Below are 72089 nucleotides of genomic sequence, written 5' to 3' on the forward strand. Positions count from 1 at the left end.
AGGTTTTTATATACATACAATATAGATGTCACGTCTGTGACAACAAAAAAACATGCTTTTTCTGAAAACTGAGTTTTTCATGTGAAGGAAATCGTCGAAACCTCTTTATTGAGTGTTTGAAATTTTGACACAACGTTGCATTCGAATAGGCCCATCTTTTTATATATCTACTATATACATGCCTCACCTGAGACAGAAAAAACAGACTTTTTTGAAAAACAGCGCCATCTGTTGGACGTAAGAGCAACACATGCTGTAATCTCCAAAAGTTCTTCACCGATTGCTTTGAAATTTTGACACAACGTTGCATTCGAATAGGCGCGTCTTTTTATATACCTACTATATAGAAGCCACCCCTGTGACAGGGAAAAACATGCATTTTTGTCAAAACAGCACCATCTGTTGCACATAATAGCAACATGCACGCTATACTAAATATGTCACGAATTCCATTTCATTGTTTCTGATTGCATTGAAATTATATTTTCACAGATTTTTATTTATTTTATTTTTTATTGACTTATTTTGTGTGACATTGTGTTGAATTGAGCTGTGTTGTTTACCATACCGTTCATTTCGTAATTATAGATGACACACCTGTGACAGATAAAACTATGCTTTTCTTGAAAAACAGCACCATCTGTTGCATGTATGAGCAACACACATGCTATACTAAATGTTACAATTTCATTTCAGCGTTTCTGATTGCATTGATAAATTGTTTTCATAGATTTTTATTTATTTTATTTTATTTAATTATTTTGTGTGAATTCCGTTGGAATTGAGCTGTCTTGTTTACCATACCATTCATTTCGTGAGTATAGTTTATTTTTTATTTTGTTTCATATTTTCATTTCATTTTTTAACTGTTTTTCTTATATATCAGTGATGGGAACATCAGCTCACTTTATATTCCCAATTTTCTGACGGGAACATCAGACCTTTTGGAAAGGCATCAGACGAGGGAGTGGGGAATGGGGGGGATGACGAGGGGACGGAAGTGAGAGATAGTGTGGAGGACGAGGGTACAAGGAAGGGGTAATGGTGAGGAAGGACGATGAGACGGGGGAGTTTGGGATAGTGGGGAGGAGAAAGGGACAGGGAAAGTTGCTGTGGCTCAGCGGCTGCTAGTAAAGTTATAAATTTTATGCTGGGCCACGTACTAGCTATCGTAAGTGTCTCTGCTGGGCGAGGGCTAACGACAATCTGATTATGGAGTGTGGCCCTCGGCTGTCCCTCGGGCGAGCACACAAGGAGCCTAGTTCTGAGAGGTTCTGAGTAGACATAACAAGATGGCCCACCATACCCTGGGCATCCAACTCCGCTTAGCACGCTATCATCGTCGTCCTCAACAATCTGCTTGAAGAACTTTTTGGTTGTGAACCTAACTAACATTTATGTATAGGATTATTTACCTATGGTGGCTGTAAACAAGCTCTGAGACATCCACAACCCAGTCTCAGACATACATGAATATAGAGTACATTGCATAAATATAATTCTAAAATTAAGTTATCCATGGAGCATCATGACTAACTAGTTAAACGTCTGAGCATACTGGAGGCAGAAGGTCCATCTGCAGATAGAGGCAGTGGACCAGAAGTTGTGTGCAAGGATCAAGATGCACACCCACAGTGTTACCTGTTAAGCAGATTATAATCGGTAGACGCTGACAAAGGCACGTTATAGTATAGTATAGTATAATGACGTTCTACTAAAATATGGAGTGCAGGGACGCGGCAAAAACACCAGGACCTGAACAGTGAGTGTTGAGAAGTCATAAGATTGAAACTATGAATTAAGGTGAGCTATGTAGGTATCATATTATATACATTTGAGACAAAGGAAAAAGAACAGAAGTATAAAATCCACTGAGAAAGGCGTTAATCAGTTTAACTCTCTCAGAAATCTCAACGATATGCTGCGGGAATGGTACATAAAAGTGTCTAACATATACAATGGTTGGGTACTCACTCAAGACGAGCTTTCTCGTAAAAAAATTAACTAGAACTAGTGGAAAAGGGGTAGAAGTTAGTAGGCATGAACGGGTTACTTAGCTAGATATAAAAACTATGAATGTTAGGGGCTAGTTCTTCACGAATATAGTCATCTTCTGCTACATACTGGCAGTCAGGAAGTGATTAGCTGATGTAACGCATCCATTGTCCTTTACAGACAGGAACACCACAGTCACACAAGCATGTATCATCCGACTGTTGTTGGTGCACTGTCAAAATAACTGGTCTGGACCGAAAGTTGTAAGTATGAGTACCAGGTGATGTGGTACCATTGTTCGTGTCTTCGACCAGAGTGGGTGTCATGGTGGTAGGGTCAGTCATTACATTGTCATTGACAGGTACTGGGCTGTCTTGGTCAACAGTCAGTTGGGCTAGTTTCATGTGACTGAGATGTTCATTTACATGTTCACCTGTAGCAAGGTTTTCCAGCTTGTACTTGGTACCTGTAATATGCTCAAGAACTCAGTAAGATCCAAGAACTTCTCAGTCAGCGTATACATGGGACCATCTCTTCGCTGGTTGAGGATCATTACTAAAGATCCAGGTCCTATTTTTGTAGGTTTAGCATGAGCGTTTTGTAACCTAGTGAAATCGTCCAGTAGCTTTAGATAGGTATTCCTTGATTCTCAGGAATACCAATTGAGTGTCTCTTTGTTTGACTTTAACATAATCATCATAGTTGTAAAGTGACACAGGCGGTGAGGATATGAGAGCATTAGGGAATCTCATGTCTGTCCGATGTCCAGAGGTGAGGTGTATCTCCTATTGAGGAGTTGACAGAGGAGTTTATCGAGCTTTGGACGATTGGCATAAGTTCATCCCATTTGTGACTGTCCCGATTGACTGTTACTCTGAGTGCGTTATTGACTGTTAATTTTCTTATTTGTTCTTTCAGCAAGACCATTGCTAGCCGGTTGATAAGGCATTATATTGCACTTTTTATTTTTGTACAGTTTAGCCATTTGTTCCATAACAGAATTGTTGAATTCCGGGCCTTTGGCAGTATAGTATACTGACAACGGCCGAGAGTCCACCTAGATTTAAACCGAGAGTATAACCCTAGGTGGACCATACCGCAAAATTATGTTATTATGAAATGCATTATGCAGTTTTGTTTGGAATTGGAACCAGTTTACCGTATTTAGAGAAGTTATCCACCGCAACTAGAAGATGTTTATTACCTATGAAAATTTCAGCAAAGTTCGTTAGCAAGTCCATAGAAACACGGTCCCAAGGTGCATTAGTCGTAGGGTAAGTCTGAATTGGGTTCAGCCCAGCAACATGGGTTCTGTTAGCTAGGCAGGATAGACATTGATCCACGTGATGTTTAATCTGTTTCCCATTTCGGGCCAGTAATACTCGAGGCAAGCCTGCTTTATGGTGCAGTCCTTGCCAGGATGTGCACTGTGCGTCATGGGACAAGTTTCAACACGATAGGTACTATCGACGCAGGAATAACAGGTTGATGTATCATTCTGGCAGGAGAGTCAAACATAACCTTCATGTGTAGTACGTGGTTTACGAGTACTAGTTCCTTGAGTGGCATAGGAGACTTGACTGTAAGAGTCGTTTTCGGGTTCATTAGAAAAGCTTATAATCGGTGCCCACATTGGGTCTTGTTGTTGTGCTATTCTACATCTTGCAAGTCTGTCGAAGGGTATTCTACCTGAACAGGAGCGACGTAGTGGGAGAGGGCATCGGCAACTACATTATGGCTGCCAGGTAAGTTTCCAAACGTGGGTAAGACTCTTGTATTGTGAGCGACCAACGGCAAACTTACCTATTGGGTTCTATTTTTTTCGTCAGTACATGGACAGGGTAGTTGTAGATGATGTCTCTGAATGTTTGAGAGCCCACCACTACAGCTATAGCTTGTCGTTCTGTTGTCGAGTAATTCTTTTCTGCTTTGGAGAGAACTCAGCTTGCATATGCAATGGCATGTTTTTTTCTGTCGCTAGTCTATGTTAGTACGGCTCCTAATCCAATATTACTGGCGTCGGTGACTATGATAAACGATTTGGAGAAGTCTGGGAACTTGATAATGTGAGCTGATATCAAAGCCTCTTTAAGTGTTTTAAAACGCTTTCTCCTGATCAGCTGTCCTGGCGAATAGGACGTCTTTCTTAAGGAGGTGAGTGAGAGAAGACTCAATCACTGAATAGCCAGCGATGAAATGGCGATAGAATCCTGTTAGGCCTATGAAGTTTTGCACAGCATCAACATTATGAGGGACAGGATACTTCTTCACAGTGTCTATCTTTGAGTTAAGAGTGGTAATGCCGTGTGAGATGACTTTATGGCCTAGAAACTTTATCTCTTTTTTTCATGAAGTCACATTTGATAAGTTTGATCTTCAAATTAGCTTCAGATAGTTTCTGAAGAGCAAATTTTAAACTTTGATGGTGGGTCGGTACATCCTTGGATATGATTATGAGGTCATCGAGGTAAACCTTGAGGGTATTACCTATCATTCGTCGGAACAAGTTTGTCATAAGCCTAGAGAAAGTAATGGAGGGCTGCTGCATAAGCCAAAAGGTATGTAGGTGTACAAGTAATGGCCACTAGGGACGGAAAACTCTGTCAGTTCTCGGCTTTCTGGGTCAAGTGGTATTTGCCAAAAACCTTGCAATAGATCAAGAGAAGACGAAACCTCATTCTGGCCTATGTTCTGCAATAAGTCAGTGAGCACGGGAAGTGGAAACCTATCTGGTATCGTCACGTGGTAAAGTTTTCTGAAATCAACGATGGGATGCAAGAGCCATCCATCCTTCTGGGGTACTATGATCAATGGAGCATTCCATGGAGAGGTGCTTTCTTCAATAACACCTCCGTGTAACATCTCGTCAATATGACGGTCTGCAACAGCTCGTTGAGAATGAGGCAATCTATATGCGGGTACATAAATTCGTTGAGTACCTGGTTCAAGAGGAATTTGTGAGTGATGAGGTGTGTCATGCCAAGTTGTTCTCCTGTCAGTTCCACAACAGTGTTTGTTGAGGAAGGGGGGCTTGGGCGTTTGGGAAGTCAGTGGGACTAAGGTTCTCAGGCGAGATCGCTAACTGATTTCGATTTGTCATATGAGAGAGTGCAAGTACCATTAGTTCAGTAGAGTCTTCATCCACTACTCGCACCACTAACGAACAATAGGTGAAGTATACAATGTGTGTCTATGTGAGGTAAATGTTGGCATTGGTGACATTTGCAACATAAACAGCAGTAAAGATGTTCTGTATCTGTTGAAAGGACGGTTCTATGTAGGTACCTTTTATTTGACATGTGACACTGTCTGCTATTACGTGATCTAGGTCAGGTACACCAGGAATTTTGACAATAACCTTTGTTAGTGTGTGAGAATGTAGAAAGGTGTCTTGGTGTAAGATGCCTCTGACTTGATTGATGTTAGACTCTAGGCAAGGTAATGAACAATTGCTGGGGCCCCTTGCAAAGATTCATTGACTTCATCGACCTGTGATATTGTGTGGCTGTGGGATGGACTGGTGTCAGTAAGTGATTGAGTGACAGCTTTGTTTGGACGTGTCTGGTAACGTGTATCTTGGTCACTCCTGGCTTTTATGTAACTGATATAGTCCCTATGGTTGGTGAACTAGTGTCCCCATGGGGAACACACCACAAAGAGGTACTACTGTGTCACCAATTGTTGTTTCCCAATGGCAAGCATCAATAGTAATTAAAAAGAATGTCTCCTGGGAACCGAATATTATCTACAAGTAAACAGGTCATGGCCACTGATCTGTCATCAACTATCAACTCTTTGTCAGCTTCACCCAACACTGCAGTCATTCCTCCAGAAACTTCACAAAGGTTGGAGTCAGATGGCTGGCATACAACAAGTCTGTTGTGTATGTCATTCAAGGCGGCTTCTTTGATGATGATGACTCTAGCTCCTGTGTCTAGGAAAATTTTAACTTGTTGACCTTTCAGAGTGGTTGTAATCAGAGGTCCTTCTGTGTCTTTGTTAGGCATGTTAGTACGAGACTGGTGTGGTCGACGTGATGTCTGAAGCACATGATTGTGAGTACTGTCAGCATGAGGAGGTGTACGGTATCCTCCTCTGCTAATATATTAAACCTGTTATGGGTAAGTACTGATTATGCAGGGTGATCGTCTCGCTTCCCTATGTCATGCTGGTTTACAAAGGCTGCTATGTTTTCCCCCGATTGCGAGTATGGTCTGGTCTGGTCTAAGTACCCGTTGGTCTAGTCTGCATTATTCGTGAAGGCTGTAACACCGTTTGTCAGCCGCGAGTCAGTGTCCATCTGTGTTGGGACTGTCAGTCTTCGCGAACCTAACATGGGCAGTAGGTCGGGTTGCAGGAGCACGTGCAAGGCTCGGTCGGCGATGGTTAGGGGTTGCAGCATGTGGTTGGTTATTGGCAGGTTATTGGGGTAGCTTGATTAGAACCTCGGCAAGCTCGACAGTTAACAGTGTCATGACCATGGAGCTGGTGATAGGTGCAGAATGGTGAACGAGCTGCTCGGCAGTCTGACATTTCATGTACAGGTCTGCGGTGAAATATGCAATAAGGATGGTTGTGATATACAGTATTGCTTGCACTGTTATGTCTTCCATGCGGTTGGTAATGAGTGCTGTTTGATGTGCATTCTGCCTAACGGTGGCCAGGTTTGCCACAGTTAAAGCATTCTGGCGTTTGCGGGAGAGGAGGATAATGAGGAGAGTTAGTCCTGGAGTATGACCTGCGGCCATGTGAGGGTGGAGAAGACCTATCATGAGTCTGAATGTTACTAGGGAAAGAACGCGTGACAACGTTTGCAGGGTTATGGGGATTGATTGCATTGAAAACGGCAGTGCTGTGCAGAGTCCTGGTTCTTTAGCCTCTCAGTGGAATCTATCATCTCATCCATTAATTCCCAAATAGTGTTGTTTGGCCCAAAGGTCCTTAGCTTGTATTTCCTTTAGTATGACCTCGGGGGGCATGACGCTGTATGGCACCAAATCTCAGTAGTCTACAGACATTACCTATGGTGAGGCTTTCCTTTGCTTCCCATCTAGAACCCGTCAAAGCTGATTTCAGTGAGCTATGGAGCTTATCTAATCGTCTGCCGAATGCTTTGCGTGTCTCATCAGGACGCATTACCCAGCAAACACAAATCGTACAGAAAACGTTCGTCTATCTCTTCCCATAGGTGTAGGAATGATTTGCATTGAGAATGGTGCAGGAGAGCCTTTGAGAAACTTTTAATCCAAAATCCAAACACAAAGGTTTTATAATAAATTGTTTATCTACAACTATTTTGTTCCTAATGTATTACAAATAGTTTTTACATGTTTAAATATATAATTTATGGTGTTTTTTGTAAAATTCATTAACAAATTGTGAATGATATTTAATGGCTGAATGAAACCGTCAAAATACATTTAATTATTCTATGATCAGAAAAAAATAGTTTTCCAAATTTTTCTAAAAATCGCTCTTTTAACACAATTTGACTCCTTATGCATTCCACTAAACACTAATATCATGTTTAAATATATAATTTATGTATTATTCCCTAAAATAATTTATATAAATTATAAATGTTGTTGGAAAGTGGTGTGAAAGAATCAGAAAACGTTTTTTAACTATGTCTCCAGTGCACAGTTTATCAAACAAGAAGATTAACGTTCATCAACCCTTAAAATCTTATATGTTATCTTGCTGTTGTAAAATGGGTGAATCTTTAAGAACAGTATCTATATGACAAATGGTGTTTAACCTAACTCAAAACATTGTAGGGTTTATTATTCTACACATATTTCTAATGACTCTTAGATGTTTACATTCTCTGAAGTATAATTGTGAAGGCTGTGTCCTTCACTCTCACAACATTCTTAAACTTAAGATTCTTAAACTCCTCTGCATGTTCAATCATAATTGTTTCCATTCTGAATCTCCATGGACATTTGTATCCAAAATTAAACCAATGTGGTTTCCTTCAGTACCCAGTACATTTGCTCATTCATTTCCACAGATTCCAACATGGTAGGAGATTTACAGAAATTTGGCTACTCATATTGTTATCTATTACATGAATGCATTTCCATAGTATAAGAAAAATACATGAGTTTATGATAAATTCGTTTTTTGTTATATAATATTTGTATGCTGTTTTTTCTTTAAACCCCATACTGAACTAAATCACGAGAGTATATATTATTTATTAAGAAGCGCCACCACTGACCGCCAATTAAGTGCTCACATCAATTATAACTCTATAAGAAATAACACACAAGCCATGCCCAACTGTCGATCAACATTGATGCTGCACACACACTCAGGCGCCTCGACTCAAAATTGCCACTCATCAGTCATATGGAGGAGAAAACTTTGACAAATTTCACCTATCATAAATAACAGTCTCCGTCTTTCGTCAGTCTTTCTCATAAATTCAGTCTCCGTGGTGTAGTGGTAAGACACTCGCCTGGCGTTCCGCGAGCGCTATGTCATGGGTTCGTATCCTGGCCGGGGAGGATTTACTGGGTGCAAATCCTTAACTGTAGCCTCTGTTTAATGAAACAGTAAAATGTGTACTTGGATGAAAAATCGATTCTTCACGGCGGGGGATCATATTCCTGGGACCTGCCCGAAACGCTACGCGTACTAGTGGCTGTACAAGAATATAACAACAACTCTTGTATATATCTCAAAAAAAACAGAAAAACAAGGACCACCATTGACTGCCAAGTGCTCATATCAAGTCTAACTCTAAGAAACAACACGCAATCGTTGTAAATAACCATGTCAACATGAACTCTGGACACAATACGTCTCCCAACATCATCACTCACGCTGGCATCAAGATGGAAATGTTAGGACTAATAGTGCCCATAGTGTCGTGGTGTATAGTATCGTGGAGTATAATGTCGTGGAGTATAGAGTCGTTGAGTATAGTGTCGTGGAGTATAGTGTCAGGGAGTATAGTGTCGTGGAGTATAGTGTCGTGGAGTATAGTGTTGTGAAGTATAGTGTCATGGAGAATAATGTAGTGGAGTATAGTGTCGTGGAGTATAGTGTCGGGGAGTATAGTGCCGTTGAGTATAGTGTCGTGGAGTAGAGTGTCGTGAAGAATAGTGTTGTGAAGTATAGTGTCATGGAGAATAGTGTAGTGGAGTATAGTGTCGTGGAGTATAGTGTCGTTGAGTATAGTGTCGTGGAGTATAGTGTCGGGGAGTATAGTGTCGTGGAGTATAGTGTCGGGGAGTATAGTGTCGTGGAGTAGAGTGTCGTGGAGTATAGTGTCGTGGAGTATAGTGTCGTGGAGTATAGTGTCGTGGAGTATAGTGTTGTGAAGTATAGTGTCATGGAGAATAGTGTAGTGGAGTATAGTGTCGTGGAGTATAGTGTCGGGGAGTATAGTGCCGTGGAGTATAGTGTCGTGGAGTAGAGTGTCGTGGAGAATAGTGTTGTGAAGTATAGTGTCATGGAGAATAGTGTAGTGGAGTATAGTGTCGTGGAGTATAGTGTCGTTGAGTATAGTGTCGTGGAGTATAGTGTCGGGGAGTATAGTGTCGTGGAGTATAGTGTCGGGGAGTATAGTGTCGTGGAGTAGAGTGTCGTGGAGTATAGTGTCGTGGAGTATAGTGTAGTGGAGTCTAGTGTCATGGAGTATAGTGTCAGGGAGTATAGTGTCGGGGAGTATAGTGTGGAGTATAGTGTCGTGGAGTATAGTGTCGTGGAGTATATTGTCGTGGAGTATAGTGTCGTGGAGAATAGTGTAGTGGAGTATAGTGTCGTGGAGTATAGTGTCGTGGAGTATAGTGTCGTGGAGTATAGTGTCGGGGAGTATAGTGTCATGGAGTATAGTGTCGTGGAGTATAGTGTTGTGAAGTATAGTATCGTTGTGTATAGTGTCGTGGTGTATAATGTCGTGGAGTATAGTGTCGTGGAGTATAGTGTCACGGAGTATAATGTCGTGGAGTATAGAGTCGTTGAGTATAGTGTCGTGGAGTATAGTGTCAGGGAGTATAGTGTCGTGGAGTATAGTGTCGTGGAGTATAGTGTCGTGGAGTATAGTGTTGTGAAGTATAGTGTCATGGAGAATAATGTAGTGGAGTATAGTGTCGTGGAGTATAGTGTCGGGGAGTATAGTGCCGTGGAGTATAGTGTCGTGGAGTAGAGTGTCGTGAAGAATAGTGTTGTGAAGTATAGTGTCATGGAGAATAGTGTAGTGGAGTATAGTGTCGTGGAGTATAGTGTCGTTGAGTATAGTGTCGTGGAGTATAGTGTCGGGGAGTATAGTGTCGTGGAGTATAGTGTCGGGGAGTATAGTGTCGGGGAGTATAGTGTCGTGGAGTAGAGTGTCGTGGAGTATAGTGTCGTGGAGTATAGTGTCGTGGAGTATAGTGTCGTGGAGTATAGTGTTGTGAAGTATAGTGTCATGGAGAATAGTGTAGTGGAGTATAGTGTCGTGGAGTATAGTGTCGGGGAGTATAGTGCCGTGGAGTATAGTGTCGTGGAGTAGAGTGTCGTGGAGAATAGTGTTGTGAAGTATAGTGTCATGGAGAATAGTGTAGTGGAGTATAGTGTCGTGGAGTATAGTGTCGTTGAGTATAGTGTCGTGGAGTATAGTGTCGGGGAGTATAGTGTCGTGGAGTATAGTGTCGGGGAGTAGAGTGTCGTGGAGTAGAGTGTCGTGGAGTATAGTGTCGTGGAGTATAGTGTAGTGGAGTCTAGTGTCATGGAGTATAGTGTCAGGGAGTATAGTGTCGGGGAGTATAGTGTGGAGTATAGTGTCGTGGAGTATAGTGTCGTGGAGTATATTGTCGTGGAGTATAGTGTCGTGGAGAATAGTGTAGTGGAGTATAGTGTCGTGGAGTATAGTGTCGTGGAGTATAGTGTCGTGGAGTATAGTGTCGGGGAGTATAGTGTCATGGAGTATAGTGTCGTGGAGTATAGTGTTGTGAAGTATAGTATCGTTGTGTATAGTGTCATGGTGTATAATGTCGTGGAGTATAGTGTCGTGGAGTATAGTGTCACGGAGTATAGTGTCGGGGAGTATAGTGTCATGGTGTATAGTGTCACGGAGTATAGTGTCGGGGAGTATAGTGTCATGGTGTATAGTGTCGTGGCGTATAGTGTCGTGGAGTATAGTGTCGTGGAGTATAGTGTCGTGGAGAATAGTGTAGTGGAGTATAGTGTCGTGGAGTATAGTGTCACGGAGTATAGTGTCACGGAGTATAGTGTCGGGGAGTATAGTGTCATGGTGTATAGTGTCGTGGAGTATAGTGTCGTGGAGTATAGTGTCGTGGAGTATAGTGTCGTGGAGAATAGTGTAGTGGAGTATAGTGTCGTGGAGTATAGTGTCGTGGAGTATAGTGTCGTGGAGTATAGTGTCGTGGAGTATAGTGTAGTGGAGTATAGTGTCGGGGAGTATAGTGTAGTGGAGTATAGTGTCGGGGAGTATAGTGTCGTGGAAAATAGTGTAGTGGAGTATAGTGTCGTGGAGTATAGTGTCGTAGTGTATAGTGTCGTGGAGTATAGTGTCGTGGAGTATAGTGTAGTGGAGTATATTGTCACGGAGTATAGTGTCGGGGAGTATAGTGTCATGGTGTATTGTGTCGTGGAGTATAGTGTCGTGGACTATAATGTCATGGTGTATAGTGTCGTGGAGTATAGTGTCGTGGACTATAATGTCGTGGAGTACAGTGTCGTGGTGTATAGTGTTGTGGAGTATAGTGTCGTGGTGTATAGTGTCGTGGAGTATAGTGTCGTGGAGTATAGTGTCGTGGAGTATAGTGTCGTGGAGTATAGTGTCGGGGAGTATAGTGTCGTGGTGTATAGTGTTGTGGAATATAGTGTTGTGTTGTATAGTATCGTGATTTATAGTGTCGTGGAGTATAGTGAAGTGGTGTATAGTGTCGTGGTGTATAGTGAAGTGGTGTATAGTGTCGTGGAGTATAGTGAAGTGGTGTATAGTGTCGTGGAGTATAGTGCCGTGGAGTATAGTGTCGTGGAGTATAGTGTCGTGGTGTATAGTGTCGTGGTGTATAGTGTCGTGGAGTATAGTGTCGTGGTGTATAGTGTCGTGGAGTATAGTGTTGAGTAGTGTCGGGGAGTATAGTGTCGTGGTGTATAGTGTTGTGGAGTATAGTGTCGTGGAGTATAGTGTCGTGGAGTATAGTGTTGTGGTGTGTTGTTGTTGTGTTGTGGTGTAAAGTATCGTGGTTTATAGTGTCATGGTGTATAGTGTCGTGGACTATAGTGTCGTGGTGTATAGTGTCGTGGAGTATAGTGTTGAGTAGTGTCGGGGAGTATAGTGCCGTGGAGTATAGTGTCGTGGAGTATAGTGTTGTGGTGTAAAGTATCGTGGTTTATAGTGTCATGGTGTATAGTGTCGTGGAGTATAGTGAAGTGGTGTAAAGTATCGTGGTTTATAGTGTCATGGTGTATAGTGTCGTGGAGTATAGTGTCGTGATGTATAGTGTCGTGGAGTATAGTGTCGTGGTGTATAGTGTTGTGGAGTATAGTGTCGTGGAGTATAGTGTCGTGGAGTATAGTGTCGTGGAGTATAGTGTTGTGGTGTAAAGTATCGTGGTTTATAGTGTCATGGTGTATAGTGTCGTGGAGTATAGTGAAGTGGTGTATAGTGTCGTGGAGTATAGTGAAGTGGTGTATAGTGTTGCGGAGTATAGTGTCGTGGTGTATAGTGTCGTGGAGTATAGTGTCGTGGAGTATAGTGTCGTGGTGTATAGTGTAGTGGTGTATAGTGGCGGCCTGGGGGTAAGGTGGACATGGTGCGGCCTGGGGGTAAGGTGGACATGGGGCGGCCTGGGGGTAGGATGGACATGGGGCGGCCTGGGGGTAGGATGGACATGGGGCGGCCTGGGGGTAGGATGGACATGGAGTTGCGTGGGGTGGACATGTCGGGAGGGGTTGGTGTTGTGGGGGGTGGGGTTGGGAGCGTGGAGTCGCTTGTGTATCCATGGAAAACATCTATGTTTACTATATTCCCCCACACTGAGACTCGTCTCCTGACCCATGTGGCAAATCAATGCACCTCACAAACCCATAACAATCAACAAACAAAAAAACGTTCATGCACCATTTCTCTGTTTGTTCTTATATATTTCAAAACTAAGGAAAAAAAAAGTTTCTATCCAGCGAACCGCCATACATCAACGCGTTGCTTAGACAAGGCGCTGACAGGTGTCTTTGTCACCCCAGACCCCAGGCGAAATGAATGAAATTCTTTGCACTCGTTACAGGAGACCCACATTCGGCATTAAAGAGATGGAAGATAGAGTTTACTCTACTGAATACTAAGACAAAAAGGGATTACCATAAAAAATTAAAATAATATATTTTACGTTAAATAAATTTAGTTACGTTAATTGAATGGCTATATTCGAGAAACAACTGGCTATGCGCTTGGGCGAGATGGTGCTGGAATAATTTAAAAAAGTTAGCACTGAACTCTGTGTCGAGTCAACCCGCAAAAAAAATACAGACTCTCATGCCAAATTCACTTAAATGCTTTAAATTACAATTTTTAATTTACAGCTTTTAAACTAGGATAACGTTAATAGCCCGCAGTAAAGAAGAAAACTAACACATGGGACATGCATTTGTCACGCTAATCCAAATTTCTGCCAAAATCTGAGGTTTGCAACCAAACTGGACTCTTAAAAATTCTATCTCCCAAAACGGGGAAAACGCGTTAAAATCGAAAAAAAAGCAAATATTTCTCCTAACCGGCGAAGTGTACTGAACAACACTGAACGAACTTGCATTGATTACACACACGATTCGAATTTTCCGCAATTAACCCGAAATTGCAGCCCAGTGGACTTAGAAAAAATTCGCACACGGCTTCTGTACCGCACCACGACCACGTGTTAGCAAAACCGCAGCACCACACGACGAAAATCTTAATTCTAGCTATCTATCCTAGGAACACACAAATATACTTAGGGGGAAAACTTAAAAATATTAAGAGGAACTTCATATATAATTTAAGGAACTCGATTTAACCTATAGCTTTTCCCTACCCATTAACCAATTGTCCGAATCCTAGTGACCCTGACCACTGGATCAACCCCGTACAGAAAGCTGCATGCACGAGAATCGCTATGACTAGATCTGAATCGACAATGACTAGCGTGCGATCACTAGTCACCTATCCAGTTGCCAACCACGTTACTCACTCATCCCTAAATAGCCGGGAACCATCTTCATGAATTAACCGTAATACCTAGCTTTAGGGTCGTCCGCACTTGCCCGCCCTCAGACCCTTACAGTACCCTCGTGGCGTCCCACAGAAAACACTGCCCCTGACAGTTCAACCCAGAACTACTGTCGTATGTGGCATCCACATGAAACCCTTACATTAATTGGAAAAGGTCGAGTAATATACCTTGTCCACTCAATGTAGGTGGTCCTCAACTTAACTGCCTAACTTAACAGCCTAACTTAAAACTACCAACACTCCACGAGGCTATAGAATCGCCTACTCTATGCAAATCACACTACATATGCTTCCTGCGAACTTAACGCGTGGCCCCCGGCTGATCTCTGACCATGCAGCATGACGTAACGGAAAGACGCGTGAGGCTTCAATAATTTTTAAGAAATTATTGAAACACCGCTGCCTACTATTGTAACACGGGACTGTATTGGTTCTACTCTGTCCACCATCCTGCCCGTGAAGATGCTTACTGAAATTTAACCGAATTCCAAAGGACCCCAGAGTATACTCTAAAGCCGAGTCCCACACCACGTGGTCTTAGCCATTTGATCGGCTAAGCTTCTACAGACACGTGACGTCGCACCAGGTTTTCTAGCAAACTCAAGGGATCCCTTTACGCCTCCACTACCAGACCATTAACCTGAAGCGTCAATCAGTTGGGGTCTGGACCAATTAATCGATCATTACAACCTTGGGGCTTGATCCCCAAATTACGTGGAAAAGGGGGAAGAATCTACATTAAGTGTGAGAATTATAGCAACAAAAGGGATAAATAAACTCTTAACCTTTGTTAGGCTTGCGGCCCAACTAAAACTTCAGACTCCTGGAGACCACGTGACCAGGACTTGGACACATTCAAAAATGGAAATAATAAAATACAAATAACAAGCTAATTATTTGGTTGAACTCTTTTAAACTGAAGGTAATTGCACAGGCATCTTAAGAAAAAGTTATTTCCAATTACAATATGGCTATTTGACCTTTGAGAATTACTAACTGTGGAAGGCTTTGGTGACCCTTGACCAGGGTCGCCAAAATTAATCCATGTCAGAGGCTAGTCCTAACTAGTGATACCACTGAAGGTGACTTATTCAGTATTCTGACTATTGAGAATACTCTTGATACTGGAACAGGAATTCTATTGTATACAATATGAATGAAGACTTGAATTTCTCTAAATTTCTGAATTCTGTAAAATAATTCATTACACATTGCTTAAGACAGAGGCTTTTGTAAGCCTAACCGCTAATCCCAGGAGAGATACTCCATGGTTCCCGAGTCAGGTCAACTACCGCCTGACTCCAATTCTTGTACAAGGGCGTATACCACTGCATCCCCTACAATTACTTATTTTAAAACAACTTCAGTTGTTACACTCCTTCCTCCTCGCCCTTCTCCTCCTCCTTCTGCTTCACCCTTCTCCTCCTCCTTCCTTCCTTCTCGTCCTTTTCCTCCTCCTCCTTCCTTCCTTCGTCCTTTCCCTCCTCCTTCCTTCCTTCCTCCTTTCCCTCCTCCTTCTTCCTTCCTTCTCGCCCTCCTCCTCCTTCCTCGTTGCCCTTCTCCTCCACCTTGCAATGCTCCTCGTCCTTCCTTCTCGCTCATTTCCTCCTCCTTCCTACTTGTGAATAGTATATGAAGAGAATAGAATAGTATGAAGAGAATAGTATTCTCTTCATCCTCCTTGCTCCTGGCCCTGTTCCTTCTCCTTCCTCCTTGCCCTGTTCCTCCTCCTTCCTCCTTGCCCTGCTCCTCCTTCCTCTTCACCCTTCTCCTCCTCCTACCTCCTCGCCCTCCTCCTCCTTCTTCCTTGTTGTAAATTTCCAACAATTATTTTGCATCCTTACTACAATAGGATGTATTTCCTGTATTAGGCTTCTTAATCATTCAATACTCATTTAATAATCCTTAGTACAATGGGATGTATTTCCTGTACTAAGTGTAATAATTAACTAACACTATTAATCCGTAGTTTAGCATCACAGAATTCATTGCATTAGGATGTGGAGCGTCATATAATTTTCCTTAGAATCGTGGAAATGTTGCGTCAGTCAGCTAGCCACCAGAAACATTTCATATTAACATATCCAGTACAATCTAGCCTTATTTTGTCTTTTAATAAGGATAAGCATTTATTATTTGATTCACTTTTTGTTAATAAATTTATCATTGTTTACGGGAATTAATTTATGCGGCCACTATTTGCTGTGTCAGTGAATATAATGATAAATTGTATCTCCACTCCAGACCTTTTCTCGTTCATTTAATATCGTCTAAATTAATTGATTACATCACGAGAAAAGAGGAGTCGCCACATAATACCTTTATTGTGACGTAAATGTTTGTCACAACGCATTTCCTTCCATATAATTTATGCTCGGAACCCCTACTGGGAGCTATGCGCATGCGCGACTTTCGAGCAGGAAGGGAGAGAATTCGCCATACTGGCAAGAGAGACACACGAGACAACCGCCGTTGTATAGGTGTTCTGAAGTTTGCTTATCAAGATTAGTCATAATTTAGGATCATCTGGCTATCTACAGACTCCAGACTGATCCGGCAACTTCAATCTGACGGACACTACGTTCGGCAGAGAAGATAAGTATCCTTAATTGTTTTTAGAGGCCTTTAAAATAGAATTAGGTTACCTCCTTGTTCGTTACGATGTTTGGCGACACCAAAACCTACGTAAGTGTACGGCTAGTCCCCGGATCCATTTAGAATTTACTAATATAGAATGATTCTGGGTTTGGAGTGGAATTTACATAATATATGCATTTCAGCTGGAGTACCAGTGTAGGCGAGACCGCAGCGTCCACTACAGTCACGTGTTTCAAGGATCATTATCTCAGGATTGATTCCAGACTGTTGTAGAGATTGGACGTCAACTACGTTCCTCTGTCACAGCTGAGATTTAATTAGTTCTTATTGTAGATAGTTCTCTCTCAGTGTAAGAATCATACATACTATATTGCACTGATTATTTATTATTAATCTTTATCGTGCAGTAGTATTTTTTGCATTACATTTTATTTAATCTATGTGTATGCATATTATCATTATTATAATCATATAATATATGTTTCACGTAGACTAACCTCATAGAAAACCCGACAAAATGTGTCATGAGAAGCTGGTTCTAGCATGTATAGAATTTACAGTCACTGCAGAATAGAATAATAACTAATTACACATGATCACAGAGATCCATAAGTCACTGGTTCTCTCATTTAACACCACATTCTGGTCATTCCAGCTATCTCAGATTTAATCTTTATTTTGCATTTATAGAATTATACATTTATTTGAATTAAACTAGAGCCATATTTCCCCACACTCCATGCGCTCCTCCTTCCTCCTCACCCTCCTCCTCCTACTTCTTCCTCGCCTTCCTCCTCCTCCTTCCTCCTCGCCTTCCTCCTCCTCCTCCTCCCCCTTCCTCCTCACCCTCCTCCTCCTCCTCCTCCTCACCCTCCTCCTCCTCCACCTCCTACTTCCTCCTCGCCTTCCTCCTCCTCCTCCTCCTTCCTCCTCACCGTCCTCCTCCTCCTCCTCCTCCTCGCTCTCCTCCTTCTCCTCCTTTCTCCTCGCCCTCCTTTTCCTCCTCCTTCCTCCTCGTCCTCCTCTTCCTTCTTCTCCTCCTTCCTCCTCTTTCCTCCTCGCCCTCCTCCTCCTCCTTCCTCCTCGCCCTCCTCATCCTCCTTCCTCCTCCTCCTCCTACTCAATCCTTCCTCCTCGCCCTCCTTCCTCGATGCCCTCCTCCTCCTACTTGCCTTACTCCGCCTCATAGCCTCCCTTGCCCTGCTCCTCCTCCTTCCTAATTGCCCTCCTCCTCCTTCCTTCTCGCCCTGCTCCTCCTCCTTCCTCTTCGCTCTCCTCCTTCTCATTCCTCCTCCCCCTCCTTTCCTCCACGCCCTCCTCCTCCTCCTCCTTTCCTCCTCCTCCTCCTCCTCCTCCTTCCTTCCTTCCTCCTCGTCCTCCTTCTCCTCCGCCTTCCTCCTCGCCCTCCTCCCCTTTGCCCTCCTCCTCCTCCTTGACCTACTCCTCCTCCTTCCTTCTTGCCCTGCTCCACCTCCTTCCTGATCGCCCTCCTCCTCATTCCTCCTCGCTCTGCTTCTCCTCCTTCCTCCTCCCCGTGCTCTTCATCTTTCCTCCTTGACCGGCTCATCCTCCTTCCTCCTTGCCGTCCTCCTCCTCCTTCCTCCTCGTCCTCCTTCATTCTCCTCGCCCTCTTCCTCCTCCTTCTTCCTGGCCCTTCTCCTCATTCTCCTCCTTCCTCCTCATCCGCCTCCTTACTTCCTCCTCGCTCTTTTCCTCTTCCTCCTCGCTCTTTTCCTCTTCCTCCTTCCTCTTCGCCCTTCTCCTCCTCCTCCTCCTCCTCCTCCTTCCTCCTCGCCCTCCTCCTCCTTGCCCTCCTCCTCCTTTCCCTGCTCCTCCTTGCCCTACTCCTCCTCCTGGCTATGTTCCTCCTCCTTCCTCCTTGCCCTGCTCTTTTTCCTTGTTCGTTTCCCTGCTCCTCCTAATTCCTCCTTGCCCCGCTCTTCCTTCTTCCTGCTCGCCCTCCTCCTCCTCTCGTCGGTCTGCCCCTCTTCCTTCCTCCTTGCCGTCCTCCTCCTCCTCCTTCCTCCTCATCCTCCTTATTTCTCCTCGCCCTCTTCCTCCTCCTTCTTCCTAGCCCTTCTCATTTTCCTCATCCTCCTCCTCCTTCCTTCCTTCTCGCTCTTTTCCTCTTCCTCCTTCCTTCCTTCTCGCTCTTTTCCTCTTCCTCCTTCTTTCTTCCTCCTCGCCCCCTCCTCCTCCTCCTCCTTCCTCTTCGCCCTTCTCCTTCCTCTTCGCCCTCCTCCTCTTTGCCCTCCTCCTCCTTTCCCTGTTCCTCCTCTTTCCTCCTGGCTATGTTCCTCCTCCTTACTCCTGGCCATGCTCTTTTTCCTTTTTCGTTCCCCTGCTCCTCCTCCTTCCTCCTCGCCCTCTTCCTCCTCCTTCCTCTTCGCCCTCCTCCTCCTCCTTCCTCCTCGCCCTCCTCCTCCTCCTTCTCCTCGCCCTTCTCCTAATTACCCTCCTCCTCGTCGTCCTTCCTCCTCGCCCTCCTCCTCCTCTTCCTCCTCCTTCTTTCCTCGTCGCCCTCCTTTTCCTCCTCTTCTTTCCTTCCTCCTCGCCCTCCTTCTCCTCCTCCTCCTCCTTCTGTCCCACTCTCCCAGCTCCTCCTCCTTCCTTCCTCCTCGCACTGCTTCTCCTCCTCCTCCTTCCTCCTTGCCCACATCCTTCTTCCTCCTTGCCCTGTTCCTCCTCCTTTCTCCTTGCCCTGTTCCTCCTCCTTCATCCTTGCCCTGTTCCTCCTCCTTCCTCTTTGCCCAGCTGCTTCTTCCTCCTCCTTGCCCTGCTCCTCCTCCTTGTTCGTTTTCCTGCTCCTCCTACTTTCTCCTTGCCCTTCTCCTCATCCTTCCTCCTTGCCCTCCTCCTCCTTTCTCCTCGCCCTCTTCCTTCCTCCTCTACCTGCTTCTCCTCTTTAATCCTCGTCCTCTTCCTTCCTTCTCGCTCCCCTCTACCTTCCTCCTCCTCCTTCCTCCTCGCCATCATCCTTCTCCTTCCTCCTCACCCTAATCCTCCTCCTTCCTCCTCCTCCTCATTCCTCCTCTTCCTCCTTCCTCCTCGCCCTCCTCCCCCTTTCCCTCCTCCTCCTCTTTGCCTTGCTCCTCCTTCCTCCTCAGTCTGCTCCTCCTCCTTCCTCCTGGTCCTCCTTCTTTCTCCTCGCCCTCCTCCTTTTCCTCATCCTCCTCCTTCCTTCCTCCTCCTTCCTCCTTTCCCTGCTCCTCCTTCCTCCTTGCCCTGCTCCTCCTCCTTCTTCCTCGTCGCCCTCCTCCTCCTCTTCCTCCTTCGTTCTCGCCCTCCTCCTCCTTCTTCCTCGCACTCCAAAACCTTCCTCCTTCTTCTCCTTCTTTCCTCTTCGCCCTCCTCCTCCTCCTTCCTCCTAGCCCTGCTCCACCTCCTTGCCCTGATCCACCTTCTTCTTCCTCGCCCACCTCTTCCTTCCTCCTTGCCCTTCTCCTCATTCCTCCTCACCCTCCTGTTCCTTCCTCCTCACCCTCCTGTTCCTTCCTCCTCACCCTCCTGTTCCTTCCTCCTCGCCCTCCTCCTCCTTCCTCCTCGCCCTCCTCCTCCTCCTTACTTCCTCCTTGCCCTCCTCCTCCTTTTCCTTCCACCTCGTCCTTCCTCCTTGCCCTGCTCCTTTTCCTTTCTCCTTCCTCCTTGCCCTGCTCCTCCTCCTTCCTTCTCCTCCTCCCTCCTTGCCCTGCTCCTCCTCCTTCCTCCTCGTCCTCTTCCTTCCTCCTCGCCCTCTGCCTCCTTCCTCCTAGCCCTCCTCCCCTTCCTTCCTTCTCGCCCTCCTCCTCCTCCTCCTCCTTCCTCCTCGCCTTCCTCCTCCTCCTCCTTCTTCCTCGCCCTTCTTCTTCTCCTTTCCCTCCTCCTCCTTCCTCGCCCGTCTTCTCCTTTCCCTCCTCCTCCTTCCTCTTCGCTCTCCTCCTCTTCCTTCCTCATCACCCTAATCCTCATCCTTCCTCTTCTCCCTCCTCCTCCTCCTTCCTCCTCGCCCTGCTCCTCCTCCTTCCTCCTCCTTCCACCTAGCCCTCCTCCTTCATCTTTGCTCTTCTCCTTCCTTCCTCCTCGCTCTCCTCTTTCCACCTCGTCCTTCTGATTCCTCCCTCCTTGCCCTCCTCCTCCTTCTACTTCCTCCTCGCCCTTATCCTCCTCCTTCTTTCCTCCTCTTCCTCCTTCCTCCTTGCCCTCCTCCTCCTTCCTCCTCGCCCGTAAAATGTGTTTACACAGTAAACACATATACACAACACATATGCATGACACAGAAATAAGTCAGCAGTTTCTAGTACCTGCACATAAATCTGAATTTCAATATACCATAATAATCCCAAGTTAATATATATTTGTGAGATAAAAATGTTGGACAGGAGTCAATCCATTTGACGACCGTCAGTGGGAAAGACAGGATATAAAACCTCAAGTTCAATACTGAAGGTGCAACTTACTAGAGATATTATGGGTGCCTGTTATGTTTCTCTGCAGAAGCTGGCGAGCGAGCCGGGTGTATCCTCCTTGTGTCACGTTCCTCCATACTGACTCAGGAGTGGGCCACCCTGTTACCAGAGAAAACAGTATTACTTGTGATAATACAGGAAAACAATTTTATGATAAAACACATGAAGACAATGTTATTAGACATAATGTCAACATATCCTAATTAAACCTCGTGTCACCATTTCTTAATTTTCGTCATTTGAAACATCATAATGTTGTTCCTCACCTCTTAAATATTTCCCACTTGCTTTTCCTCTCACTACTTCTCCTTCACATATGTCTTATTCATATTATTCCTTGAATATTTGTGTTCTACACCATGTTCCTTGTAGAGATGTCTACTACCTCTAGTTCCCCATAGGTTTGTGTTCTACATGTTCCTTGTAGAGATGTCTACTACCTCTAGGTCCCCGTAGGTTTGTGTTCTACAACATCTTCCTTTTGGAGATGCTTCCTACGTCTGGTTTCTTACGTCTGGAGGAGGCATGGTCGACGACTGGGCCGCTAAGCCCCGAAACTACCTCAAGGTAAACCAACCACTTCAAGGTAAGTCAACCACCTCAAGGTAACCCCCATAGGCTTGCTACAACATCTACCAATAATAAGAGATGTTTCCTACGTCTGATTCCCCATTGGCTAGTGTTCTACAAAATCTACCATGTACAGATGTTTCCTACATCTGGTTCCCCCGTAGGCTTGTGTTCTACAGCATGTTCCATGTAGAGATGTCTCCTACTTCTCAGTCCTAATACCTCTGTTCCTGAATTACTGTTTTTCAGTTTCGTATTGTAACATCTTTCTCAACACTTTCTCACAATGCTAGTTCACCTGGCAAAAAGACTTAATGAACTCCTAACTCCATACACTCCAAGTAATTATAGTCTACAATCATCAGCAGATTTCCTAGAATTAATCAAATCTACTCAGCCTGATGGAATCATTGCTTCCCTGGACGTCGAATCCCTATTTACCAATGTCCCAGTCGACACAACCATAGGAATGATACTGGACAGAGTATACAGAGACGAGAGCACCCCCAAATTAGACATACCTGAGCCACACTTGAAGAGTCTTCTCGAAGCATGTACAAAGGTAGCCCCTTTCATCAGTCCACAAGGAGACATGTATTTACAAATAGACGGAGTAGCAATGGGCTCCCCCCTTAGGAGTCTTATTTTGCTAATTTTTATATGAGAACCATCGAAGACAGAGTCTTCAGCAGCAGACAAAAAACAAATGTATATTGCCGTTATGTAGATGACATATTCGTAATAGTAAAAGACTCAGATGAACTAATTGATCTAAAAGGCCGTCTAGAGAGAGAGTCAGTACTCCAATTTACACATGAAAATAGTGAAAATAACAGTCTGCCATTCTTGGATGTACTAATAACAAAAACAGGAACCTCTTTAAACACCAACGTATATACTAAGCCCACCAACATAGGATTATGCCTGAACGGTAGAAGTGAGTGCCCCCAAAGATACAAAGCCAGTGTTCTCAATGCATATATTCGTCGAGCGCTTACCCACTGCTCTGAATGGAGCAACGTGAGTAGAGAGTTTGAAAGAGTAACTCAAGTATTGGTGAACAACGGATATAGCAACGCGGAAATAAACGTCGGTATAAGAAGACACTTGGACCGTTGGTATAATCCTGAATCTAGAACAGAAACCACAATACCTCCAATAAAATTATATTACAAATCAACCATGCACAGTGAACATATAAAAGAGGAAAGAATAATGAAAGAAATAGTCCGTAAAGGAGTAAAAAGCATTACTCCTAACCAAAACATAAACCTCATAATATTCTACAAAACCAAGAAGACTTCCGAACTCCTTATCAAAAACAGCCCGAAGCCGACGGAGAACCCTCTACAGCAGTCAAGCGTTGTATACATGTACACTTGCCCCCACGAAGGATGTAACCTTCAATCTAAGTACATAAGTATGACGTCGACCAAGCTGACGAGGCGTTTGACATGCCATCTTCAATCCGGTCCCCCAGGAATCACATGAGACAAGCCCATGACATCACCCTAACAAGAGAAATGTTGAACAAAAATACCTGTATAATAGACAAAACCCAAGATGCATGAAGATTACAAATCCTTGAAGCAATTCACATAAGAATAGAACAACCTACCATGAACACCCAAATCACGGAACTATTTACTTTACCCACTATGAGAGTACGGACAAGACCAGAACATAACGATGCCAACACAGAAGACAATGTTCAACATAACAGGCCAATTACACTTGATTAATCTTTGTATGTAGATAGCAGCTGCCTCGTATGGGCAAATAGGCCTTCCGCAGGTACCTCTATTCTTATGTTCTTATGTATCCCCCCATGTTTTCACCTTTATTGTCTTATCACCTGACTCAATGCGGGTATAAAATCAACCAAACCTGAAAATTCCTTTCACTTGAGAACGAACCATGGAGGTTCGAAACGTCTTGCAAATTGTATAAATAAGTGTAATACATTCTATTATACATTCACTTTTATTCACTTCTTTTCTTCACCTTAAAATTACGAAAATGAGTTTTGGAGAACTCCTATTTAAGCTAAGCCTTGATGCTAAGAAAATAGTTAGAGGGATAGAAGCCCTAAACCAGAAAATAGAAAATACAGAATATGCGGTCATATTCAATGAGATATGTCTGAATGAAAACCTGCTGCCAATATACACCAATATATATAAATATATATATATATATATATATATATATATATATATATATATATATATATATATATATATATATATATATATATATATATATATTGGTGTATACTGGCAGCAGGTTTTCATTATATATATATATATATATATATATATATATATATATATATATATATATATATATATATATATATATATATATATATATATATATATATATATACATATATATATATATATATATATATATATATATATATATATATATATATATATATATATATATATATATATATATATATATATATATATATATATGTCGTACCTAGTAGCCAGAACGCACTTCTCAGCCTACTATGCAAGGCCCGATTTGTCTAATAAGCCAAGTTTTCATGAATTAATTGTTTTTCGACTACCTAACCTACCTAACCTAACCTAACCTAACTTTTTTGGCTACCTAACCTAACCTAGCCTATAAAGATAGGTTAGGTTAGGTTAGGTAGGGTTGGTTAGGTTCGGTCCTATATCTACATTAATTTTAACTCCAATAAAAAAAAATTGACCTCATACGTAATGAAATGGGTAGCTTTATCCTTTGATAAGAAAACAATTATAGAAAATATATTAATTAAGGAAAATCTGGCTTATTAGGCAAATCGGGCCTTGCATAGTAGGCTGAGAAGTGCATTCTGGCTACTAGGTACGACATACAGTATATATATATATATATATATATATATATATATATATATATATATATATATATATATATATATATATATATATATATATATATATATATATATATATATATATATATATATATATATATATATATATTAGTATATTTTGGTAGCAGTTTTTCTGTAGACATATATTATTAAATATGACCGAAAAAGTAAGATTAATAATTCTAACACGAATTTTCTCTATCTTTCGTACATTTCTTTTCACTGTTGGAGGTAATTCAAAAATCAATTCTCCAAAATTCATTTTTATTTCTAGGCTGACACGACTCTTGAGCGCGTTTCGTAAAACTTATAACATTTTCAAAGACTTTACACATACACAACTGAATAGAACTTACATATCTCCGATTTGTTTATATCTACATTTGAGTGAGGTGGATGGGGTGAGGTGGTATTTAATAGGGTATTAATTTCATCAACACAAGACAGAACACGAAACAATGGGTATTGAAATGGAAGTGATTGTAGAAAGCCTATTGGTCCATATTTCTTGATGCTTCTATATTGGAGCGGAGTCTTGAGGTGGGTAGAATATAGTTGTGCATTAATTGGCTGTTGATTGCTGGTGTTGACTTCTTAATGTGCAGTGCCTCGCAAACGTCAAGCCGTCTGCTATCGCTGTATCTATCGATGATTTCTGTGTTGTTTACTAGGATTTCTCTAGCGATAGTTTGGTTGTGGGAAGAGATTATATGTTCCTTAATGGAGCCCTGTTGCTTATGCATCGTTAAACGCCTAGAAAGAGATGTTGTTGTCTTGCCTATATACTGGGTTTTTTGGAGCTTACAGTCCCCAAGTGGGCATTTGAAGGCATAGACGACGTTGGTCTCTTTTAAAGCGTTCTGCTTTGTGTCTGGAGAGTTTCTCATGAGTAGGCTGGCCGTTTTTCTGGTTTTATAGTAAATCGTCAGTTGTATCCTCTGATTTTTGTCTGTAGGGATAACGTTTCTATTAACAATATTTTTCAGGACCCTTTCCTCCGTTTTATGAGCTGTGGAAAAGAAGTTCCTGTAAAATACTCTAATAGGGGGTATAGGTGTTGTGTTAGTTGTCTCTTCTGACATATATATATTAGTATATTTCGGTAGCAGTCTTTCCTGTAGACATATATTATTAAATATGACCGAAAAAGTAAGATTAATAATTCTAACACGAATTTTCTCAATCTTTCGTACATTTCTTTTCACTGTTGGAGGTAATTCAAAAATCAATTCTCCAAAATTCATTTTTATTTCTAGTCTGACGTGACACTTGAGCGCGTTTCGTAAAACTTATTACATTTTCAAAGACTTTACACATACACAACTGAATAAACTTACATATCTCCGATTTGTTTATATCTACATTTGAGTGAGGTGGATGGGGTGAGGTGGAATTTAATAGGGTATTAATTTCATCAACACAAGACAGAACACGAAACAATGGGTATTGAAATGGAAGTGATTGTAGAAAGCCTATTGGTTCATATTTCTTGATGCTTCTATATTGGAGCAGAGTCTTGAGGTGGGTGAATATGGTTGTGCATTAATTGGCTGTTGATTGCTGGTGTTGACTTCTTAATGTGCAGTGCCTTGCAAACGTCAAGCCGTCTGCTATCGCTGTATCTATCGATGATTTCTGTGTTGTTTACTAGGATTTCTCTGGCGATGGTTTGGTTGTGGGAAGAGATTATATGTTCCTTAATGGAGCCCTGTTGCTTATGCATCGTTAAACGCCTAGAAAGAGATGTTGTTGTCTTGCCTATATACTGGTTTTTTTGGAGCTTACAGTCCCCAAGTGGGCATTTGAAGGCATAGACGACGTTGGTCTCTTTTAAAGCGTTCTGCTTTGTGTCTGGAGAGTTTCTCATGAGTAGGCTGGCCGTTTTTCTGGTTTTATAGTAAATCGTCAGTTGTATCCTCTGATTTTTGTCTGTAGGGATAACGTTTCTATTAACAATATCTTTCAGGACCCTTTCCTCCGTTTTATGAGCTGTGGAAAAGAAGTTTCTGTAAAATAGTCTAATAGAGGGTATAGGTGTTGTGTTAGTTGTCTCTTCAGACATATATATATTAGTATATTTCGGTAGCAGTCTTTCCTGTAGACATATATTATTAAATATGACCGAAAAAGTAAGATTAATAATTCTAACACGAATTTTCTCAATCTTTCGTACATTTCTTTTCACTGTTGGAGGTAATTCAAAAATCAATTCTCCAAAATTCATTTTTATTTCTAGTCTGACACGACACTTGAGCGCGTTTCGTAAAACTTATTACATTTTCAAAGACTTTACACATACACAACTGAATAGAACTTACATATCTCCGATTTGTTTATATCTACATTTGAGTGAGGTGGATGGGGTGAGGTGGTATTTAATAGGGTATTAATTTCATCAACACAAGACAGAACACGAAACAATGGGTATTGAAATGGAAGTGATTGTAGAAAGCCTATTGGTCCATATTTCTTGATGCTTCTATATTGGAGCGGAGTCTTGAGGTGGGTAGAATATAGTTGTGCATTAATTGGCTGTTGATTGCTGGTGTTGACTTCTTAATGTGCAGTGCCTCGCAAACGTCAAGCCGTCTGCTATCGCTGTATCTATTGATGATTTCTGTGTTGTTTACTAGGATTTCTCTGGCGATGGTTTGGTTGTGGGAAGAGATTATATGTTCCTTAATGGAGCCCTGTTGCTTATGCATCGTTAAACGCCTAGAAAGAGATGTTGTTGTCTTGCCTATATACTGGGTTTTTTGGAGCTTACAGTCCCCAAGTGGGCATTTGAAGGCATAGACGACGTTGGTCTCTTTTAAAGCGTTCTGCTAATTTGTCTGGAGAGTTTCTCATGAGTAGGCTGGCCGTTTTTCTGGTTTTATAGTAAATCGTCAGTTGTATCCTCTGATTTTTCTCTGTAGGGATAACGTTTCTATTAACAATATCTTTCAGGACCCTTTCCTCCGTTTTATGAGCTGTGGAAAAGAAGTTCCTGTAAAATAGTCTATTAGGGGGTATAGGTGTTGTGTTAGTTGTCTCTTCAGAGGTTGCATGGCGTTTCACTTTCCTTCTTATGATGTCTTCGACGAAATCATTGGAGAAGCCGTTGTTGACTAGGACCTGCCTTACCCTACAGAGTTCTTCGTCGACTTGCTTCCATTCTGAGCTGTGGCTGAGAGCACGGTCGACATATGCGTTAACAACACTCCTCTTGTACCTGTCTGGGCAGTCGCTGTTGGCATTTAGGCACATTCCTATGTTCGTTTCCTTAGTGTAGACTGCAGTGTGGAAACCTCCGCTCTTTTCCATGACTGTTACATATAGAAAGGGCAGCTTCCCATCCTTTTCCATCTCATAAGTGAAACGCAGCACGGAACTCTGCTCAAATGCCTCCTTCAGCTCCTGCAGATGTCTGACATCAGGTACCTGTGTAAAAATGTCGTCAACATTACCTGCAGTATATGGCCGGTTTCAAGTTTATGTCGACAAAGACTTTTTGCTCGATGGTACCCATGTAGAAGTTTGCAAGCAGGACACCTAGGGGAGAACCCATGGCGACCCCATCTACTTGCTTATACATGTGCCCATCCGGGCTCAAGAAGGGTGCCTCTTTAGTACAAGCTTGGAGTAGTTTCCTCAGAATATTTTCTGGTATGTTGAGAGGAGTACAGGCTGGATCACGATACACTCTGTTGGCTATCATTCCGATTGTCTCGTCCACAGGTACGTTGGTAAACAGCGATTCTACGTCCAACGAGGCTCTTATCCCTGTGGCCCGTGTGCCCCGCAGTAAGTCAACAAATTCCTTTGGAGACTTCAGGCTGAAGGCGCAAGGAACATAAGGAGTCAGCAGGCCGTTGAGTCGCTTCGCCAGTCTGTACGTGGGTGTGGGTATCTGGCTAATGGTTGGCCGAAGTGGGTTTCCAGGCTTGTGCGTCTTGACATTTCCATACGCATATCCAGGTTTATATTCCCCAATGATCTTTGGCAGGTGGAGTCCGGATTTCTTGGCGTTCACAGTTTCGATCAGTTTGTTGACCTTTGCTTTTAATTCGGCTGTAGTGTCCTTCGTTACCCTTTGGAACTTAGTTTGGTCAGAGAGTATGATGTTCATTTTCGCCAGATATTCGTCTTTTTTAAGAATGACATATATTGGCGACTTGTCACCTCTCCTGACAACTATCTCCTTGTTCTCACGAAGGCTTTTAGCTGCCGCTTTAAGCTCGGGGGACAGTATGGTGCTTCTGTAGTTGCCTCGATTCTTTCCTCCTTCTGCAATAAGTTCTGCTTGTAAGGTATCTTTGGTAGTGACCTTCTTTTGTGTCTCGGTTTCGTCGAAGACATCATAAGAAGGAAAGTGAAACGCCATGCAACCTCTGAAGAGACAATTAACACAACACCTATACCCCCTATTAGACTATTTTACAGGAACTTCTTTTCCACAGCTCATAAAACGGAGGAAAGGGTCCTGAAAGATATTGTTAATAGAAACGTTATCCCTACAGACAAAAATCAGAGGATACAACTGACGATTTACTATAAAACCAGAAAAACGGCCAGCCTACTCATGAGAAACTCTCCAGACACAAAGCAGAACGCTTTAAAAGAGACCAACGTCGTCTATGCCTTCAAATGCCCACTTGGGGACTGTAAGCTCCAAAAAACCCAGTATATAGGCAAGACAACAACATCTCTTTCTAGGCATTTAATGATGCATAAGCAACAGGGCTCCATTAAGGAACATATAATCTCTTCCCACAACCAAACCATCGCCAGAGAAATCCTAGTAAACAACACAGAAATCATCAATAGATACAGCGATAGCAGACGGCTTGACGTTTGCGAGGCACTGCACATTAAGAAGTCAACACCAGCAATCAACAGCCAATAAATGCACAACTATATTCTACCCACCTCAAGACTCCGCTCCAATATAGAAGCATCAAGAAATATGGACCAATAGGCTTTCTACAATCACTTCCATTTCAATACCCATTGTTTCGTGTTCTGTCTTGTGTTGATGAAATTAATACCCTATTAAATACCACCTCACCCCATCCACCTCACTCAAATGTAGATATAAACAAATCGGAGATATGTAAGTTCTATTCAGTTGTGTATGTGTAAAGTCTTTGAAAATGTAATGAGTTTTACGAAACGCGCTAAAGTGTCGCATCAGACTAGAAATAAAAATGAATTTTGGAGAATTGATTTTTGAATTACCTCCAACAGTGAAAAGAAATGTACGAAAGATTGAGGAAATTCGTGTTAGAATTATTAATCTTACTCTTTCGGTCGTATTTAATAATATACATATATATATATAAATATATATATATATATATATATATATATATATATATATATATATATATATATATATATATATATATATATATATATATATATTAGTATATTTTGGTAGCAGTTTTTCTGTAGACATATATTATTAAATATGACCGAAAAAGTAAGATTAATAATTCTAACACGAATTTTCTTCGATCTTTCTTACGTTTCTTTTCACTGTTGATGGTAATTCAAAGATCAATTCTCCAAAATTCATTATTATTTCTAGTCTGACGTGACACTTGAGCGTGTTTCGTAAAACTTATTACATTTTCAAAGACTTTAGTTTACAAACACACAACTGAAACTGAATAGAGCTGATTGATTGATAAAGATTAAGCCACCCAAGAGGTTGCACGGGCATGAATAGCCCGTAAGTGGTACAATTTTTTTTCTCAGTATTCTGAGGTTGCATTTAACCATCAAACTGTTATCGCGGGGGAGGATACTGCTTCACAGTCTTTATGAGGGTGTACAGCTGCTGGACACCTTTGTTGACCAGGAGAGTGGCTGTGTTGATGGCTTCATGGTGGCCACTGCATGATTCAGGAACTCTTAAAGCTCTTCTAAGGTCATTGGTTGCTTCATATTCCAGAAGATAGTGAAGTAATGGCTTTTCTGTGACAGTTTGGCAGAAGATGCACTCTCTCTGTCGGGGTTCACCAATCTCCCAGTTGCTTCTGTAACCTAGACGTAGTCTATATAACCTAACTGCTATTCCCTGTGGATTCCTTTTGGGATATTTAACCTGTCTAATTTGGTTGCCTGAAGATACCATGTTGCAGATGGCGAACCTTCAGCTATTCTCTGGTGTAGGTAGGCTTTGTTGAGATGTGAGAGTTTTTTGGTGATGATGTTTTTTATGTTCTCTAGGCTGGGTTGAATTGTTTTATGTATCACTGGATGACGAGTTGCCAATTTAGCAATTTCATAAGCTTTTTCATTTAATGGGATTTCAATATGGGATGGGATCCAGTTTAAAGTTATGTTGAGTCCTTTGCCTTTAGCGACTGCTCCAAGATACAAAATGGTGGTAATTATTTCCACATTATCTTTCCACTGTTTTTGTCCTAGTATTTGAAGTGCAGCTTTTGAGTCTGTGTGTATGATTGCATTTTGAGTGTTTTGTGCAATAACATATGCGAATGCCTGTTGTATGGCAAACAGCTCAGTTTGGGTTGATGATACTAGTCCTCCCAGTCTCCAATATGCCTGTACGCTGGTCGTGTGTGCAATAACATATGCGAATGCCTGTTGTATGGCAAACAGCTCAGTTTGGGTTGATGATACTAGTCCTCCCAGTCTCCAATATGCCTGTACGCTGGTCGTGCAAAGAGCAGCGCCAGCACTCTCATATTCTGTGTCCACCGATCCGTCTGTGAAGATGTGGGTGGCTCCTGCAATTCTATGCTATACATTTGCTCTTCTATTATGCGCCTTAGGATTGTCGGATCATAGGCAGCCTTTTTCATTGGGAGACTTTCTATTACTATTTTGAAAGTAGGCTCTTCCCACGGCGCAGAAGGAGTGTAATTTGGGTGTGGATGATCACCCTCTCTATCAAGAATCATGTTTTTTAAATGTAGTCTGTTTAGGACTTTTCCTGCTCTTGCAACCCAAGAGTTTCCATTGTTTTGGCCTAGTCCAACCACCACGGCCTGCCGTACTGGGATTGGATCAGAAGAAATAATTATCTTACTGATAATTGTAGCTGTCCTTTGTGATATTCTTTCTTGTAGAGAGGGCAAACCCGTCTCCAGTCTAAGAGTTTCAAGCCTGGTCCACATGGGGGCTCCCAGTGTGGCTCTCATAGCATTGTTTTGGGCAACTTCAAGCTGTTTCCACTGTTGGTGTGATAGATTTGTGAGTGCAGGTGCAGCATAATCGATCACTGATCTGACTGCCTGTACATAGTATGTGCGAAGGACTTGCAGATTGGCTCCTCCAGAAAGGGAGGTTAGCGACCTGAGGATTGCCGACCGGGCCGCAGTTCGCTCTCTCAAGTAAGTGACCTCAGCATTAAAATTCATGTGTGTCCAGGATGATTCCTAGATACTGATAGGTGTCGACCCATTCAGTTGGTTGACCCTGTACTGTGAGTTGGATGTTGGACTTCGCTATTTTTATGGGCATGGCCTTTGACTTTGAGGGGTTGAGTTTGATCCCAATCTGTTTTGCCTCTTTACTGATGCAGTCTAAGCATTTGGGTGCAAGGCGCGCCGCATCCCTTCCTTTTATGATGATGACAAAGTCGTCCACGTAGTTTAGCAGCCTGCAGTGATGTGGGAGTTTCAACCTCATTATTCTTTCCATTAAACAGTTGAAGAGAAGAAGGCTGAGAATACCTCCTTGCGGTGTACCATTTTCATGTCTTTTGTACTCAGAGACTGTGCCATGAAGTTTTACTCTTGCTTCTCTGTTTATGAGACAGTTTTGGGTCCAGGAGAGCAGGTTGCCTCTGACCTCTTTGTCAATGAGGCAGCAGAGAATAGCTGGGGCGCTAGCCAGTTCAAAGGCTTTTTCGAGGTCCAGGAATATCAGCATTCCTGGTCTGTCATTCAAGTGGGCTAACAGAGTTGTAATACATTCCACTGTGCCATCCCCTCTTCTATAGGCATACATATCATGGTGTAGTTTAGGCATTTTCCACTCCAGTCTGCTGAGTGCCATTCTGTCAGCCGTCTTGGCTGCACAGCTTTGGAGAGAGATGGGCCTGGGATTAGCTGGATCTTTGGGTTTTGGGATCGGCACTATGTCTGCTCTATTCCAAGCAGAAGGTCTAGTTTGAGAAGTCCAGGCTAAATTAATTAACCTTAGGTATGCAGCGTCTCCCTCTGGGCCGAGGTTTCTAATCATTTTATAGGTTATTTTGTCGGCTCCAGGGAATGTATCTTTGGAGTTTTTCTTAGCCCGATTGAGCTCATCCAGTGTGAAGGGGGCATTAGTGTCAGAGACTTCTTCACATGCTGTAAGGATTCTGTGCCACCTTTCTTCCTCTAGTCCGGTCTGTACTGCTAATACATCTGGTAGAAGTTGATTGCTGGCTGCTCTCTCTGCAAACCTGGTTGCCAGTACTTCGGCTTCCTGTTGAGGATCCTTGGGGTGTGGAGCTTTAGGTGTTTTATTCCCTTTGGCCTGGTGAATTTGCTGCTACATCTCTCCGAGTGTAACACGGGGAGTGTGTTCTCTAATTATCCTCCTTCTTCTTTTCCCTCTACCCGTATTATTACTTTTTATTCTCTACAAGGGACTCCAAAACATTTACTAAAGCCGACTCCACGCCACGTGGTCCTAAGACGATTGACCGACTTAGGATTCTACAACCCGTATGAAGTGACCTAGGCTTTGAGCAAAACCCTAGAGTCGCCTCCGCCGCCACCACCAGACCAGTAACACAGAGCAATGATCGAGGTCTGGATCGATCATGCTAATTAATCAACCTTGGGGCTTGATTCCCACTAGTAGTTTATAATCTCGGAAACTTGAGTGTGGAATTAATTAGACGGGGATGATGAATTCCGATTCGATGTTAGAATCGGCGCCCAATTCAACTCTGCCTCGTGTGGACCACGTGACCAGGACAAGTTCACATAAACACATGGAAATAATAAAAATGCAATTTATTAACTAATTAATTTATTAAAAGAAAAACTAAAACAAAATCTAAATATGTTCACTCCCTGTCACTTTAACACTCCCTACTTTTCCTGAACGGCAATGAATTGACTATCCCTATAAATAACAATAGCAACTATACCTCTATGTTGACCAGCTAAAGATGTTGGGCTGGTCTTGGGGGAGAGGTGAGATGGGTTGACCTCCCCCAGTTGATCTGGAGTTCACACTGATCTCTCCTCGTCTGGTCTACCCCAGACTAGAGCATTGTATCCTTCCGCATAGTCTAAGTTTTACCAAGTTACTAGCAAGGTTTAAGTTATAACAATTAACCTCTGTTTGTACTGAATTGATCCAGACTGGTTGAATTATTTTACTGAAATTAAATTACACAAGCATCTAACGGCAGAGCTGTTCCCGTTCCCCAAAATGGTTATTTGAATTTTGAAAAATAGTGTACATGTCAACTCTGATGACCTATGACCGCCGGTCACTCGCGCCTTACAACTTAGATCTGATTCGTGACGTCACTGATGGTGACTTAACTCAATAATTAGAATACTCTTGTTATTGTACCCAGTAATATTATACAATACAATTTTAATACAAAATGAATAAAGGCTAATTTCTCTAAATTACTGAATACTATAGGATGATTCATTATATGCAACTATGAACAGAGACGCCCGCCATTTGTGACTCAGACCTGTTAATCCCCAGGGGAATGTGTGTTGTTGAGGTCAGGTCCCTACACGAAACTTCTGGAACCTTCTGGAATAATTCTCACAACCAGCCTAGTTTGTTACAACCCCCCCCCCCCCCCGCACAAGCACTTAGTAAACCTTGTTAATTTGTTAAAAATCACGAGGTTTAGTATCCAAATCCACAATTCAACTCATGCCACAAACAAAAGCTAACCTAACTAATAAAATTTGACAATTAATAGAGTCCAACATCATAATAAATATGTTCACATTTCATAAATTTCTCAGCTGTCAACTGACAGCAATCCTCTAACATCAGGAAACATACATCCTATCCTTACTGACATAGCTAAATAACATGTCCCTACTCTACCATCAAAGACTAGCTATTAACCTCTCTTGGCTCTTCACTAGCCAAGTTCATGTGTCCTCTAGAGCCGGCCACACCGTGCTCAAACATAAACATTAAAGTTATATCTTCAGACTGAACTTTCAGTCATCCGGGAGCGTACTACGGAACTATCAAGTTCACATCCGTGTACTACCCACTCCCCACTCAATGTCAACCTTGACATGTTAAGGAACACACCTAACGTTTATTACATGTATCTATAAGTAAAAAAAAAATTCCTATACTATATCACAGGTTTCAGCTGACTGTACAGCCAAGTGTCCTCACTCACTAGAAGTGTCAATGTTTATATTGGTCCGCCTCTCCTGTGTTCAAACATTCTGAAAAAAAAATAGTACAACAACATAATTTTCCATAGCCGTTTGTTCTGGGCTGAGACAATTACACAGGGGCTTCGATGTTAATCAATGACCAATTTATAGAGTAAAATTTTCATATATTATACCAGAATTATTTTAAATCTGTTTTTCAACATTTAAAAAGTATTGATTCTAAATCTGTTTTTCAACATTTAAACAAAAGTGTCCAGATATTCTTTACACAGATGTTCAGAGCCACTTTGTTGTTTGTATCAATTGTTCATATTGAGTAATCGAGAAAAAAATCGATGCTGCTGGATGCTGAATGTAGTCGCTGACGATGACGGTGTCGATCTTGCTTCTTCCCATGTGTAGACATCAATACCTGGTCCTCTTGTACTCCCACCCGGTACTCCTGAATGACGACAGAGTGTAGTAGAGCGGAGTGCCAAGTGACAGCTGTAGAATACTGTTACTTCGGCCATTAATCTTGCTCTCGACAGTCCACACGCCTTCATATCAATCACCGTTCACACGGCAGTCTTGATGTTAAACTTGACTTCGTAGATGACCACAGCAGAGCAGGACTGGATGTACCAACGGTGTCTCTTAGCAGGAGTGGTGTCAGAAGGTCGTAGTGGCGGGTTGCTTGTTTGCAGAACAGGCGAATCTTGTCTTCCATCATTGCTCACGTCATCTCCGGCGTTTCTTGATGTCACCAGGTTACTAGGCCGTAAACACCAACTGTGTATACCCTCGTACCGCCGACTTTAGGCCAAAGGAGACAATTTTGCGACTTTCTATTGGCGAGTCCTGGTACTCTGTAGGGAAACCGTGCCTTCCACCTGTGACCGCCTTAGTTCAGCTTTCTTGTTACTTCAGATGACGTAATCATTAATCTTCCGGCGAAATTCTTGAGTACTGCTACTGCCTTCCATTTCTTGACCTCTCCTCCAACACTGCTGGAATGGCTGCAGTCATGATGACGCAGCAGGTGGGTAGTGGTGATCTCGAGACAGCTACCCCGGCGTTGTATGGCACCTCCGGTGACTGCTATAATGTGGACAGCTCGCTGGCCCTGACAACCTCGTTAGTGACGTGAGGCGTCGGCCGGGTGACTCTTGGACAGTCACTCATCCCCAAAGTAACTGATGTATGGGTTACTGGGTCTGGTGGGGGGAGGGCTTTGTGTAACGTGCCTCCCCCCTCGGTCTTTACAGACAAGGGTTCACGTGTGGCAGGAACAACTGGGTCGGTGTACCAATCAGACCTGGGAACAGACAGACACAACACAGCGGAAGCATAGATATACTCTGGGTTTGGTGGAGGTGGAACCCCAGAGCACGGTAAAAGCTGCTACATGAGTCAAGTATAGTAATAGTTCACCTCATTGCCTTCACAGGAAAATCTAATGAATACTAAATTATACTAACCAAGGAAGTTACTTTACTGTATAGCGCGAGATCTCGTCACCATAGGGTGGCGAGACTGCACCTGACTACTGATGAGCGATGACAGAGGGTCATCCTCGTCCTCTGACTCGTCGGTGAAGCCATGAGTCAGCACTGCTGAGTCAGGAACTAGACCCGCTGAAGGCAGTTCTAATTCCTCTCTAGCATGATAATGTTTCAATTTATTCACATGAATTGCCCTTTCCACCTGGTCCTCGAACACTCCTTTTATAAGAAGATTAACCGGCCCCGCCCTTTTAATTACTCTATACGGCCCTCGCCACCTCGGAGCTAGTTTCCTGCTCTGATTGGCGGGCGCAGCCTCATTCACTCTCAATACGAGGCTTCCTTCCGTCAACTCAAGAGGGCGCACTTTCTTGTCATAAAAATGAGCATACCGAGTCCGTGCCTTCTTGGACGCTTCAGCTGCAATATTCCAAGCATTTCTCATTTTTCCAAGGACCTCTGAAGGATAGTCCTCCCCGTATGCAACATTATGTCTGTTAAGCAGACCTGAGGAGAAATTGCATCAATTACCAGTAAACAAATGAAGTGGTTGGGTGTTAATTGATTGGTGGATGGCAGTATTCAAGACGAACTGAACATAGGGTAGGTGTTCATCCCAGGTGTTTGCGTCATGTTCAGCAAGGATTGCAAGCATATCCTTGACTGAACGATTAGTCCGTTCCGTCATTCCGTTTGCTTGTGGGTGGTAGGCTGTTGTAAAAGCCGAAGTTGTCTCTAAAATCTTACAAACTTCTCTAAATATATTCCCATTGAATTCTTGACCCCGGTCAGAGACTAAAACTTTAGGAGGTCCGAATACAGTAACGAACCTACGCAAGAACGCATCTGCAACCGTACGAGAATCCTGAGGTAATGCAACTAGTGTAGTGTATCTAGACAGATGGTCAACTAGCACCAACACGTATCTGTTACCTGAATGACTGTGGTGTAAATCAATCAGATCGGCCCCCACACGATCTAACGGTTCACGAATTTCAGGAAATTCCTTGAAGTGGGGCTTGTACCTTAAGGGTGCCTTTCCTCCTCTGGCAACGAGGGCACGACTTCACGAAATTGATTACCTCAGAAAGTAATCCTGGAAAATAAAATAGAGACTTTGCTTTTAAGTGCGTTTTAAAGACCCCCGGATGCCCTGCAATTTTAGAAGCATGCGCAAGCTTTAACGCTGATGACCGCAACGCGTCCGGAATAACTAGTTGAAATACTGCCCTATCATTCTGGCTATTAACATAATACAGGACGCCCTGTTTCATCTCAAAATCATGAACAGGTAACTTCTTTTTCTTCTTCGGGTATTTTCCTCCCTCTAAATACTCAATAATCTCTTTCCATCTTGGCTCGCTCATCTGGTATTCTCTCATTTTATCTGATGGAATAGTTTCAATATTTTCATTAATCTGAACTGCCGCTATATTTCTACTTAGCGTGTCTGGCACAACATGTGCTGGACCAGGCTTGTACAAGATCTGGAATGAGTGGGCCGAAAGTTCGTGAGACCAGCGTGACATTCGTGGGCATTTCGTTCGCTTCTTAAATATGTGTGTTAATGCTCTATGGTCTGTGTAGATTACAAAATGCCGCTGAAATAGGTAAGGCTCGAAATACCTAACTGATTCTACTACTGCCAGTGCCTCCCGATCCGTAGCTGAATAACGAACTTCAGGTCCTTTGACCTTCCTACTGAAATAGGCTACTGGATGGGGTAAATTATCCGCATCTCGCTGAATTAAGCACCCGCCAATAGCAATACCGCTAGCAATATAGCCAATAGCAATACCCGCCACCCGCCAATAGCAATACCCGCCAATAGCAATACCAATACCCTCCCCGTGTTACACGAGAGAGGTGTGTTCATTCAGGTGTGAACACCATTCCAGCCACTTTTGTTCTTTTATTTGTCTGGTCTCTCGATGTACATGTTCCTTGACCTCACAAAGTAAGATCATGTTGCGGTCACTTGGCTGCTTTTTGTATAGCTTTCTTGTTCTGTTGAGTCTATGGTTGAGTTCTTTGACACGTTCGCAATAGTACCAATGATCTTTATGGTGTCCGGTGGACTGTTTTTTCAGTGGGATTGAGTGGTTGGCTGCACTTTGAATCGCTTTGACAAATTCTTGTTCTGCCTGATTAATGTCTTCGGGAAGATCATAGTTTCTTTGCCACTCTGAAATGACGTTTTGAAATCTGTCTCAGTTTGCTAAAGCAAAGTTCCAGGCTTCAGATGGAGGCGGAGGTGGGGTGGGTAGGTCTAACTGAAGATCAATTTGGACCCCATAGTGGTCGCTTGTGTGTGGGCTCAACTGACCATGTTGCTGCATCTCTTAGGGAGGCTGACACGAAGGTTAGGTCTAATCTGCCTCCTTGGATGTGGGTAGTGAATAGAGCTTCCACATCTTCGAGTTTATATCTACATTTAGGTGAGGTGGATGAGGTGAAAACAATCTTTCAACAATGGGTATTGAATGGGTATTAAATTGAAACACAAGACAGAACACGAAACAATGGGTAATGAATGGGTATTAAAATTATTATTATTGAATGGGTACCGTGCCATCAGCCACAGCTCAGAATGGAAGCAAGTCGACGAAGAACTCTGTAGGGTCAGGCAGGTCCTAGTCAACAACAGCTTCTCCAATGGTTTCGTGGAAGACATCATAAGAAGGAAAGTGAAACGCCATGCAACCTTTGAAGAGATAACTAACACAACACCGATACCCCCTATTAGACTATTTTACATTAACTTCTTTTCCACAGACCATAAAACGGAGGAAAGGGTCCTGAAAGATATTGTCAGTAGAAACGTTATCCCTACAGACAAAAATCAGAAGATACAACTGACGATTTACTATAAAACCAGATAAACGGCCAGCCTACTCATGAGAAACTCTCCAGACACAAAGCAGAACGCTTTAAAAGATACCAACGTCGTCTATGCCTTCAAATGCCCTCTTGGGGACTGTAAGCCTCAAAAAAACAGTATATAGGCAAGACAACAACATCTCTTTTCAGGCGTTTAACGATGCATAAGGAACAGGGCTCCATTAAGGAACATATAATCTCTTCCCACAAACAAACCATCACCAGAGAAATCTTAGCAAACAACACAGAAATCATCGATGGATACAGCAATAGCAGGCGGCTTGACGTCTGCGAGGCACTACACATCAAGAAGTCAACACCAGCAATCAACAGCCAATTAATGCACAACTATATTCTACCCACTTCAAGACTCCGCTCCAATATAGAAGCATCAAGAAATATGGACCAATAGGCTTTCTACAATTACTTCCATTCAATACCCATTGTTTCGTGTTCTGTCTTGTGTTTGAATTTAATACCCATTCAATACCCATTGTTGAAAGTTTGTTTACACCTCATCCACCTCACCCAAATGTAGATATAAACTCGAAGATGTGTAAGCTCTATTCAGTTTCAGTTGTGTGTTTGTAAACTAAAGCCTTTGAAAATGTAATAAGTTTTACGAAACGCGCTCAAGTGTCGCGTCAGACTAGAAATAAAAATGAATTTTGGAGAATTGATCTTTGAATTACCATCAACAGTGAAAAGAAACGTAAGAAAGATGTAGGAAATTCGTGTTAGAATTATTAATCTTACTTTTTCGGTCATATTTAATAATATATGTCTACAGGAAAGACTGCTACCAAAATATACTAATATATATATATATATATATATATATATATATATATATATATATATATATATATATATATATATATATATATATATATATATATATATGTCGTACCTAGTAGCCAGAATGCACTTCTCGGCCTATTATGCAAGGCCCGATTTGCCTAATAAGCCAAGTTTTCCTGAATTAATATATTTTCTCTAATTTTTTTCTTATGAAATGATAAAGCTACCCATTTCATTATGTATGAGGTCAAATTTTTTTTATTGGAGTTAAAATTAACGTAGATATATGACCGAACCTAACCAACCCTACCTAACCTAACCCAACCTATCTTTATAGGTTAAGTTAGGTTAGGTAGCCTAAAAAGTTAGGTTAGGTTAGGTTAGGTAGGTTAGGTAGTCGAAAAACAATTAATTCATGAAATCTTGGCTTATTAGGCAAATCAGGCCTTGCATAGTAGGCTGAGAAGTGCGTTCTGGCTACTAGGTACGACATATATATATATATATATATATATATATATATATATATATATATGTCGTACCTAGTAGCCAGAACTCACTTTTTGGCCTACTATGCAAGGCCCGATTTGCCTAATAAGCCAAGTTTTCCTGAATTAATATATTTTCTCTAATTTTTTTCTTATGAAATGATAAAGCTACCTATTTCAATACGTATGAGGTCAATTTTTTTTAATTGGAGTTAAAATTATCGTAGATATATGACCGAACCTAACCAACCCTACCTAACCTAACCTAACCTATCTTCATAGGTTAGGTTAGGTAGCCGAAAAAGTTAGGTTAGGTTAGGTTAGGTAGGTTAGGTAGTCGAAAAACAATTAATTCATGAAAACTTGGCTTATTAGGCAAATCAGGCCTTGCATAGTAGGCTGAGAAGTGAGTTCTGGCTATTAGGTACGACATATATATATATATATATATATATATATATATATATATATATATATATATATATATATATATATATATATATATATATATATATATATATATATATATATATATATATATATATATATATATATATATATTTATAACAACAACATACCGGACAACAACATACCGGTAACAACACCATACCGGAAACGTACAAAATCAGAGCACAAATCACCAAGAAAATTGAAGAGGGAAATACCGCAAGTGCTATTAGAGTCCTCACCAGTGACGAGAAAATTGTTCCTCGAAACTCAGCCACAACACGGGCCCTTCAAAGCAAGCACCCACCCAGAGCCCCTGAAGGCGACAACATCGTTCCGCCATCAGCCGACACCATTTCAGACCCATTAACCGTTGGTGAATCTGAGGTCTACAAAGCAGCCCTTTCTTTTCCACCTGGGTCAGCAGGCGGCTTTACAGGGTTAAAACCTCAACATATCAAGCAAATGTTAAATCCTGCGGTTGGTGATGCTGCACAAGATCTTCTTATGGAACTCACAAGGTTCGTCAACATGTGTCTGGCTGGTGAGATACCTGAGGTCATCAGGCCTCTCTTTTTTGGTGCGTCCCTCTGTGCTCTCAAAAAGAAGGACGAAGGAATCAGGCCAATCGCTGTTGGCAACACTCTCCGACGCCTGATTGCCAAGGCTGCTACGAGGGTTGTCAGCCAGCAAGCGGCTAAATTGCTGAAACCAATCCAGCTAGGATTTGGAATCCCCCAAGGCTGTGAAGCGGCTGCCCATGCAGCACGAGCATACATCACTAACATTTCTGATGAAAAGGCCCTGCTCAAACTGGACTTTAAGAATGCCTTCAACATGGTAAGAAGAGATGCAGTACTTTGTGCCGTACATCGCCATTTCCGGCCCCTCTACCCGTTCATACTATCGTGCTACAGTGGCGAGTCAAAACTGCTCTTTGGTGAACACGAAATCAGATCATGTGAAGGTGTTCAGCAAGGTGATCCTCTTGCTCCCCTTCTTTTCTGCTTAGTCTTAAAAGAAATCACCGAAAGCTTGTCCAGCGAGTTCAACATCTGGTTTTTGGATGATGGCACTATAGCTGGCACCGTAGACCACCTCTTGTCAGATATCAGGAAAATAAGGGAGCAAGAAGTAAGCCTGGGTCTCGTCCTGAACCCTTCCAAGTGTGAAGTAGTCTCCTCCAATCCAGACATCGTAGCTAGAATAAGGTCTGCCTTGCCTGGAGCCCATGTCATTAGGGCCGAGAACAGCACCCTCCTTGGAGCTCCCCTCGGGTCTAACGCCATTGAGGAGATCCTCGACAAGAAAATCGCAGACCTTAGGAGGATGGAAGACAGAATAGGTGACATCGATGCCCACGATGCTTTTTATCTCCTCACCAAATGCCTATCCCTTCTGAGGCTAACCTACTTTCTGAGGTGCGCCCCATCTTACGACAGCCGAAAGCTTGAAGAGTATGACCTCTTACTGAATACCATGCTGGAAAAAGTTGTTAACCTCTCCCTCAACGAATGCTAGTGGAAATAAGCCACTCTTCCTGTTAGGCTCGGTGGCTTGGGTGTCCGCACTGCTACCCAAATTGCTGTCCCAGCCTTCCTGTCTTCCTCCTCAGCATCAGATGACCTGGTTAAGGAAATTCTACCTGACACCCTGAGTGATGTAGCGGGGATACAGGACCCCCACTACACGGAATGCTACACGAAATGGGGTGCCATGACAGACCCAGCACTCAGACCAGCCATGCCGAAAGCCAAGAAACAATCCAGTTGGGACAGCCCCATTGTAGACAAAGAAGCCACAGCTTTGCTGGAGGCAGCAACAACCCCCAGTGATCGTGCACGCCTCACAGCTGTGTAGGCTCCCCATGCAGGGGACTTCCTTCTGGCAGTCCCTATGTCTGCGACAGGCACACGTCTTGATCCGCAGGAGCTCCATATTGCAGTCGCGCTCCGCCTTGCTGCCCCTATCCACACTGTTCACAGGTGTATTTGCGGCGAGGCAGATGCTGACGAATATGGATTGCATGGCCTGCACTGTGGAAAATCGGGTGGTTGGCACACTAGACACGACGAAGTCAACGACATCATTAAAAGAAGCCTTGCCTCTGCTCAGTGTCCAGCGGAGAGAGAGCCCCGCAACCTACTGAACCGTGACTCTGTTAGCTTTGCCGGCCGACCAGACGGAATCACACTGCGTCCGTGGAAGGGTGGCAGGCAGTTAGCATGGGACTATACTTGCGTATCCACCCTGGCAACGACATACATCACCCTCTCTGCCGGCACAGCAGGAGCCGCAGCGACACACAGAGAAAAACAAAAGTCAGTCAAGTACAGGCAATTAGATCAAAGGTACAACTTCGTTCCAATAGGGTCTGAGACCCTAGGCCCATGGGGTGAGAGTGCAAGAAGGTTTCTTAAGGATCTTGGTTCCAAGCTCATTGACACCACAAGAGACCCTAGAGCAGCAAGTTTTCTCTTTCAGCGCTTCAGTGTCGCGATCCAGAGGGAAAATGCCCGCTGCATCCTCGTTTCCTGCCCGGCGTCGGAGGAGTTCGAGGAAATCTACAGCCTCTAGGAAGCGAACTTTTTCTTGTGTCCTCTTAATGTTCATTTTTTGTATAAAATCAGATATGTAACTGTATAACCTTGCATAATAAAGTGTACATCATAATAAAAAAAAAAGGGGGTGGTAGGAGAAGTGAACACTCTTTCGTATTCAGAGTTAAATGGCAAGTTTTTCCCTGAGTGCTCTGTGTTCCCTTCTCTGAGGCTGTGGGTCCCTATAATTGCACCAGCGGTGGTACCCCCCTATATATATATATATATATATATATATATATATATATATATATATATATATATATATATATATATATATATATATATATATATATATATATATATATATATATATATATATATATATATATATATATATATATATATATATATATATATTGGTGTATACTGGCAGCAGGTTTTCTTTCAAACATGTTTCATTGAATATGACCGCATATTCTGTATTTATTATTTTCTGGTTTAGGGCTTCTATCCCTCTAACTATTTTCTTAGCATCAGGGCTTAATTGAAATAGGAGTTCTCCAAAACTCATTTTCGTACTTTTAAGGTGAAGAAAAGAAGTGATTTACTATAGAGTGTATTACACTTATTTGTATTATTTGCACGACGTTTCGAACCTCCATGGTTCATTCTCAAGTGAACAGATCTTACAATACTAGTTGATTTTATACCCGCATTAGGTCAGGTGATAATACAATGAAGGTGAAAAACATGGGGGGGATACATAAGGGATAAACATAGGGGCTGCAGAAGGCTTATTGGCCCATACGAGGCATCTCCTATCTAAACACAAAGATTAATCCAGTGTAATTGGCCTGTTATGTTGGACATTGTCTTCTGTGTTGGCATCGATATGTTCTTGTCTTGTCCTTACTCTCATGGTGGGTAGAGTAAATAGTTCCGTGATTTGGGTGTTCATGGTAGGTCGCTCTATTCTTATGTGAATTGCCTCAAGAATTTGTAATCTTCTTGAATCTTGGGTTTTGTCTATTATGCAAGTATTCTTGTTCAACATTTCTCTTGTTAGAGTAATGTCATGGGCTTGTCTCATGTGATTCCTAGGGGCACCAGATTGAAGATGGCATGTCAAACGCCTCGTCAGCTTGGTCGACGTCATACCTATGTACTTACATTGAAGGTTACATCCTTCGTGGGGGCAAGTGTACATGTATACAACGCTTGACTGCTGTAGAGGGTTCTCCGTCGGTTTCGGGCTGTTTTTGATAAGGAGTTCGGAAGTCTTCTTAGTTTTGTAGAATATTATCAGGTTTATGTTTTGGTTAGGAGTAGTGCTTTTTACTCCTTTACGGATTATTTCTTTCATTATTCTTTCCTCTTTTATATGTTCACTGTGCATGGTTGATTTGTAATATAATTTTATTGGGGGTGTTGTGGTTTCTGTTCTAGGTTCTGAATTATACCAACGGTCCAAGTGTCTTCTTATAGCAGCGTTTATTTCCGCGTTGCTATATCCGTTGTTCACCAATACCTGAGTATTGAGAGGGATAGAAGCCCTAAACCAGAAAATAATAAATACAGAATATGCGGTCATATTCAATGAAATATATATATATATATATATATATATATATATGTACTAAATATCTTCACTAATTATTATCTTCCTATATATATATGTATATATATGCGAACAAGCCTGAATGGTCCCCAGGACATATGCAACTGAAAACTCACACCCCAGAAGTGACTCGAACCCATACTCCCAGAAGCAACGCATCTGGTATGTACAAGACGCCTTAATCCACTTGACCATCACGACCGGACAAAATGAGGTGATAGCCGAGGCTATATGAACCACCCCACCGCCGGCACTCGGATAGTTATCTTGGGCATAGCATTTTACCAAATCACCTCATTCTTTGGGGCACACGTGAGGAACACAAATGCGAACAAGCCTGAATGGTCCCCAGGACATATGCAACTGAAAACTCACACCCCAGAAGTGACTCGAACCCATACTCCCAGAAGCAACGCATCTGGTATGTACAAGACGCCTTAATCCACTTGACCATCACGACCGGACAAAATATAGCCTCGGCTATCACCTCATTTTGTCCGGTCGTGATGGTCAAGTGGATTAAGGCGTCTTGTACATACCAGATGCGTTGCTTCTGGGAGTATGGGTTCGAGTCACTTCTGGGGTGTGAGTTTTCAGTTGCATATGTCCTGGGGACCATTCAGGCTTGTTCGCATTTGTGTTCCTCACGTGTGCCCCAAAGAATGAGGTGATTTGGTAAAATGCTATGCCCAAGATAACTATCCGAGTGCCGGCGGTGGGGTGGTTCATATAGCCTCGGCTATCACCTCATTTTGTCCGGTCGTGATGGTCAAGTGGATTAAGGCGTCTTGTACATACCAGATGCGTTGCTTCTGGGAGTATGGGTTCGAGTCACTTCTGGGGTGTGAGTTTTCAGTTGCATATGTCCTGGGGACCATTCAGGCTTGTTCGCATTTGTGTTCCTCACGTGTGCCCAAAAGAATGAGGTGATTTGGTAAAATGCTATGCCCAAGATAACTATCCGAGTGCCGGCGGTGGGGTGGTTCATATAGCCTCGGCTATCACCTCATTTTGTCCGGTCGTGATGGTCAAGTGGATTAAGGCGTCTTGTACATACCAGATGCGTTGCTTCTGGGAGTATGGGTTCGAGTCACTTCTGGGGTGTGAGTTTTCAGTTGGATATGTATATATATATATATATATATATATATATATATATATATATATATATATATATATGTACTAAATATCTTCACTAATTATTATCTTCCTATATATATATGTATATATATATATATATATATATATATATATATATATATATATATATATATATATATATATATATATATATATATATATATATATATATATATATATATATGTACTAAATATCTTCACTAATTATTATCTTCCTATATATATATGTATATATATATATATATATATATATATATATATATATATATATATATATTTATATATATATATATATATATATATATATATATATATATATATATATATATATGTATGTATATATATATATATATATATATATATATATATATATATATATATTTATATATATATATATATATATATATATATATATATATATATATATATATATATGTTTATATATATATATGTTTATATATATATATATATATATATATATATATATATATATATATATATATATATATATATATATATATATGTTTATAGGGAAAGGGAGTACCACCTCTAGCTGGAAGAAGGGGGACCCATAGCCTCGGAGGAAACCACGCACAACGCATTAGAGGGAATGTTTAGATCCCCTCCAATACAGTTTCTGTGTGCTTTTCTCCTACCACCCCCTTCCTTAAATATTTTTGTGCTTTATTATGCATTTGATGGTTACAAGATATACATGGGTTGATACAAAAATAATAATGCAAAAAGGTGCTTAAAGGTTATGGATCTCTTGAAAAACACAACAATGGGAAACATTGATGAATGTCACAGACGGGTTCGATCATTGTTGCAAGTCAAACACTTCTTCGAATTCCTCTGAAGTTGGACTAGTGCCCAAGACGCAACAGCCATTTCCCCTCTGAATCGCAACACTGAGGCGCTGGAACAAGAAACTTTTTGCTCTCTGGTCTTTTGTAGCGCTGATCAATTTGTCCCCCAATTTGTCCCCCAATATATATGTTTATATATATATATATATATATATATATATATATATATATATATATATATATATATATATATATATATATATATATATATATATATATATATATAAATATATATATATATATATATATATATATATATATATATATATATATATATATATATATATGTCGTACCTAATAGCCAGAACGCACTTCTCAGCCTACTATTCAAGGCCCGATTTGCCTAATAAGCCAAGTTTTCATGAATTAATGTTTTTTCGTCTACCTAACCTACCTAACCTAACCTAACCTAGCTTTTTTTGGCTACCTAACCTAACCTTACCTATAAATATAGGTTAGGTTAGGTTAGGTAGGGTTGGTTAGGTTCGGTCATATATCTACGTTAATTTTAACTCCAATAAAAAAAAATTGACCTCATACATAGAGAAAAGGGTTGCTTTATCATTTCATAAGAAAAAAATTATAGTAAATATATTAATTCAGGAAAACTTGGCTTATTAGGCAAATCAGGCCTTGAATAGTAGGCTGAGAAGTGAGTTCTGGCTACTAGGTACGACATATATATATATATATATATATATATATATATATATATATATATATATATATGTCGTACCTAGTAGCCAGAACGCACTTCTCAACCTACTATGCAAGGCCCGATTTGCCTAATAAGCCAAGTTTTCATGAATTAATGTTTTTTCAACTACCTAACCTACCTAACCTAACCTAACCTAACTTTTTCTGCTACCTAACGTAACCTAACCTATAAAGATAGGTTAGGTTAGGTTAGGTAGGGTTGGTTAGGTTCGGTCATATATCTACGTTAATTTTGTCTCCAATAAAATTTTTTTTATCTCATACATAATGAAATGGGTAGCTTTATCATTTCATAAGAAAAAAATTTGAGAAAATATTTTAATTCAGGAAAACTTGGCTTATTAGGCAAATCGGGCCTTGCATAGTAGGCTGAGAAGTGCGTTCTGGCTACTAGGTACGACATATATATATATATATATATATATATATATATATATATATATATATATATATATATATATATATATATATATATATATTTATATATATATATATATATATTTTATATATATATATATATATATATATATATATATATATATATATATATATATATATATTTATATATATATTTATATATATATATATATATATATATATATATATATATATATATATATATATATATATATATATATATATATTTATATATATATTTATATATATATATATATATATATATATATATATATATATATATATATATATATATATATATATATATATATATATATATATATATATATATATATATATATATATATATAACTTTAGAACACTTTCCCACCAGGAGACTCAAACCCTAGCCAGCACAGAAGCCTTCCAGCAACTGGCATAACAGGTACGCCTTAACCCGATCCACCACCCGCTCAGACCCTTAAAAGAGATGGTAATTTCGGAGTATTTAAATACCCCAAAGATCAACACCTCCCAAGAGCACCAGAGCAAGTGAGGGGTCATTTATACGTTAATTTCATCAAGTCCCTGTTAATATGGGAAGACACAGTGTCTCTGCTTAAGGCACAACTCTCCTAAACATGAGAGTTAAGTATACAACTTTAGAACACTTTCCCACCAGGAGACTCGAACCCTAGCCAGCACAGAAGCCTTCCAGCAACTGGCATAACAGGTACGCCTTAACCCGCTCCACCACCCGCTCAGACCCGTAAAAGAGATGGTAATTTCGGAGTATTTAAATACCCCAAAGATCAACACCTCCCAAGAGCACCAGAGCAAGTGAGGGGTCATTTATACGTTAATTTCATCAAGTCGCTGTTAATATGGGAAGACACAGTGTCTCTGCTTAAGGCACAACTCTCCTAAACACGAGAGTTAAGTATACAACTTTAGAACACTTTCCCACCAGGAGACTCGAACCCTAGCCAGCACAGAAGCCTTCCAGCAACTGGCATAACAGGTACGCCTTAACCCGCTCCACTACCCGCTCAGACCCTTAAAAGAGATGGTAATTTCGGAGTATTTAAATACCCCAAAGATCAACACCTCCCAAGAGCACCAGAGCAAGTGAGGGGTCATTTATACGTTAATTTCATCAAGTCCCTGTTAATATGGGAAGACACAGTGTCTCTGCTTAAGGCACAACTCTCCTAAACACGAGAGTTATGTATACAACTTTATATATATATATATATATATATATATATATATATATATATATATATATATATATATATATATATATATATATATATATATATATATATATATATATATTGGTAGCAGTCTTTCCTGTAGACATATATTATTAAATATGACCGAAAAAGTAAGATTAATAATTCTAACACGAATTTTCTCTATCTTTCTTACGTTTCTTTTCACTGTTGATGGTAATTCAAAAATCAATTCTCCAAAATTCATTTTTATTTCTAGTCTGAGCAAACTAGATATATATATATATATATATATATATATATATATATATATATATATATATATATATATATATATATATATATATATATATATATATGCGAACAAGCCTCACATATATATATATATATATATATATATATATATATATATATATATATATATATATATATATATATATATATATATACATATATATATATATATACATATATATATATATATATATATACATATATATATATACATATATATATCACATATATATATATATATATATATATATATATATACATATATATATACAAGCCTCACATATATATATATGCGAACACGTGTTCCTCACGTGTGCCCCAAAGAATGAGGTGATTTGGTAAAATGCTATGCCCAAGATTACTATCCGAGTGCCGGCGGTGGGGTGGTTCAAATAGCCTCGGCTATCACCTCATTATGTCCGGTCGTGATGGTCAAGTGGATTAAGGCGTCTTGTACATACCAGTTGCGTGGCTCCTGGGAGTATGGGTTCGAGTCACTTCTGGGGTGTGAGTTTTCAGTTATATATATATATATATATATATATATATATATATATATATATATATATATATATATATATATATATATATATATATATATATATATATATATATATATATATATATATATATATTTTGTAGCAGTCTTTCCTGTAGACACATATTATTAAATATGACAGAAAAAGTAAGATTAATAATTCTAACACGAATTTTCTCAATCTTTCGTACATTTCTTTTCACTGTTGGAGGTAATTCAAAAATCAATTCTCCAAAATTCATTTTTATTTCTAGTCTGACGCAACACTTAAGCGCGTTTCGTAAAACTTATTACATTTTCAAAGACATTACACATACACAACTGAATGGAACTTATATATATCTCCGATTTGTTTATATCTACATTTGAGGGAGGTGTATGGGGTGAGGTGGTATTTAATAGGGTATTAATTTCATCAACACAAGACAGAACACGAAACAATGGGTATTGAAATGGAAGTGATTGTAGAAAGCCTATTGGTCCACATTTCTTGATGCTTCTATATTGGAGCGGAGTCTTGAGGTGGGTAGAATATAGTTGTGCAATAATTGGCTGTTGATTGCTGGTGTTGACTTCTTAATGTGCAGTGCCTTGCAAACGTCAAGCCGTCTGCTATCGCTGTATCTATCGATGATTTTTGTGTTGTTTACTAGTTTTTGTGTTCTCCAGACACAAAGCAGAACGCTTTAAAAGAGACCAACGTCGTCTATGCCTTCAAATGCCCACTTGGGGACTGTAAGCTCCAAAAAACCCAGTATATAGGCAAGACAACAACATCTCTTTCTAGGCGTTTAACGATGCATAAGCAACAGGGCTCCATTAAGGAACATATAATCTCTTCCCACAACCAAACCATCGCCAGAGAAATCCTAGTAAACAACACAAAAATCATCGGTCATATATATATATATATATATATATATATATATATATATATATATATATATATATATATATATATATATATATATATATATATATATATATATATATATATATATATATATATATATATATGTTTCATTGAATATGACCGCATATTCTGTATTTATTATTTTCTGGTTTAGGGCTTCTATCCCTCTAACTATTTTCTTAGCATCAGGGCTTAATTGGAATAGGAGTTCTCCAAAACTCATTTTCGTACTTTTAAGGTGAAGAATATATAGTACGAAAATGAGTTTTGGAGAACTCCTATTCCAATTAAGCCCTGATGCTAAGAAAATAGTTAGAGGGATAGAAGCCCTAAACCAGAAAATAATAAATACAGAATATGCGGTCATATTCAATGAAACATGTTTGAAAGAAAACCTGCTGCCAGTATACACCAATATATATATATATATATATATATATATATATATATATATATATATATATATATATATATATATATATATATATATATATATATATATATATATATATATATATATATATATAAAAGTTTGTGAGGGTACCACCTCTGGTGCCAATGTGGGGACCCATAGCCTCGGAGAAGAAAATAAAAAGTATTCAGAGGAGACCTTGTGGTTTCTCACTGAACACTAATATTATCTTCTCCTACCACCCCCATTCTTTTGTATGTACACATATATATTTACTTTATTTGAACTTTGTTACAAAAAAGGAGTTACATATGGGTTACAAAGATGGTTGTCATAGGTTGTCGAGTTCCTCCAGCTCCTCAGATGGCGGGCAGGAACCCTGGATGCAGTGCGCATTTCCCCTCTGTATCGCCACACTGAGGCGCTGGAAAAGAAAGCTTGCAGCTCTCGGGTCCCTTGTTGTTTCAATGAGCCTAGAACCCAGTTCATTCAAAAAACTGGTAGCACTTTTACCCCAGGCGCCGAGCGTCTCAGAAGCAATGGGGACAAAATTGTAGTGGTGATCCAGTTCTCTATACTTACGGGATTTGGCTGCTTCCCTGTGGGTGGCAGCGCCACCTGGTTGTGCAACACTGAGGTTAATGTAGGTGTTAGCCAGGGTTGATACGTACGTGTAGTCCCATACCAACTGCTTGCCATTCTTCCAGGGGTTCACTGTGATACCATCCGGGCGACCAATAAGAGCATCAGAGTTACGGGGCGTTAGGTAACGGGGCTCTCTTTCAGCTGGGCATCCAGATGTGGTGAGGCTCCTCTTGATGATGTCGTTAACTTCACTGTGCCTCGAGTGCCATCCCCCTGTGCTTTGGCAGAGTAGGCCATGGTGACCGTACCTGTCAGCCACCACCTCGCCGCAAATACACCTATATCTGGTGTGGATTGGGGCAGCAAGGCGGAGGGCCACAGCAATTCGGAGGGCGTGTGGTGTGAGACGCATGCCAGTTGCCGACATTGGGGTTGCTAACAGTAGCAGCACCACCCTGCATGTGGTGCTGCTACTGCTGTGAGGCGAGCAGTGTCGTGTTGTGTTGTTGCAGCACTCAGGCACTCTGCAGCAACTTGGTCTACAATGGGACCATCCCAGCTGGATTGCTTGTGGGATTTTGGGGATGGTGGTTGAGGTGATTGGCCTGCACGAGAGGCCCACTCTGTGGCACAGCGTGTAAAATTGGGATCATGTACACCTGCCAGCTGATGTAAGTGGGCAGGTAGAATTTCCTTCACAAGGTCGTTGGATGCTGGTAAGGAGGACAGGAAGGCTGGAACAGCGATTTGCGTTGCTGTTCGAACTCCGAGGCCCCCAAGTCTTACGGGAAGAGAGGCTTGTTTCCACTGTAGGTCATCGAGAGAGAGGTTAAGGGCTTTTTCTAGCATTGATTTCAGTAACCGGTCATACTCACTTAGTTTTTGGCTACTGTAAGATGGTGAACACCTCAGAAAGTAGGTTAACCTGGGGAGGGACAGACATCTGGTGATGCGGTAGAGTGCATCATGAGCATCAATATCCTCAATTCTCCCATCCATCCTCTTAAGGTCGGCGATTTTCTTATCAAGGACCTCATCGATGGCTTTCAACCCCAGGGGAGCTCCTAGGAGTGTGCTGTCTTCAGGTTTAGTTTTAAGGATATTTGGCAGAAGACCCTCTATTCTCTCTACGATGCCCAGGTTGGAACATATTATTTCACATTTAGAAGGGTTCAGGGTGATATATATATATATATATATATATATATATATATATATATATATATATATATATATATATATATATATATATATATATATATATATATATATATATATATATATATATATATATATATATATACATATGTCGTACCTAGTAGCCAGAACTCACTTCTCAGCCTACTATGCAAGGCCCGATTTGCCTAATAAGCCTAGTTTACATGAATTAACGTTAATTTTAACTCCAATACAAAAAAATGACCTCATACATAATGAAATGGGTAGCTTTATCATTTCATAAGAAAAAAATTAGAGAAAATATATTAATTCAGTAAAACGTGGCTTACTAGGCAAATCGGGCCTTGCATAGTAGGCTGAGAAGTGCGTTCTGGCTACTAGGTACGACATATATATATATATATATATATATATATATATGTCGTACCTAATAGCCAGAACGCACTTCTCAGCCTACTATTCAAGGCCCGATTTGCCTAATAAGCCAAGTTTTCATGAATTAATGTTTTTTCGTCTACCTAACCTACCTAACCTAACCTAACCTAGCTTTTTTTGGCTACCTAACCTAACCTTACCTATAAATATAGGTTAGGTTAGGTTAGGTAGGGTTGGTTAGGTTCGGTCATATATCTACGTTAATTTTAACTCCAATAAAAAAAAATTGACCTCATACATAGAGAAAAGGGTTGCTTTATCATTTCATAAGAAAAAAATTATAGTAAATATATTAATTCAGGAAAACTTGGCTTATTAGGCAAATCGGGCCTTGAATAGTAGGCTGAGAAGTGAGTTCTGGCTACTAGGTACGACATATATATATATATATATATATATATATATATTATTAAATATGACCGAAAAAGTAAGATTAATAATTCTAACACGAATTTTCTCAATCTTTCATACATTACGCTTCACTGTTGAAGGTAAATCAAAAATCAATTCTCCAAAATTCATTTTTATTTCTAGTCTGACGCGACACGGGCGCGTTTCGTAAAACTTATTACATTTTCAAAGACTTTAGTTCACAAATACACAACTGAATAGAACTTACGTATCTCCGATTTTATATCTACATTTGAGTGAGGTGGAAGGGGTGATGTGGCATTAACACAAGACAGAACAAAGTGTGGTATTAATAGGGTATTAATTTCATAAACACAAGACAGAACAAGAGTATTCATAGGGTATTAATTTCATCAACACAAGACAGAACACGAAACAATGGATATTGAATAGAAGTGTTTGTAGAAAGCCTATTGGTCCATATTTCTTGATGCTTCTATATTGGAGCGGAGTCTTGAGGTGGGTAGAATATAGTTGTGCAATAATTGGCTGTTGATTGCTGGTGTTGACTTCTTGATGTGTAGTGCCTCGCAAACGTCAAGCCGCCTGCTATCGCTGTATCTATCGATGATTTCTGTGTTGTTTACTAGGATTTCTCTGGCGATGGTTTGGTTGTGGGAAGAGATTATATGTTCCTTAATGGAGCCCTGTTGCTTATGCATCGTTAAACGCCTAGAAAGAGATGTTGTTGTCTTGCCTATATACTGGGTTTTTTGGAGCTTACAGTCCCCAAGTGGGCATTTGAAGGCATAGACGACGTTAGTCTCTTTTAAAGCGTTCTGTTTTGTGTCTGGAGAGTTTCTCATGAGTAGGCTGGCCGTTTTTCTGGTTTTATAGTAAATCGTCAGTTGTATCCTCTGATTTTTGTCTGTAGGGATAACGTTTCTATTAACAATATCTTTCAGGACCCTTTCCTCCGTTTTATGAGCTGTGGAAAAGAAGTTCCTGTAAAATAGTCTAATAGGGGGTATAGGTGTTGTGTTAGTTGTCTCTTCAGAGGTTGCATGGGTTTTCACTTTCCTTCTTATGATGTCTTCGACGAAACCATTGGAGAAGCCGTTATTGACTAGGACCTGCCTTACCCTACAGAGTTCTTCGTCGACTTGCTTCCATTCTGAGCTGTGGCTGAGAGCACGGTCGACATATGCGTTAACAACACTCCTCTTGTACCTGTCTGGGCAGTCGCTGTTGGCATTTAGGCACATTCCTATGTTTGTTTCCTTAGTGTAGACTGCAGTGTGGAAACCTCCGCCCTTTTCCATGACTGTTACATCTAGAAAGGGCAGCTTCCCATCCTTTTTCATCTCGTAAGTGAAACGCAGCACGGAACTCTGCTCAAATGCCTCCTTCAGCTCCTGCAGATGTCTGACATCAGGTACCTGTGTAAAAATGTCGTCAACATACCTGCAGTATATGGCCGGTTTCAAGTTCATGTCGACTAAGACTTTTTGCTCGATGGTACCCATGTAGAAGTTTGCAAACAGGACACCTAGGGGAGAGCCCATGGCGACCCCATCTACTTGCTTATACATGTGCCCATCCGGGCTCAAGAAGGGTGCCTCTTTAGTACAAGCTTGGAGTAGTTTCCTCAGAATATTCAATATCTTCTTCTATTCAATATCCATTGTTTCGTGTTCTGTCTTGTGTTGATGAAATTAATACCCTATTAATACTCTTGTTGTGTCTTGTGCTGATGAAATTAATACCCTATTAATACCACACTTTGTTCTGTCTTGTGTTAATGCCACATCACCCCTTCCACCTCACTCAAATGTAGGTATAAAATCGGAGATACGTAAGTTCTATTCAGTTGTGTATTTGTGAACTAACGTCTTTGAAAATGTAATAAGTTTTACGAAACGCGCCCGTGTCGCGTCAGACTAGAAATAAAAATGAATTTTGGAGAATTGATTTTTGATTTACCTCCAACAGTGAAGCGTAATGTACGAAAGATTGAGAAAATTCGTGTTAGAATTATTAATCTTACTTTTTCGGTCATATTTAATAATATATGTCTACAGGAAAGACTGCTACCAAAATATACTAATATTAAAGCGCACGACTCAGCAGCAAGGAATCAAGCCTTCACGATAAAATATCGCCAGGATCTGATTCGTGATCAGATATACAAGGCAGAGAATGAAATCAAAGACAACAAAACGCAACTACTTCATGCTACAAACGAGTGGAGAAATAGCAACATCGACCATAGTATCCGTACCCGCATTGAACAACACCTCGACATCCTCACAGACCAACATCAACTCAGCACTGAAACAAGGATTATCAAGAAACTAACAACATTATATGGAGGACCTATGGCAATTCCACGACCAAGAGATGGCTTCCTGAACCTTGCAGGAATTAACCTCACTGAGGACCAAGTCACTCTCCTAAATCTGGGCATAAACTGTCATGTTATGTCCAGACCGAGTGAGATGGCCCGGAAAGTAGAGTTGGAAATTCTGTTGGACGACATATTCGACCTCGAGACACAAAAGAAGGTCACTACCAAAGATACCTTACAAGCAGAACTTATTGCAGAAGGAGGAAAGAATCGAGGCAACTACAGAAGCACCATACTGTCCCCCGAGCTTAAAGCGGCAGCTAAAAGCCTTCATGAGAACAAGGAGATAGTTGTCAGGAGAGGTGACAAGTCGCCAATATATGTCATTCTTAAAAAAGACGAATATCTGGCGAAAATGAACATCATACTCTCTGACCAAACTAAGTTCCAAAGGGTAACGAAGGACACTACAGCCGAATTAAAAGCAAAGGTCAACAAACTGATCGAAACTGTGAACGCCAAGAAATCCGGACTCCACCTGCCAAAGATCATTGGGGAATATAAACCTGGATATGCGTATGGAAATGTCAAGACGCACAAGCCTGGAAACCCACTTCGGCCAATCATTAGCCAGATACCCACACCCACGTACAGACTGGCGAAGCGACTCAACGGCCTGCTGACTCCTTATGTTCCTTGCGCCTTCAGCCTGAAGTCTCCAAAGGAATTTGTTGACTTACTGCGGGGCACACGGGCCACAGGGATAAGAGCCTCGTTGGACGTAGAATCGCTGTTTACCAACGTACCTGTGGACGAGACAATCGGAATGATAGCCGACAGAGTGTATCGTGATCCAGCCTGTACTCCTCTTGACATACCAGAAAATATTCTGAGGAAACTACTCCAAGCTTGTACTAAAGAGGCACCTTTCTTGAGCCTGGATGGGCACATGTATAAGCAAGTAGATGGGGTCGCCATGGGTTCTCCCCTAGGTGTCCTGTTTGCAAACTTCTACATGGGTACCATCGAGCAAAAAGTCTTAGTCGACATGAACTTGAAACCGGCCATATACTGCAGGTATGTTGACGACATTTTTACACAGGTACCTGATGTCAGACATCTGCAGGAGCTGAAGGAGGCATTTGAGCAGAGTTCCGTGCTGCGTTTCACTTACGAGATGGAAAAGGATGGGAAGCTGCCCTTTCTAGATGTAACAGTCATGGAAAAGGGCGGAGGTTTCCACACTGCAGTCTACACTAAGGAAACAAACATAGGAATGTGCCTAAATGCCAACAGCGACTGCCCAGACAGGTACAAGAGGAGTATTGTTAACGCATATGTCGACCGTGCTCTCAGCCACAGCTCAGAATGGAAGCAAGTCGACGAAGAACTCTGTAGGGTAAGGCAGGTCCTAGTCAATAACGGCTTCTCCAATGGTTTCGTCGAAGATATCATACGAAGGAAAGTGAAAAGCCATGCAACCTCTGAAGAGACAACTAACACAACACCTATACCCCCTATTAGACTATTTTACAGGAACTTCTTTTCCACAGCTCATAAAACGGAGGAAAGGGTCCTGAAAGATATTGTTAATAGAAACGTTATCCCCTACAGACAAAAATCGGAGGATACAACTGACGATTTACTATAAAACCAGAAAAACGGCCAGCCTACTCATGAGAAACTCTCCAGACACAAAACAGAACGCTTTAAAAGAGACTAACGTCGTCTATGCCTTTAAATGCCCACTTGGGGACTGTAAGCTCCAAAAAAAAACCAGTATATAGGCAAGACAACAACATCTCTTTCTAGGCGTTTAACGATGCATAAGCAACAGGGCTCCATTAAGGAACATATAATCTCTTCCCACAACCAAACCATCGCCAGAGAAATCCTAGTAAACAACACAGAAATCATCGATAGATACAGCGATAGCAGGCGGCTTGACGTTTGCGAGGCACTACACATCAAGAAGTCAACACCAGCAATCAACAGCCAATTATTGCACAACTATATTCTACCCACCTCAAGACTCCGCTCCAATATAGAAGCATCAAGAAATATGGACCAATAGGCTTTCTACAAACACTTCTATTCAATATCCATTGTTTCGTGTTCTGTCTTGTGTTGATGAAACTAATACCCTATTAATACTCTTGTTCTGTCTTGTGTTGATGAAATTAATACCCTATTAATACCACACTTTGTTCTGTCTTGTGTTAATGCCACATCACCCCTTCCACCTCACTCAAATGTAGATATAAAATCGGAGATACGTAAGTTCTATTCAGTTGTGTATTTGTGAACTAAAGTCTTTGAAAATGTAATAAGTTTTACGAAACGCGCCCGTGTCGCGTCAGACTAGAAATAAAAATGAATTTTGGAGAATTGATTTTTGATTTACCTCCAACAGTGAAGCGTAATGTACGAAAGATTGAGAAAATTCGTGTTAGAATTATTAATCTTACTTTTTCGGTCATATTTAATAATATATGTCTACAGGAAAGACTGCTACCAAAATATACTAATATATATATATATGTCGTACCTAATAGCCAGAACGCACTTCTCAGTCTACTATGCAAGGCCCGATTTGCCTAATAAGCCAAGTTTTCCTGAATTATTATATTTTCTCTAATTTTTTTCTTATGAAATGATAAACCTACCCATTTCATTATGTATGAGGTCAATTTTTTTTTAATGGAGTTAAAATTAACGTAGATATATGACCGAACCTAACCAACCCTACCTAACTTAACCTAACCTATCATTTTAGGTTAGGTTAGGTTAGGTAGCCGAAAAAGTTAGGTTAGGTTAGGTTAGGTAGTCGAAAAACAATTAATTCATGAAAACTTGGCTTATTAGGCAAATTGGGCCTTGCGTAGTAGGCAGAGAAGTGCGCTCTGGCTACTAGGTACGACATATATATATATATATATATATATATATATATATATATATATATATATATATATATATATATATATATGTCGTACCTAGTAGCCAGAACTCACTTTTTGGCCTACTATTCAAGGCCCGATTTGCCTAATAAGCCAAGTTTTCCTGAATTAATATATTTTTTCTAATTTTTTTCTTATGAAATGATAAAGCTACCCATTTCATTATGTATGAGGTCAATTTTTTTTTATTGGAGTTAAAATTAACGTAGATATATGACCGAACCTAACCAACCCTACCTAACCTAACCTAACCTATCTTTATAGGTTAGGTTTGGTTAGGTAGCCGAAAAAGTTAGGTTAGGTTAGGTTAGGTAGGTTAGGTAGTCGAAAAACAATTAATTCATGAAAACTTGGCTTATTAGGCAAATCGGGCCTTGCATAGCAGGCTGAGAAGTGCGTTCTGGCTACTAGGTACGACATATATATATATATATATATATATATATATATATATATATATATATATATATATATATATATATGTATATATATATATGTATATATATATATATATATATATATATATATATATATATATATATATATATATATATATATATATATATATATATATATATATATGTCGTACCTAGTAGCCAGAACGCACTTCTCTGCCTACTATGCAAGGCCGGATTTGCCTAATAAGCCAAGTTTTCATGAATTAATTATTAATCGACTACCTAACCTACCTAACCTAACCTAACCTAGCTTTTTCGGCTACCTAACCCAACCTAACCTATAAAGATAGGTTAGGTTAGGTTAGGTAGGGTTGGTTAGGTTCGGTCCGATATCTACGTTAATTTTAACTCCAATAAAAAAAATTGACCTCAAACATAATGAAATGGGTAGCTTTATCAATTCATAAGAAAGAAAATAGAGAAAAAATATTAATTCATGAAAACTTGGCTTATTAGGCAAATCGGGCCTTGCATTGTAGGCTGAAAAGTGAGTTCTGGCTACTAGGTACGACATATATATATATATATATATATATATATATATATATATATATATATATATATATATATATATATATATATATATATATATATATATATATATATATATATATATATATATATATATATATATATATATATATATATATTAGTATATTTTGGTAGCAGTCTTTCTGGTTAACATATGTTGTTGAATATGACCGAAAAGGTAAGATTATTAATTCTAACACGAATCTTCTCAATATTTCTTATGTTTTTCTTTACTGTCGGTGGTAATAAAACAACAATTCTCCGAAATTAATTTTTTAATTGTCTGACACCTGAACGCGTTTCGTAATTCGTATTACATTTTCAAAGACTTAATTTACACATGTTGTTTAAGATTCGCTACTCAGAACAATAAGTTCCCGTAGCACGGGCTATGGTGAGCCCGTAAGTGGAGGCTCTTTGGAGCCATTATCTGTATCAGTGGCTGATACTAGAGATGTGGCGATGAATGGGGGTCTTCTTGAGGGTTTTTCAGCCTGGAGGGCTGGCTATACCAGTTATGGAGCTGGTGGGGTTAGTGTAGACCTCTAGATTTTCCGTTTTTTCTTTGCCTGCGACTTTGGCTGAGCAGTGCTGTTGTTAGAGTTTGGTGACGTGACCTCCATGAGAAAGTCTTGAACCGTGTAGGTGTCATATTTGTGATGCGGCGGTGGAGCTCCTACTATGATTTCCTCGTCTGAGGAGTCCGTAACCTCCGTAGTGGACGTTTTTGTCTTTCGCCTCGCAGCCTTAGGTAGGCTTAGGTGTCGTTGATTGGTGGTTGTAGCTATTTCAGGAGCGCTGGTGGTGCTGTTATCGTTTGTAGACAGCACGTCTGCTAGCGCGGCTGCTGAGATAGTGATGGTAAGAGTGTTTGGAGCTGGAGAAGGAATTACCTCTGTTTGTGTCGCCCGGGTCATGGGCTACACAGTTCTGGAGTCGGTGTTAAAGTTGACCACTTGGTCGTCCTGGTGGTAGTCTCCGGAGTGGTAGAGGAGGCAGTGAGATTTACGCTAGTGGCTATGATGGGGGCCAGGCCATTGTCTATGTATAATGCGTTTAGTTCACTGACAAAGCGCTGGTTGTCTGGTCCTGCAAGCCTTTCCGCTAGTTTAAGAAGACCAGGGATAATGCCTGCACGTGATGCAGGGAACTGTGAAGGAGCCTGTGGGACCTTGGGGACCTTGGGTCCCCAATGAGAAGGCTGTGTCGCTTGCTGGGAGGAGCTACATGTTGATAGGACCGGAAAGTCTTCTGGTCGACTAGTGAGAGCTAAGGTGGTGAGTCGAATGCTTGGGGCTCTGGTCGAGGAGGTAGAAAAGTTGTTTCTTTTGGCTTCAAACTGGGCCTTGATGATTTCCTGCCTGCGGGGGCAGCGGTAGGAAATTGCGGGGTGATTGCCATCACAGAGCAAGCAGTGATGGACTGTTGCCTTGCATATGGAGTAGTGATGGTCCAGTGTGCACAGGCTGCACCTCTGGAAAGGGTGCTGACACTTGTTGGTCGGGTGGGAGAGCTCGTAGCACTTAAAGCACTGCTGGATCTCATGGTAGCGTTCCTTTTTTATTTGGTGGGGTGGTATTTTTAGGCCGAAGCAGTAGAATCCTTGTGTGGCAGCCTGGGTGGCCGCAGCTATGGTGGTGAACGTAATCTTCATTGATGTTTTGTCGGTGTTGCAGAACTCCAGGTTGAATACCGACAGGTTTGGATTTTCGTCCTCGATATTGTTTATGATATGATGTTTTCATATCATAATATGATATGTTTATGATATGATGTTTTCATATCATAATATGATATGTTTATGATATGATGTTATCATATCATATATATGATAACATCATATCATATCATATCATAGCTCAGCGATCCACCGGCTGGTCCTGCTGGTAAAAACAGTTCTTCCGGCCAGGAACTGACGTGGGAAGTGAGGATGTAGGTAGTGCTCTTTGTGAAGAATGGCATCGTTAGTGAGGAGTTTTTCTAGCTCCTCTTCACATGAAAAGTAGAGCACGATATCTTCACCTTCCTGACTAATGTCAGCGGGTTTCAGGCCAGTTACGTCCTTCAGGACCTTTAAAGTATTGCTTCTTCCAATAGCAAGACCGTCAAGTGGAGTAGCTCTGACCTTTGGCGTCGCCAATGCGACGTTTGGGTCGCATTGTGACCACACTGCGCCTTGTGATGTGTTAGCGGGAGATGTCTCCCGTCCTCTGGTAATTTACACACAAATTCTTCGTACTTATACTCTATTGGATGAGGTGATGTGGAACAAAAGTTTTGGGTGAGGTGACAAACACAAGACAGAACACGAAACAATGGGTATAAATTGAATAATTGAACATATGAATGGAAGTCATTGCAGAAGGTCTATTGGCCCATACTTCCTCTTGATGCTTCCATATTGGTTCGGGCTCTTGAAGTAGGTAGAATATAGTTGTGCATTAATTGTTGATTGCTGGTGTTGACTTTTTGATGTGTAGTGCCTCGCAGACGTCAAGCCGCCTGCTATCGCCGTACCTATCGATGATTTCTTTGTTGTTCGTTAAGATTTCTCTGGTGATGGTCTGGTTGTGAGAAGAGATTATGTGTTCTTTGACGGCTCCTTGTTGCTTATGCACTGTTAGTCGCCTAGAAAGAGACATTGTTGTCTTGCCCATATACTGAGTTCTTTGGGGCTTACAGTCCCCAAGTGGGCATTTAAAGGCATAGACGTGTGTGTGTTTATATGAATTCACCTAGTTGTGCTTGCAGGGGTTGAGCTCTGCTCTTTTAGCTCGCCTCTAAACTGTCAATCAACGAGTAATTTTAATTACTTTTTCCTACACACATACCCACACTCCCAGGAAGCAGCCAGTAACAGCTGTCTTACTCTCAGGCAACTATTTACTGCTAGGTAACAGGGGCATCAGGGTGAAACAAACTTTACCCAACTGTCTCCACCGGCGCCGGGAATCGAACCCCGGTCCACACGACTACGTATACAGTGTGCTATCCAATGAGCCACCAGCGCCCCATGTATGTATGTATGTATGTAAGTTTATATGTATGTATGTACTCACCTAGTTGTGCTTGCGGGGGTTGAGCTCTGGCTCTTTGATCCCGCCTCTCAACCTTCAATCAACAGGTGTACAGGTTCCTGAGCCTATTGGGCTCTATCATATCTACACTTGAAACTGTGTATGGAGTCAGCCTCCACCACATTACTTCCTAATGCATTCCATTTGTCAACCACTCTGACACTAAAAAAGTTCTTTCTAATATCTCTGTGGCTCATTTGGGCACTCAGTTTCCACCTGTGTCCCCTAGTGGGACACAGGTGGGAGCCGGTAGGCCGAGCGGACAGCACGCTGGACTTGTGATCCTATGGTCCTGGGTTCGATCCCAGGCGCCGGCGAGAAACAATGGGCAGAGTTTCTTTCACCCTATGCCCCTGTTACCTAGCAGTCAAATAGGTACCTGGGTGTTAGTCAGCTGTCACAGGCTGCTTCCTGGGGGTGGAGGCCTGGTCGAGGACCGGGCCGCGGGGACACTAAAGCCCCGAAATCATATCAAGATAACTCAAGATAAGATAATGCGTGTGCCCCTTGTGTTAAATAGCCTGTCTTTATCAACCCTGTCGATTCCCTTGAGAATCTTGAATGTGGTGATCATGTCCCCCCTAACTCTTCTGTCTTCCAACGAAGTGAGGTTTAATTCCCGTAGTCTCTCTTCGTAGCTCATACCTCTCAGCTCGGGTACTGGTCTGGTGGCAAACCTTTGAACCTTTTCCAGTTTAGTCTTATGCTTGACTAGATATGGACTCCATGCTGGAGCCGCATACTCCAGGATTGGTCTGACATATGTGGTATATAATGTTCTGAAAGATTCCTTACACAAGTTTCTAAAGGCCGTTCTTATGTTAGCCAACCTGGCAAATGCTGCTGATGTTATCCTCTTGATATGAGCTTCAGGGGACAGGTATGGCGTGATATCAACCCCCAGGTCTTTCGCTCTATCTGAATCTTGAAGTATTTTATCTCCCAAATGATACCTTGTATCTGGTCTCCTGCTTCCTACCCCTATCTTCATTACATTACATTTGTTTGGGTTAAACTCTAACAGCCATTTGTTCGACCATTCCTGCAGCTTGTCCAGGTCTTCTTGAATCCTCAATCTGTCCTCCTCTGTCTTAATCCTTCTCATAATTTTGGCGTCGTCAGAAAACATCGAGAGGAATGAGTCTATACCCTCTGGGAGATCATTTACGTATGTCAGAAACAGGATAGGTCCAAGTATGTATGTATGTATGAATGTATGTATGTATGAATGTATGTATGTATGTGTCTGTCTTCCACATATCCATCGGTTTATGCGTCGATCTATCCATCCGTCTATCTATTCATCTATCCATCAATCTATTCATCTATCTATCAATCTGTCTGTGTATCCATTGATCAGTTCATCTCTCCATTTAGTCACTTGGACTGGACGGAGGAGCAACGGTCTTGCTTCATGCAGGTCGGCGTTCAATCCCCGACTGTCCAAATGGTTGGGCGCCATTCCTTTTCTCCCACCCCCCGTCCCATCCCAAATCCTTATCCTGATCCCCTCCAATTGCTATTTAGTCGTAATGGCTTGGCCTTTTCCCCTGATAATTCCCTCCCTCTCTCTCTCTCTCTCAATTACACACATATATTCTCCATCTAGTGTTTCATATATCCATCTTTCTATTCATCAAGCCACCTATCCGTCCTCTTGCTATGCATCCGTGAATATATATTAAGAAGCACTGAAACAACTGTATGGGTGTAAGAAGTGTTAAAATGTTCAGAATAAAAACTCCATGTTAATCACACGCTAATATTTTGCACTTTGTTCCACACGACTCCCTTAACATGTTGAGTTGTTGTTTATAAATGTTAATATTTCTTAAAGCATTTGTTTGGCCGTCCCGACCATCCTGTTCTCCCCGACCATCCTGTCCTTCCCGACCATCCTGGCCTTCCCGACCATCCTGGCCTTCCCGACCATCCTGTCCTTCCCGACCATCCTGGCCTTCCCGACCATCCTGTCCATCCCGACCATCCTGTCCTTCCCGACCATCCTGTTCTCCCCGACCATCCTGTCCTTCCCGACCATCCTGGCCTTCCCGACCATCCTGGCCTTCCCGACCATCCTGTTCTCCCCGACCATCCTGTCCTTCCCGACCATCCTGTTCTCCCCGACCATCCTGTCCATCCCGACCATCCTGTCCTTCCCGACCATCCTGTCCTTCCCGACCATCCTGTCCTTCCCGACCATCCTGTCCTTCCCGACCATCCTGTCCATCCCGACCATCCTGTCCTTCCCGACCATCCTGTCCTTCCCGACCATCCTGGCCTTCCCGACCATCCTGGCCTTCCCGACCATCCTGGCCTTCCCGACCATCCTGTTCTCCCCGACCATCCTGTCCTTCCCGACCATCCTGTCCTTCCCGACCATCCTGTCCTTCCCGACCATCCTGTCCATCCCGACCATCCTGTCCTTCCCGACCATCCTGTCCTTCCCGACCATCCTGGCCTTCCCGACCATCCTGGCCTTCCCGACCATCCTGTTCTCCCCGACCATCCTGTCCTTCCCGACCATCCTGTCCTTCCCGACCATCCTGTCCTTCCCGACCATCCTGTCCTTCCCGACCATCCTGTCCTTCCCGACCATCCTGGCCTTCCCGACCATCCTGGCCTTCCCGACCATCCTGTCCTTCCCGACCATCCTGGCCTTCCCGACCATCCTGTCCATCCCGACCATCCTGTCCTTCCCGACCATCCTGTTCTCCCCGACCATCCTGTCCTTCCCGACCATCCTGGCCTTCCCGACCATCCTGTCCTTCCCGACCATCCTGTCCTTCCCGACCATCCTGTCCATCCCGACCATCCTGTCCTTCCCGACCATCCTGTCCATCCCGACCATCCTGTCCTTCCCGACCATCCTGTCCTTCCCGACCATCCTGGCCTTCCCGACCATCCTGTCCTTCCCGACCATCCTGTCCTTCCCGACCATCCTGTCCTTCCCGACCATCCTGGCCTTCCCGACCATCCTGTCCTTCCCGACCATCCTGTCCTTCCCGACCATCCTGTCCTTCCCGACCATCCTGTCCTTCCCGACCATCCTGTCCATCCCGACCATCCTGTCCTTCCCGACCATCCTGTCCTTCCCGACCATCCTGTCCTTCCCGACCATCCTGGCCTTCCCGACCATCCTGGCCTTCCCGACCATCCTGTTCTCCCCGACCATCCTGTCCTTCCCGACCATCCTGTCCTTCCCGACCATCCTGTCCTTCCCGACCATCCTGTCCATCCCGACCATCCTGTCCTTCCCGACCATCCTGTCCTTCCCGACCATCCTGTCCATCCCGACCATCCTGTCCATCCCGACCATCCTGGCCTTCCCGACCATCCTGTCCTTCCCGACCATCCTGTCCTTCCCGACCATCCTGTCCTTCCCGACCATCCTGTCCTTCCCGACCATCCTGTCCATCCCGACCATCCTGTCCTTCCCGACCATCCTGGCCTTCCCGACCATCCTGTCCATCCCGACCATCCTGTCCATCCCGACCATCCTGGCCGTCCCGACCATCCTGTTCTCCCCGACCATCCTGTCCTTCCCGACCATCCTGGCCTTCCCGACCATCCTGTCCTTCCCGACCATCCTGGCCTTCCCGACCATCCTGTCCATCCCGACCATCCTGTCCTTCCCGACCATCCTGTCCTTCCCGACCATCCTGTCCATCCCGACCATCCTGTTCTTCCCGACCATCCTGTCCATCCCGACCATCCTGTCCTTCCCGACCATCCTGGCCTTCCCGACCATCCTGTCCTTCCCGACCATCCTGTCCTTCCCGACCATCCTGGCCTTCCCGACCATCCTGTCCATCCCGACCATCCTGTCCATCCCGACCATCCTGGCCGTCCCGACCATCCTGTTCTCCCCGACCATCCTGTCCTTCCCGACCATCCTGGCCTTCCCGACCATCCTGTCCTTCCCGACCATCCTGTCCTTCCCGACCATCCTGTCCTTCCCGACCATCCTGTCCTTCCCGACCATCCTGTCCATCCCGACCATCCTGTCCTTCCCGACCATCCTGGCCTTCCCGACCATCCTGTCCTTCCCGACCATCCTGTCCTTCCCGACCATCCTGGCCTTCCCGACCATCCTGTTCTCCCCGACCATCCTGTCCTTCCCGACCATCCTGTCCTTCCCGACCATCCTGGCCTTCCCGACCATCCTGTCCTTCCCGACCATCCTGTCCTTCCCGACCATCCTGTCCTTCCCGACCATCCTGTCCTTCCCGATCATCCTGTCCTTCCCGACCATCCTGTCCATCCCGACCATCCTGTCCTTCCCGACCATCCTGTCCTTCCCGACCATCCTGTCCTTCCCGACCATCCTGTCCTTCCCGACCATCCTGTCCATCCCGACCATCCTGTCCTTCCCGACCATCCTGTCCTTCCCGACCATCCTGTCCTTCCCGACCATCCTGTTCTCCCCGACCATCCTGTCCTTCCCGACCATCCTGTCCTTCCCGACCATCCTGTCCATCCCGACCATCCTGTCCTTCCCGACCATCCTGGCCTTCCCGACCATCCTGGCCTTCCCGACCATCCTGGCCTTCCCGACCATCCTGTCCTTCCCGACCATCCTGTCCTTCCCGACCATCCTGTCCATCCCGACCATCCTGTCCTTCCCGACCATCCTGTCCTTCCCGACCATCCTGGCCGTCCCGACCATCCTGTTCTCCCCGACCATCCTGTCCTTCCCGACCATCCTGGCCTTCCCGACCATCCTGTCCTTCCCGACCATCCTGTCCTTCCCGACCATCCTGTCCTTCCCGACCATCCTGTCCTTCCCGACCATCCTGTCCTTCCCGACCATCCTGGCCTTCCCGACCATCCTGTTCTCCCCGACCATCCTGTCCTTCCCGACCATCCTGGCCTTCCCGACCATCCTGTCCATCCCGACCATCCTGGCCGTCCCGACCATCCTGTTCTCCCCGACCATCCTGTCCTTCCCGACCATCCTGGCCTTCCCGACCATCCTGTCCATCCCGACCATCCTGGCCTTCCCGACCATCCTGTTCTCCCCGACCATCCTGTCCTTCCCGACCATCCTGTCCTTCCCGACCATCCTGTCCTTCCCGACCATCCTGGCCTTCCCGACCATCCTGTCCTTCCCGACCATCCTGTCCTTCCCGACCATCCTGTTCTCCCCGACCATCCTGTCCTTCCCGACCATCCTGTCCATCCCGACCATCCTGTCCTTCCCGACCATCCTGTTCTCCCCGACCATCCTGTCCTTCCCGACCATCCTGTCCATCCCGACCATCCTGGCCATCCCGACCATCCTGTCCTTCCCGACCATCCAGGCCATCCCGACCATCCTGTCCTCGTATCCCAGTTCATACACCGATACTTTAATGTGAGCACAGTTGCAAGCGTCTGACCTTCAGCATTGGACAGACAGACAAACAAAGGGTCAGACAGACATTCTCTCCTTCACCACAGCATCATTATTTCCTGTGTCTCATCTCTATGTCTTTTTTCCACAATATTTCTCACTTTTCATCTAATATCGCTCTGCTATCCCGATGTGTCCGACATTTATTTGGTACTAACGTATTCCACCACTCGAAATTATATCCATTCCCTTGTGTTTTTACCATTTTCTCTTTATATGTAGTTCATGTTTACGTATCTTTACTGTGTTTCTTCTTTCTATCTTTACTACTGCTTCCTCTCTCCCTGTGTCTCAGTTTTTACGTCTTTACCCTCTCGACCTCATTGGTCCATCACCTCCTGTGTGTACACTCCCAGTGTCTAATGTCTCTGTGTTTACCATTCATGGTTGTTGCCTAAACGTGCTCATCCCATGTCTCTCTTCTTCGTTCTCAACTGTTCGTCTTCACTACCAGTGATTCTCTGCTCTTTATCCCTGCGTATCTCCCCCTTCATCCTGAACTCTTGTTTGTTACATCTTAGTCTTAGCTTTGTGTCTCACTATTATGGCAACACCACGTATCACTATTCATTCCTCACTCATCTGCACTCATCTAGCTGTAACTATTTCCTTAATCTATGCTATACCCGTCACGTGGTATGTAAATGTCTACAGTTCTTTTTTTAGGTTCATATTTTTGCAGAATCCTCTGCATTTATTATGTGCTCTTGTTGCATGTTTTCAATGATAGTTTTGGAATCTGAATGTATGATGACATGCCGTCGATCATCAGCAAGGACGTGTTCTAAACATTTTTGAATGTCTACCATCTGTGTTTGTAAAGTTGATCGCACGTTTGAGTCTCTACCAATAGGATTTCCTGCCTAAACTGCAACTCCAAATTCTTGATATGAATGTTCAGTATATGAAGCTCTAGGATACGATGTATTCTTCAATATATATTGTTTATCTTTGTTGTGAATCATAGCAGATGGGAATCTGATTCTTCTTTCCTTGAAGAGCCAAAATGTTAAAGCGTGTTGGTAAATATTCACACGGTGCTTGCACAACGATATCTACAAGTGTTTCCTAGTCACCTTTCTCACTCATTATATTTCTGATATCAAATGTATTGATGACATTTGATGTAAAATGTTGTTATTGTTGGTAAAGATTCGCTACCTGAAACAAAAAGGTCCAAGTAGCACGGGCTATGGTGAGCCCGTCGTGTAAAATGTATCAACCAGTTGCTATTGGAGGCACATGTGAACAGTGTTACAGCTCCACTAAGTGTATGGTATGTTATAGTTAACTTTTCTCAGTGAAGGCAGTATTTTGGACACAATGTATTGAGCAAGACCTTTTATCTAAATTGTAACCGCGGTTAGTTTGGTTTCTTCAGCTAAGTATTTAAGGCCATCATGGATTCCTCCACTGTAAGATGCACTGCGTTGTTCACAACAACATCAACCTTGGCGGTCGCTGCATAATCAACAAGCACACTTCATGTATGTACAACATCCTGAACCATCTAAGTCCCACTCCTACTTGCGGCCATGACTTTTTCTCATGAAAGTCCCATGACTTTTTCTTTTCTTTCATTTGCTATCGGAATTGCTCATTTTACACCCCCCATATTGAATTTGCTTGTTAAATATTGAATAATCATTCCACACTGAGATATAACCCATTAACGGTTACAGTTGTGAATGTGTAGGTGGTGAATGTTTGCTGACATAACTGAAACAGTGGATCGTGTTATGTCTAAAATTACGATCACTGCACATGACACGTTACAATTGTTCTGATTACCGGACGTTGTTCTAATATGTGTTGAGATAAAAGTCTAGTGTTTGACATTTTTCTTTTACATTTTTTAATGGTTTTTAAAGGCAACAAATGAAAAGATCCTGTTAAAGAAGAAACGATTGATTTAAATGTTCTTTCTTTGTATGGGGTTGAGAAGCCCATATAGCCTCATGATTCATGGTGTTGAGAAGCGTATATAGCCTCATGATTCATGGTGATGAGAAGCCCATATAGCCTCATGATTCATGGTGATGAGAAGCCCATATAGCCTCATGATTCATGGTGTTGAGATCCCCATATAGCCTCATGATTCATGGTGATGAGAAGCCCATATAGCCTCATGATTCATGGTGTTGAGATCCCCATATAGCCTCATGATTCATGGTGATGAGAAGCCCATATAGCCTCATGATTCATGGTGTTGAGAACCCCATATAGCCTCATGATTCATGGTGATGAGAAGCCCATATAGCCTCATGATTCATGGTGATGAGAAGCCCATATAGCCTCATGATTCATGGTGATGAGAAGCCCATATAGCCTCATGATTCATGGTGATGAGAAGCCCATATAGCCTCATGATTCATGGTGTTGAGATCCCCATATAGCCTCATGATTCATGGTGATGAGAAGCCCATATAGCCTCATGATTCATGGTGTTGAGAACCCCATATAGCCTCATGATTCATGGTGATGAGAAGCCCATATAGCCTCATGATTCATGGTGATGAGAAGCCCATATAGCCTCATGATTCATGGTGATGAGAAGCCCATATAGCCTCATGATTCATGGTGATGAGAAGCCCATATAGCCTCATGATTCATGGTGTTGAGAAGCCCATATAGCCTCATGATTCATGGTGTTGAGAAGCCCATATAGCCTCATGATTCATGGTGTTGAGAACCCCATATAGCCTCATGATTCATGGTGATGAGAAGCCCATATAGCCTCATGATTCATGGTGTTGAGAACCCCATATAGCCTCATGATTCATGGTGATGAGAAGCCCATATAGCCTCATGATTCATGGTGATGAGAAGCCCATATAGCCTCATGATTCATGGTGTTGAGAACCCCATATAGCCTCATGATTCATGGTGATGAGAAGCCCATATAGCCTCATGATTCATG

The sequence above is a fragment of the Procambarus clarkii genome, unplaced genomic scaffold (assembly GCF_040958095.1).
Source record: "Procambarus clarkii isolate CNS0578487 unplaced genomic scaffold, FALCON_Pclarkii_2.0 HiC_scaffold_100, whole genome shotgun sequence".
Lineage (NCBI taxonomy): Eukaryota > Metazoa > Arthropoda > Malacostraca > Decapoda > Cambaridae > Procambarus > Procambarus clarkii.